General features: G+C 36.8%; 1 protein-coding gene and 1 long non-coding RNA gene across 4 annotated transcripts; one reads left to right on the forward strand and one right to left on the reverse strand.

Annotated features, from left to right (window-relative positions):
• Positions 1–7,388: 7,388 nt before the first annotated feature.
• LOC106057792 (corticotropin-releasing factor receptor 1-like) lies at positions 7,389–43,766 on the reverse strand. Of its 3 annotated transcripts, none has more exons than XM_056004514.1 (13): positions 43,637–43,754; positions 40,326–40,439; positions 31,410–31,523; positions 30,524–30,618; positions 28,265–28,362; positions 27,474–27,588; positions 23,142–23,298; positions 20,607–20,742; positions 18,217–18,298; positions 14,437–14,522; positions 11,896–12,031; positions 10,793–10,834; positions 7,389–8,316 (listed from the first exon to the last, which is right to left on the reverse strand). In XM_056004514.1, the coding sequence occupies exons 2-13, from the start codon at positions 40,393–40,395 to the stop codon at positions 8,074–8,076; spliced, it is 1,374 nt and encodes a 457-aa protein (XP_055860489.1). In that variant the 5' UTR covers positions 40,396–40,439; positions 43,637–43,754; the 3' UTR covers positions 7,389–8,073. The 3 variants fall into 3 exon arrangements, with proteins under 3 accessions (XP_055860489.1, XP_055860483.1, XP_055860492.1); XM_056004508.1 differs by having other exon boundaries at positions 7,391–8,316; positions 40,326–40,443; positions 43,637–43,766; XM_056004517.1 differs by having other exon boundaries at positions 7,391–8,316; positions 20,607–20,670; positions 40,326–40,443; positions 43,637–43,748.
• Positions 20,872–21,436, forward strand: LOC129921772 (uncharacterized). Its single transcript, XR_008773734.1, has 2 exons — positions 20,872–21,066; positions 21,181–21,436. It is a non-coding gene; the product is annotated as an uncharacterized LOC129921772 (long non-coding RNA).
• Positions 43,767–72,089: the final 28,323 nt, after the last annotated feature.

The following is a 72,089-nucleotide window of genomic DNA, read 5'->3' on the forward strand; positions in this document are numbered from 1 at the left end:
TAAGTACGTCAGTACTTCTAAATTCGCAGATATAAGGAACGAATTTATGTAAAAATGCTTTTAAAAGACAAATTTGAAGCTTAATTTTATTAAATAATGAAATCAATAGACTATATTTTGTAATTTTCATTTGTAAAAGTAAAAAACTATCAGTGCAAAGTGTAGTTTTAAAAATTAGATCTAGGTCTAGATCCTTTCGATCTTGTCTCATGTAAACATGGTAAACATGGCCTAGATCCATGAAATAATAATACTTTCATAGAGTTGGGCAACTTTTTTTTTTTAGGGTCTTAAGTTTGTTTTAGGACTACGTCACGGTTCCAGTTAGTTCCCAAGGAACATTTATGTCAAATTTTATCAAGATTGGTGAAACGGTTTTGATTTCTATGTGGAACATACATACATACATATATACATACATACGCCATACTTTCTGCTTAATATTATAGATTAATACATAACATTAAAAAATTAATTCTTATTCTTGTGTAATTTGACATTTACTTAGGGAGATAACGCTGGCACTCTTGTAAAGCTGTATTACTTAGGGAGATAACGCAGGCACGCTTGTAAAGCTGTATTACTTAGGGAGATAACGCAGGCACGCTTGTAAAGCTGTATTACTTAGGGAGATAACGCAGGCATGCTTGTAAAGCTATATTACTTAAGGAGATAACGTTGGCACGCTTGTAAAGCTGTATTACTTAGGAAGATAACGCTGGCACGCTTGTAAAGCTGCCATTGTTTTTGGAGTCTTCAATTTCTCATCTCCCCTGGCCTAGACCCTGATCCAAAACTTGAAAACAGGACACAACAAAAGTCCAATGTTTATATTGCACTGGGGATCACGGCTCTGGCATAGTTAATCTTTTTGTCAACACAGGATGGGGAAACATCTTTTGTGACAGACACCTTTCATGCAAGTCAGACTGTTGGTTATATAAAAAAAATGGTGTAGAAAGTTCCAGAGCTCAGAGTTGAAGATTATATTAAGACTCTGTGTCGCAGTTGTTTGGTCTCTAAGAACTTGTAAGAAGTTTACTATAAGAGTCGTTGGCGGACAGAAAATCGATGACTTAAGGTAGAGAGAGTCGATTATATTAACAAGACCATCTAGTCAGCATATCAAATGTATGAAATAATGATGAAGAACCCAAAAAGTGGTTTGGTCATCTTGTTTAAATGCCCAGTAATCAAATAGACATGATATCTGAGACCAACAGATACATAATAATGTTAATTGATATCAAGAGGTGGGGGGGGGAAAAATAATAAACAGTAACGTTAAGTGCCTACATCCATTTCCACTTCCGGCAATAACAACCTTACGGAACCTTAAGCGTTTTAGAAAGTTCAAATGTTAATTTATATCCTCTAACTGTTGGAACGGTATTTAATTAAAAGGGAATGAGTCGAGGCCTTGGTGGAAAAAGAACTTCATAAAATGAGCATGCCTATTTTGTTCTAACTTTGTCAATTTCTAGTTAAGGTTTCACTTTTCTTTCAACATGTCATGGTGCTACAGAGGAAGTTTCACCAAACCCGAGACTACAAACGTTTGCAATGTGAAGCCATTAACCAGAATAAGAAACTTTGACTACAACTACCAACTACTAAGCAAGAGCTGCATTTTTTGTATCCCACGGCTTCATACAAAAATACAAAGCTACCAGCTATATATATATAGTTCGTCCATCGTGGTTCGATGATGACCACTCTTGCCATCCAGGGGGCTGAGGGCTTTGCACTGGGGTTTTGTGCCTCATCATGTGAGCCCGGAATGTTCGGCTGCACACTGGGCAGGTTATTCCAGCTGTAGTTAGTTTCATTGGCCTTGCTTTTCTTTTCTAGCGCTTTTCTTCTGCCAGAGCTGTGCCAAGCGGCATATATACGATCAGAAACTCACATACATATTTAATGTTGCATTGACACGCTCAAGCATAAAAGAAACAGTTAAAAAAAAATAAACAATTAAAGGAATTCTTTGTAAAATAGGGACAATATGTGAAAATCTAAAGAGCAATAAATGAATTAAAGGTAAAGCAGTATGAAATGATCAATTGGTTGGCACAAAATATATACATATTTCTTTACATCTCTTTACATATAGCTAATATTATTTTTTTTTCTCTTTTTCTGTAGCAAATAACCAACAAAATGCTTCATTTATTTACCATGCACACAAAAAAAAAAGATATAAATATCCAGTGGACAAGTGTGAGTATTGGATAAAACACACGCAGACAAAGGAAATATAGATTTCTGGGAGGGCTTGAAGGCAGTCGTCTGAGAGAATTGAGACGCGCGAGAAGGCGATAATCTAAAGGGAGGATAATTTGTCAGAGTCCACTGTCGCTAGCTGTATCGTTGAAATGTTGTGTCTGAGAACAGCTCCCAGGGAAAAGAATTCCAACCACTTGTTAACCTGTAATTAAGTTAATCGAAAACTGAATCCAAGACGATGAGACTCTCAAAGCTAATCGCCGTGGATCCCTGTCTGTCTCTTTCAATGAATGTCCGATTAACACGTCTGGTATAAGTGTGAGTAGCCAACGGTCAAAATAACGTTTATAATAGTATATTTTGTCCCTGTTACGAAAAAAGAATAGTACTATAATTGTATATCAAAATCCATTGTATTTGAAAATTGAATTTATTTTTATTCTAGCTGCTACTTATATAAGGTCAGTGGGTTTACCCTTATAAGATCAGTTGGTATAGCTCTTGCCAATTCATTCTTTTTTATTTTAATTTTTTTAATGGAAAATGATGACAGTTACTATTGTAATAACTTAAGGGAGGCAACTCAACGATACAGCAACCTGGCACATAGAGAGATAGTGGCGATCTGTAGTTATCATCGGGGCAGTTGGCCCTCCACGCTGTAGACCCTCTCAGTAGACGTCCCGTGACATAGTTGTAAGCCAACAGGTAGCCATGGTTTCAAACACATTGTCATTCCCAGCCGTATCTATAAGGTCTGCTCATGAAGCACCCTTGTAATGTTCCATAAGCAAATGTTCATACACCACTGCGTCAAGTTCACAATCGTAGTGAATCACTCTCTCAGAGTTAGTCAGAAGTATAAATGTTCGTTGGGTTCAGATATTATTGCTGGTTTACTTGGAATGGTTACTATCCTTGCAGAGCGCCGCATATACAATTCTTGTTGATCTCCTGGATGCAGTTACCAGGCTTAGATTTCTCTATTTTTGTCGCAAGCAAACTCAAATTCGTTACCTCTGTCTTTGGCTTTGTTGGGGCCCGCATTCACAATTTCATCCAAGGCAACGAATCAGATACTGTCTTCAGGCAGTCATAGTTTGAGTTCTCGTCAAAGGTATTGATAGATAGAGAGTTCCACAGTAGGAAGCTTGGGCCCAGGCCCAACGTTGTCTTCCCCTGTCTGGTTGAATAAAAGTTGCTTCTAGAAGGTAAATTCAGGTAAAAAAATTTAGCTCTTTTACCAACGAGTCTACATGCATCTGCTCTTTTACCAACGCGTCTACAGGCAACTGCTGTTTTACCAACGAGACTACAGACAACTGCTCTTTTACCAACGAGACTACAGACAACTGCTTCTTTACCAACGCGTCTACGGCAACTGCTCTTTTACCAACGAGACTACAGGGAACTGCTTCTATTACCAACGAGACTACAGGCAACTGCTCTTTTACCAACGAGACTACAGGCAACTGCTTCTTTTACCAACGAGACTACAGGCAACTTCTCTTTTACCAACGAGACTACAGGCAACTGCTCTTTTACCAACGAGACTACAGGCAACTGCTTCTTTTACCAACGAGACTACAGACAACTTCTCTTTTACCAATGAGACTACAGACAACTGCTCTTTTACCAACGAGACAACAGACAACTGCTTCTTTACCAACGAGACTACAGGCAACTGCTCTTTTACCAACGAGACTACAGGCAACTGCTTCTTTTACCAACGAGACTACAGGCAGCTTCTCTTTTACCAACGAGACTACAGGCAACTGCATCTTTTACCAACGAGACTACAGGCAACTTCTCTTTTACCAACGAGACTACAGGCAACTGCTCTTTTACCAATGAGTCTACAGGCAACTGCTCTTTTACAAACGAGTCTACAGGCAATTGCTCTTTTACAAACGAGTCTACAGGCAACTGCTCTTTTACCAACGAATCTACAGGCAACTGCTTCTTTTACCAACGAGTCTACAGGCAACTGCTCTTTTACCAACGAGACTAAAGGCAACTGCTCTTTTACCAACGAGTCTATAGGCGATTGCTCTTTTACCAACGAGTCTACAGGCATCTGCTCTTTTACAAACGAGTCTACAGGCAACTGCTCTTTTACAAACGAGTCTACAGGCAACTGCTCTTTTACCGACGAGTCTACAGGCAAGTGCTTCTTTTACCAACGAGTCTACAGGCCACTGCTCTATTACCAACGAGACTAAAGGCAACTGCTCTTTTACCAACGAGTCTACAGGCAACTGCTCTTTTAACAACGAGTCTACAGGCAATTCTGCTCTTTTACCAACGAGTCTACAGGCGATTGCTTCTTTTACCAACGAGTCTACAGGCAATTGCTCTTTTACCAGCGAGTCTACAGGCAACTGCTCTTTTACCAACGAGACTACAGGCAACTGCTCTTTAACCAACGAGACTACAGGCAACTGCTTCTTTTACCAACGAGACTACAGGCAACTTCTCTTTTACCAATGAGACTACAGACAACTGCTGTTTTACCAACGAGACTACAGACAACTGCTTCTTTACCAACGAGACTACAGGCAACTGCTCTTTTACCAACGAGACTACAGGCAACTGCTTCTTTTACCAACGAGACTACAGGCAGCTTCTCTTTTACCAACGAGACTACAGGCAACTGCATCTTTTACCAACGAGACTACAGGCAACTTCTCTTTTACCAACGAGACTACAGGCAACTGCTCTTTTACCAATGAGTCTACAGGCAACTGCTCTTTTACAAACGAGTCTACAGGCAATTGCTCTTTTACAAACGAGTCTACAGGCAACTGCTCTTTTACCAACGAATCTACAGGCAACTGCTTCTTTTACCAACGAGTCTACAGGCAACTGCTCTTTTACCAACGAGACTAAAGGCAACTGCTCTTTTACCAACGAGTCTATAGGCGATTGCTCTTTTACCAACGAGTCTACAGGCAACTGCTCTTTTACAAACGAGTCTACAGGCAACTGCTCTTTTACAAACGAGTCTACAGGCAACTGCTCTTTTACCGACGAGTCTACAAGCAAGTGCTTCTTTTACCAACGAGTCTACAGGCCACTGCTCTATTACCAACGAGACTACAGGCAACTGCTCTTTTACCAACGGGTCTACAGGCATCTGCTTCTTTACAAAAAAGCACTGCCACAGTAAATTAGCCACGTTGATCAGTAAGTGAATCAATCGTGATCTTTGAAATCTATTATCAGTTACCCTAAACTGGAACGAAAGATTTAACCCTCTCCGAAACACAATCACTTCTAGCCTTTGAATTCTTGTATCATCCCCCCCCCCCACACTTTACACACACACACACACATCATCAAAATGGCCATAGCTAAAATCCTCGACACAAAATCGAAGACTCTTCAGAGGCACACCTTCTTCGCCGAAAGCATTTACGAGTAGTCTACTGCAAAATACACGGAAGCAATGTCTACTAAAATAAGTTAGATTCCAAATATTGCTGTTGAAAGTTACACACAAAACGAGTTTAAATACCGCTTTAAAAACGAATGTATAATATTGTATTATCGATAAAAAATTACGCATATTTGTGAATCATCCAGTACGGGTGGGAGTATTAATGCTGCGTTATTACTCTTTAAATATGTTCTTGCACATGATTAGTAATTTAAACGATTGAAATCTTAGATTCGCTTCTGAATTTTCTTTTTCTGTGTTCTTAATGGTTCGTCAAGGATGGTTGATTTCATCTGCTTCTGGGGGCATGGAAACAAACTGCCAAGTGGTTCGGATGAAATTTCTGTTTCAACTTTCCCTCTTGTTGTTTCCCCTTTCTTAGTCTACGTCACTGAGATTATGTGGTCAAAGGGAAGTAACCTTAAAATGTATATCTTTTTTCAAAGTAAATCTCGGTTGATACTGTTAGAAGTATATATCTAATGTAAAGGAACATCTTGTTTTGTATTTGATCTCTAGCACAATATATCCCCTCCCCCCCCCCCCAAAAAAAAATGCTCTCCACAATCAGATTCTCATATACAGGGTCGGACTGTGTGTCAAAATCGGCTGGCCATTTCTATATTATGCAGCCCACGAATTGCATGCCGTATGATGGGCATCCCATCACATCTGTCATCAAAAGCATTGTGTAAGACTTATTAACGTGTCCAGAGTATTTTGCTATATAAATAATAGGTTGGTGATTTTGAAACAACATAATAGGATCCATTACTAAATGAATTAAGTATAACACTTCCAATGGTGAATCTGTTATTATAAACAAATAAATTTCTGCTAACATATTGTAATAACTGAAAGGAGGCAACTCAACGAGGCAACGATATTTATTTACATGGCGACAACACACTACACATAACAACGTCTGCCTTGAGTACAGCATCTTCAACAGCTCTAGACTTGGGGGGAAATCGTTGTCTCTTCTCATGTCTACATCCTAGTGACCACTACAGCCACATAGGTTGCAGTAACCTAAGACCGGCGCTGGCTCCTCTAGATCCCCTTGCTGGCAATAGCGGGGAGTCTACAATTTGTCTACTAACTCCAGGAAGAACCTATTCTAGGGCACAATAAACGTCTTCCGAAAGAATGAAGGGTCAGAATGTAATAAAGATTATGTACACACACACATACATACACAATTTTTTTTCGCAAGGGGGGGGGGGGGAGGAAAAATTCCCCCGCCCCCACACTCACCCCAAGAAAAAAATCCTGGCTACGCCCATGATATTTACTACATGGAAATTAAAAAGGCAATTTGTACATTATTTTTTGAATTTCGGGATTTTCAGGTCGCCCCTGAGTCCAGCCAACTCTAACGGGTACCTGATTTGAGTTGGAAAGAAAAAGGCGTTGTTCTGCTCGTCACCAAAGAAACAGAATAACCTTAATAGCATCTGCCCTAGAGAAGGCAAGCTTTGAAAGGGGGAATTTTACTTTACTCACAAGGTCGGATACTGCTTTCTCAATAGCTTGGAAACCTAGCTTGACTGTCTTCAACATACAGCTGCCTACACACAACAGAAAGTAAAGTCATTTGTTTTTTTTTTGTTGTTGTTTTTTCACAAGGATAAGTCTGAGGAATTTCCTCGCACCAAAATGATTGCCTTTGGCGTACGATCGTTCCCATACGGGATACGGGTCTTGTCAAGCGTAGCTGTTTTGTTTTTTTTGTAAAAGAATTATTTATTGGCACATCTTGGACAAAACATTGGACCACGTTACGAGGGATGAAATAAAACACGAAAGTAATCAAGGACATCATCAATGTGTAATTTGTCTGAATGAAATGTCGGCGTCAAAATCTGCTACCAATATTCAAGTTTTATGAGAATAACATTACATTATCATTAAAGCAAAAAAAAAATAAAAAATAAAATAAAAATGTTTAAACATGAAAACATAGATGACATATCTAACCTTATTTCATTCTCATAGCTTATAACAAGTATTGAGAAATGACCTCTATAGTCTCAGCTAATACATGCTTAAGATACACAATTTGGAATATATATCTAGTTGTAGGCCTTTTTCAGACTACTAAATATTATAGGACTCACATATTTTAAATTCTATTCTAGAATCTCAATATCTGAAAAGTAATCAATTAAAATCTACTAGACCTTAAAATTGATATTAATAAAACAATTGATATCATTTTAAAAAATAAAATGTAATATTATCAGATATTAAACTAACTGTCCAGTACATCGGCTGCTTCGAACTGAAAATAAATTCAAAGCCCAAGTAACACTTAATTACAGCGTCAAGTAAAAATAAAATGCGTGATTAGACTTGCGAGACCTAGGTCAGTTCAGGTTTCTCCACGACATCAATAGCGTAGATTTCAATTAAACAGAAGTCTCGCTCCAAATGAAGGATGCCTTGCGACTGTCTGAGGACGTAGGTAAAGGCCGCGGAGATTCTGCGCCCTCGTTCTTGACAGGAAGGGTAGATTTCGCATTTTCATAGGAATTTCTCAAAGCAGAGGACGAGTGGTTACTCCTTCTGCTGCTTAATATGTTAGTCAATGATGCATAAAGAGACCTTTTCTCTTGATACACAAACACCCTGAGACGAATAGCTTCCTGCACCTAAAGCAATAATAGTTGTTATTTAGTGATTACGTTAATAATTATAATAATTAATAACAATGAATTTTGTTTCCCTTTAACGAAACTCGACCCTGGCAGCGCCAGAGAATGACTACTTCATCGTTTCTGATATAATAACAATAATAACAATCTGTATTATATCCATAAGGAAAGTTGTCTTACGAGGTGTGCATTACAGCAAACCAAACATGAGTAGTATAGACAACTAAACTATACATTCACATGTTGCAGCGTAAGAGTGTTGGATGTTCACGTACATCCTTATCTTGTACTTATCTTATAAAATACGGACGTTAAGATGATGAAGCCCTATGCGCGTCCCTAGGTCAATCTAGCCATGCAGGAAAAACACTCAGAAAAGATGATTTTGAAAAAAAAAATCAATTTTTAGTTTTTTACATGTTTCAAATAGTTCAACATGTTTTCAACGCATTTTACTCAATGAAGACATAGAAAAATATTATTTAATATGTAAAAAAAAAATGCATTTATTAATGGTCACCTTTTCATAATAAGAGCTGAAAATGACCAAAATACTCATTTTGTTTACTTAATTGACATAAACAATGATTAAAGGGAGCCCGCCATGTTTGGCTTCATTGGAAGGCGCGTCCTTTTTTCTATAAATAGAAATCCAATAAAAATTAATTATGTAAGTTTGAACTTTCCTAGGTGTTATAATAAATAAACAACTGTCATGGAATCTACACATTGATGAAACTATTAAAAAAAACAACAAAGTATTGGGTTTATTAAAAGAAATTTCTACAAATCAAATAAGAACATAAAACTAAATACATGAGTTTCTTAACTATAAAAAGAACTGCTTAGACCTATATGTATCTTCTGTTTACAGACAAGAATAATACGATCGGTTCAAGGGATTTTTTTTCTCTTATACGATTGGTTGTCGATGGACGCTTGACCACAGCTGAAGTGAAGACATCCTTCGTGTGTAGATTAGAATCTATACATTGGTTTAATTCTTTTTACATTTTTTGATCTAATTATTTGTTTAGATTAAATCATTTTATAACAAGGAATCATGTAGCACCAGGGACGAGGGAGCATTTGTGTCCTAGCACATGGAACTAAGAATGTGCCTTTGTGACACTATGTATCTTTCTGAGTAGTTGAATAGTTGTTTTGTTTTATTATTCTAAGATTATGGTTCAGTGTTTTATGTAGGCTATAATTCTGTGGTTGCTTTTGAGTCTTCAATCCTAAAAGCTTTCTAAATTTAGTGATTTTACTAGTCTATGGTTTTTTATTTAAGGTGTTACTCTAGTCAAATGTGAATATTCGTTTGTTATGAATATCACTGTTCTATTTTGTGTCTGTTCTAGTTTCTTAATGTTTTCTTGAGCTGAGGGGTCCCAAACGGAGGATGCATATTTATTATTGGCCTAACCAAGGTTAAATAACATTTTAGTTTTCTGTTCTTATTTGATTTGTAGAAATTTCTAAACCCAATACTTTGTTGTTCTTTTTTAATAGTTTCATCAATGTGTAGATTCCATGAAAAGTTGTTTATTTATTATAACACCTAGGAATTTAGCGTTTTTGGTCTGTGTTACTGGTTAACCATGAATAAGTAAAGTGGTATTTATTTGTTGTTTTTTTTTGTTACTCTTAACAACTGACATTTTTCTAGGTGGAAAGACATTCTCCAATTTGAGTACATCCTTTGTAATTCATCAAATTCTCTTTGTAAGATTTCTGTCTCTTGGGTTGTTTTTATTGTTCTATATATTATGCGATCGTCTGCAAATAATCTGACTTTTGTTCCTAAATTAGTGCAATTTGGTAAATCATGTAAATTAAAAATAGTAATGGACCTAAGACTGTTCATTATGGTACACAAGAGCTTATTGTTATCGGTGTTGATTTAGAGCCATTTATTATTACAGTTTGTTCTCTCCCTATCAGAAAATCTTTAATCCACTGATGCAATGGACCATCAATGCCAAAATATTTTTAAAGCAAGCTATTGTGGTGAACTTTGTCAAAGCCTTAGAAAAATGTAATAAGATAGCATTTATTTGCTCAATATTATCTAAACCTTTTGAATTAGTCCTATTAGTTGTGTTTTACATGATTTATATTTCCTAAAGCTTTGTCGGTATGGTAAAATACTTAATAGGTTTGCTATGTGTTATTTCATATTAAGAGTAGATACAAAAATATTTTAAATATGAATTATGAACAGAGTAAAAGATACAAATGTTACTTATGCAAAACAAAGATTCAACGGATAAGCAATGACTTGAATTTCTTAAAATGCTAAGACTACTATTTAGCTCGGATGGTACTCTGGGTACATTAATAAAGATAATCGATATAATCTTTGTGAAAAAAACATTTAAATTTCTTTTGAAAAAAAAAAAGCAAACCGTGCTTATATTACGTGTAATAGTCATCAATTTAGTGTTCTAGTGCTCTGTCTCCCACTCACCTCGTTGTTCAGAAAGCAATAGAATGTAGCCACCAAAATACCCTGAAAAAAAATAACGTAAATTGAATCAATTGTCACAAATATAGACGCCAGTTGATTCGATATATGACACTCGTTACATTGTTTCACAACCAATATAGACGTCAGTTGATTCGATATATGACACTCGTTACATTGTTTCACAACCAATATAGATGCAATAAAATTGATAACTTTTTGCTCATTATGTAAAATTTGATTTATATTATTCATTAAAAAATTGCAGTATTTTTGACAACTTCTAACAAAATAAAAGAAATATGACCAAAAAAAAAAAAAAACAAGTAAAAAAAAACTTTTAAAAAATCAAATGTTATCAAAGGGGATTTTTTTCCCTTATTCGATATCAAACAAAAGAGTTTATTCCTAATAATTAATAGACTAATTGGTTGTTTTAATTGAATCCTGTTTTGTTTGGTACAATATAAACTTTTGTAAAGTTTCAACTTGATTCCCGAGTGAGTGGAAGAAATAACGTGTTAAACTATCTAAGAGGACAAAACCCCATTTACTTTGTCATATCTCATAATACTGAAGTATTAATTTTCCAAATTAATTGACTAATTGGTTCATTCTTTTTATTGATTCATATTGTGCTAGGTGCAATATATTGTGTGATTGTGTAAAGTTTCATCTTAATCCGAGCACGAGTGTGGGAGAAATAACGTGTACACTAATTTAAAGGGACAAAACCCGATATATTTTACCATAACTGTAAATAACGAAGAATTATTTTTCTTTGTTCTTATTAAAAAAATAATTATTAACAATAGTTAATTGACTAATTGCTTAAATTGTTTATTGAATCATGTATTATCTTTGTCAGTGAATAACTGTGGAAACAAAATCAACTTGATCTGAAAATGGTAATTGGAGAAATAACGTGTTCGAATTTTTTACCATACAGAGTGAGTTTTTATTAGCTTTGTAAAAACAAGATTATCGAGAACAGCTGATATTTGTTTCATTTTAATACCCATGCACACAACTGATATTTTAATTCTAAAAAAAAAAAAAAAAACTAAACAGAAACATTTCATTTATTATTAAGTCGGCATACTGACCTGAATGCCCTGTAGAAAATTACGTGTGACGGACAAAAATACTTCTACCGTAGAACTAAGAAACTCTAAAGGGTAGGTCAAAATTAAGTGTAGACCAAGCAAGGGAAGTAATATCACGATAGCCCGTGTAGCTTTGCTGAAATAAGAACAGAAAAAGAAATTTCAAAATTAATTTTGTGTTATTATAGGGAAAAGTGGTCGAGAGGCTAAGTGCTCTTGAACTTTGAGGGGGATCGAGGTTCGACACTCGACTCGGGCAGAGTTTCTCGAGCGCATAAAGGCACTACGGAAATTCTTCTCCACTGGCCCAAAAATGAGACTGGACCATAGCTCTCTGAGCTTGCTATAAGCATGAAAGTAGCGCTATATAAAAGCTATAATTTATTTTTGTCTCCAGTAACTAATGACGTATATAGATAGAGTAGTCCCCCTTCAGACCTTACGATCTATACGGCAGATAATGTAATGGTCATCTGTTGCTACGGCCGACGGGTTACGAAGGCGCCATATGACCTTTGCAACGACCAAACTCTTTACTTTCCACAATAACTGTCAAGTAACTTTAGAGATGGTTGGACTCAAAAGCGCTGGTATAATCCCGAAATTAAAAAATCCCAATTTTTACCGAGATGGTAACCGTGAACACGTCTGTTTAGAAGCCAAGCTCTTGACCACTCTACGAATACAATCCCAATGAGGTATATATATTATCCTTATATTTGTTTATGTGTTACTGTGCTACCTATTTGTACCAAGCTTCTATAGCAACTCCCTCTATCTGTCTGGTCAAAAGTTGGAACATGTCTTCCGTTTGCCCCCCTACTCGGATCAAGTTCAAATTTTGCAAAATTTTTTATTCGACCTGACAGGACACGGAGCGATCAAAATAAAATATTTAAACAATTAGTTTGTTAATTGACGGTGATTAATTATTTTGTTTGATTTCGAAATAATGGGAATAAATGCATAATTATTCATAGTCGATAACAATACTTGAATTAATAAAAAAAAAATCAAACAGTTAATCATTTAGTACTAGTTAATTGATGTTGTTTATAGTGCAGAAAGGGGGCTAAACCCTGTACATTTTAGATAAATGTTAGTAATTAGCGGTTATCTTAAAAATGTATTTATTTCCATTGCTTGTTTGTAGCCTTTATTTAAAAAAAAAATTGTTATAAAGAAAAAAGGGATAATAGAGATTGTTTGATTTACACATTTGGGTGCCCAAGGCGGGTCACACATTGTGTTAGAAATGTGTAAAAGGGCTATGTGCTGATCAACTTGAATGGCCAAGTAAATATTGTTTTTAAAAACTGAGTACGTAATATATGTGCGTTCCAAATGCATTTGTTTCCCTTTTATACAAAGCTTATGAGATAGTTCAATAAATCATCACTTGATATCAACAACTTGATGTGGCAGATTAACGTGAACTGACTTCTTGCCAACTATGTAATATTCAGATTCAAATCAGTCTCGTCAGTTTTATAAACAAGCTAAACATTTTTAAAATTCTTAAAAAGAAACAGCTTATATTAAGTGTAATTGTATTGATTAGTTTGGATTAGTCATGCGATTACATTTTTATTAGATCTAGACTGACAACAATAAATCTGTGTGATTAGAAATATTTTTTATGAATTATATTTGTTTAACTCAATTTCACACTTTTAGCTTTCTCAATGCGCTATGATCGAATAAGTTGTCTGGACCAGTTGTGCAAGAGGGGGGGGGGAGTAGGGGGTTTCAGCGTGAATGTTACACCGAGATCATTTTTCAACTGCATAATAAAAGTTTTTTCACTCAGGGGTCAAGCCTCCCCAAGGGGAATAATTCAATTTATACCACCACATCTTTGAAGTACGATTTATTTCTCTTATTTGATGCCAATCAAAATAATTAATTACCAATAGTTAATTAACTAAATCGTACATTTTCTTTTATTGATTCTTGTTTTGTCAGGTACAAGAAATAATTGTGCAAAATTTCAACATGTTCCGAGATTGAGTGTGGGAGGAATAACATGCACAGATTTTGTTACCAGACAGACAGACAGACAGACGGAGTGTGTTAATACAAGCTTTTTAAAAACAAACATCGGCTAAGAGATTCAATACTGAATATCGCATGTTTCTAACAATAGCAACAAGTGTGGCTTCGAACAAGCGAAGTTTTCCCAAAATAAATTTGATCAAGAATCATTTAATATCAACGATGTGAGTGGCTCCATGTTTCATTCATTTTGTTCATTTGGCGGGGAAAAAAATAATCAGGATAGAGTAATTGATAGTTTTGCCAGCAAGAAAGTTCATTTTTAGTATCTTTTTGTCAAAATAGATTTTTATGTTTTACGAATGAGCAATATTTGAACAATGACTACACATTATTTAGGGAACACAAAAGATATGTTACTGTATTAGTTCGCTGATGCACAGATTATCCTATATCCTAGCTACACCACTGGCTCAGATCTATATAATCCGAATCTTGTATCATTAAACACATCAAGAGATTCTAGGGAAATGAAACCTGACTTACCGGAATTGTTGTGTTTCTATTGATGTAGATTCTCGCAGTTTATGACAGAGGATCCACACCACAATAGCTACAATTATTACATTGATCTAAATTGAAAAGATTTGATCAATTAATAATGGAAGAGACATAGAAGGTTTCCACTGTTTTTGTAATAGTGTAATTAAACAAAGAATGAAAGTGATTAAAATATATCAAGAAATTCAATCATGGTTTGTGTGTATTGATTACGTGATTAATCATTTAAATGATATTTTTTTATAAATTTGTGAACATTTATAGAATAAAACTGGAAGATAATAGAAGCGACAATGAAAAGTGAGTCTCGACCTGATTCAACAATCTCCTCAGCACAGATGAATTCATCTTTCTTCTCCCTATGAGACTCACATACAAATGTGAAGCTTTATGCTAGAATACAAAATTACGTACACATCTTACATATATAAAGGTAGCACTAGCTACCAAATTTTATTGACAGAGAATTGTGAATTAAATATAATGGACTGCACTGACCAGGGTACCAAAGATTGACTCTCCTATATGACAACTCTGCACCAACACAGTACCTAGCAAACAGGGTTCGATTTTAACTCTCAACAGAACAATTGGACAGTTTAAAAAAAGACATGGGCCTCAGTCAAAAGTCTCGCTCCTCTACCACCAAAATCAAGCCACCATAACAGGAAGACGGAAATGTCTCTCCAAAAAAGTTCTCCACAGTCATATGACAAAGTGTTCTATAACAGACATGTCAAACACGGCGTTCGGGGGCCGCATGCGGCCCGCGACCACTTTGCATGTGGCCCGCTTGGCCACCTCAAAAATTATCAAAATAATGTTTTAAACTGATACGCTGGAAAATAAGAGATGGCAAGCTACTTGAATGTCAGTATTTGTTACACCGAGATTGAGTCTGCAGTGAAAGCCAGCTACATTTTGTCAAACTTAATTGCAAGCCATAGCAAATCATTTAGTGAAGGGGATTTTATGAAGGAGTGTGCCGAATTAATTTTTCCAGAAAAGGTGAAAGTATTCAAAGCAATAGCGTTAACTAGGAACACTGTGACAGATTGAATAAATGACACGTCAGTCAGCTTGCGTGAACAATTAAAGAACAAAGTAGTTTATTTTGAATTCTTTTCGTTAGCCCTAGATGAGTCCACTGATGTAACGGGTGTACTTTAGCTCTGTTGTATGTTTAGCACCACAACAAGCGAGGATGTTTTTGAGAAATAACAGGTGGGGATATTCCAGTACAATTTACCTTTGGTAAATCTAGCTAGTCTAGCAACGGATGGCGCACCAATCATTATGAAATGGTTATGATGCAAAAATAAGAGAGACTAATGCTAATTTTAAATATGCTAATTTTCAGTGCATCATTCACCAAGAAACATTACGCACAAAGCAATTACAATTGTAACATGTCATAAGACCGGTTTCAGCCTCTATCAATTTTATTCGTGCCTGTGGCATAAATCATCGCCAATGTTCAATGACATTGGACACGAAGTGTGACGGCTCTCTTGTCATAAAGTATGAAAGAGATTTTGTGCATTGTATTGTTTCTGAACATGAAAGGTGAACCTGTTGAACATTTCCAAACTGACGAATGGGTTCAGAATTTGGCATTTGCAGTTGATCTCACTGGTCACCTGCGAGACTTTAACTTGAGACTTCAAAGAAAAGACAAAATTGTCACAACTGATGTGATCATGTGAAGTGCTTTCAAGCAAAGTTACGACTGTGGATAAATGAAATATGAAGAGAAAACCTTGTTCACTTATCAACGTGTCAGGAACTAAAAAGATTAAATACGGCTGCAACATTTGGTAAATATGTCCTACATCTGGAAATGTTAGTAGATGCTTTCAATGACCGTTTTCGTGACTTCGTTTCATTCGAGCAAGAATTTTCGTTGTTTTAATCTCCATCCATTTTCGTTTGCTCCTGAAAATGCTGCTGGTAATGTGCAACTAGAGCGGATAGAATAGCAGTCTGATTCTTTGTGGAAAGCGAAGTCTATAGAAGTGGCTGTACCAAAGTTTTACAGTTACTTACCTGAACGTTACGGTGAATTGCGGAAATTCGCAGCCAGAATTCTAGCAATGTTTGCAAGCACTTATCTCTGTGACTGTGAGCAGTTCTTTTCTATAATGAAAGCTACAAATCACCTCACCGTTTGAGATTATCTGATCAAAATTAGTCATCAGTGATGCTAGTGTCAGTGGCAAACAAACTTCAACATGACATTAATAAACTTGTATCCCAGAATAGATGTCAAGCATCAGGACAAAGACAAAATGGCGTAATTATAGTAACTTTTAATGACGAATTTTTACTACAAATTTAGCTAACTAAGGGACAGGTATGCCATTAATTATTGTATTCTATTGTATTGTTTCTAATTTACATAAAACTAGTGGAATGTTTTACAACTGATTTTTGGCTGCTGCCCCTCAGGTCATTGTTAGCATTTACACCTTAACTAGTTTGACATGCTTGTTCTACAAGATGAACCATAGTCGGAAGAAGGCCAACATTGGTTCTAGGTATCGAATCTGACAAATCTCTTCAATCTTTCAAAGTATTTTATAAATTTATCCTCGGAAAAGTAAGTTCAAGATCACATTTGACTTTCTACTGAATTGGATACACAATGATCTTACTGATTGCGCTTCAAAATCTTTTGAAAGGAAAATGGCGGGGACCCACCTGTCAGACAGAACAGTGTACACCATTGATGCTCAACCCAATTCGACTTGCGGGCCATTTTAGGTCTCGACACTCTTGTCGGGCCATATGACCGAACATGTTCAAAAACGAAATGAAATTGAGCTGAAACAATTGTATGAGAAACTTGTGGACCTAGTACTTACATTAAATAAAGGAATAGTGGAAGTTTATCTTTTTTTTTTTAACTCGTCGGAAAGCAGCTTCACTTCTCTAATTCAAATGTAGCAACATTTTAGCTAGCTTTACCAACGACTCATTTTTATGTTATTGTTGTTTTTTAAACAGCCAAATTTTCTTTATAAAACAAATACTTTGTCTTAATATGTTCCACCAACAAGTCAAGATCCGTGTCACTTGTCCGGGTAGATGAAGCATTCAGAGTCCACTTGTAGTTTCTTCGACTCTCCCTTTGCCCGTTTCGTAAACGTACAAATGTTAAATGTCATGGTACCAAGCCATCAGAGGAAATGTCAGGGCCCTAAGTTAGGTAAGAATACATTTTTCAACCTTTAAAAAAAATGGGGTGGGGATGTATTTTCTACACTTTGTGCTGACGTTTTGGCGGGCCGGATGAAACCACTTCGCGGGCCGGATCTGGCCCGCGGGCCGTATCTTGGGCATCACTGGTGTACACTGTTCTCATTCAGACTCAATCAGGTCTAGAGTTCCGAAGGCTCAACTCTACCATTACAGTTTAAGAAGAAGAAGCCTCCTATGAAGTAGATGTCATTTTATCAAACATTTAGTCAGGGCAATGCTGCTGTAGGAAGTGTTCCTGAACCCGTTAGGACACTTTCTACAGGTTCTATTAGTTTGTGAAAGCAAAGAAAGTTGATCGTTTTACTGACCACATGACACCCTCGTTATACTGACCACATGACACCTTCGTTATACTGACCACATGACACCTTCGTTATACTGACCACATGCCACCCTCGTTAACAGTCGGTCTTTGGGAAATATCATTATCTGTCTTTCTAAATTGTTAAGTCAGACAGAGCTATTTGACTATACTCACAGAAATACAGTACTAGGTTCACGTACCACTAACAGTGTTAAACATGTAAATGCAACAATTGTATAGATTGTGATCGTATTCTTGGACTTCGGTGAAGGTAGCCAACAGCTGGAGGTGGGGAAAGAACAATCAACAATTTTTTTTTCAATATTAAAAAAAAAACTTATCTAGGGGAAACAATCTCAAAAAATCACTGATATTTATATAGAATAAGGCTTGTCCGAAGATTAGTGGGGAATGCAGTATTTCCCGTGGCTGCTGCGAAGCCCCAGCTGAGACCTACATATTTTGACACATCCAGGGCAAGCATATTTATATATATATAATTAGCACTAATTAATTTTAAGAAATTTAGCAAATTTTAGATTGATTTATGTATTGTGGTCAACTATAAATAATTATGCAAATTTCAATTTCATCAGAGAAAAGAAAATGAGAGAATACCAGTGTACACTAAGCCCACACTCAAAGCCACATCTTTCAAGAAGCAGTATTGAGTTCCCTATTTCAATATCAAACAAAATAATTAATTACCAATTATTAATTAACTAATTAGCTAATTTTTTTAATGATTCATGTATTGTTAGGTAGGACAAATAATTGTGGAACGTTCCAACTTGATGCGAGAATGGGTGTTGGAGAAATAACATGTACAAAAATTGTACTAGACATACAGAGTTGATAAACGCTTTGTATAAAATGAAAAAAACCTTGGGCGATATTGACCAAACGTGTTTCTTAAAGGCTAGTTGTTTGCCGTGCAGAAAAAGGTGTTCCACCGGTAAGCCAACACTTTTATAAAATCCAAAATAAATGAAGAAAAGTAAAATTGATTTTATTAGCTTTCCTCGGTAACGGCCAAAAAACATGTATATAACAAGAGCACTGCTTAGCTAAATTATCTTTGCTCTTCCATTTTTATCTTTTGATTTTATTACCAAGCTACTCACTCTGTCTGTCTGTCTGGTAAAAATCTTGTACACGCTATTACTCCTATTTCCCATTCACAAATCACCTTGAAACTTTAGGTGATTAAACATTGTCGATGACAACACACAAATCAATCCGAAAATTAACCAATTATTCCATCCGTTATTCTTAATAAGTTAATTATGTTTTATATGAAAAATGTACTTAATCGGTGGCGTGCGACCATTTGACAATAAACACGAACAGTCACACCCCGACAAACAAGCTAAAAAAAATAACTAACAATAGACTAATATAACAATAACTAACAATAGACTAATATGATAAGATCTTCTATTTTTATACGTACTTGGATAGCTTAGTGGCGAAACAGGCCGGCCTCACATCATGGAGGCTCGGGTTTAAATTTAAAACAAAAAATTGCTTTTGAAAAGTCAGCACTGAAACGTTGTCCCTGGTAACCTCTCCCCCACCCTCCTTACTGGTCCACAAAAGTCATAGTACACTGAACATGCTGAAAGATGCGATAAACGAGTTCCATCCAAAAAGGGGCGCAGTTAGAAATTTTCCATCATTTGGGGGCCTGAGGGCCTGCGATTCGCGTAATATTTAATATTTAATGTAAAAAAAACCACTCATTTGGGGTCACACTTCAAGTGGGGTCCCGGAGGAATTTTCGAATTCTCTCCCCTCCTCCCCCCTTTCCACCCTAGCTACGCCACTGCATCCAAACTATAAAGGTCAACCAAATACCAATAAGATGGTAGAATAAATACACTGACATGACACATTCTAATAGTGCTCTCAGATCACACTCATAAAGGTTAAGTCCACTTATGGGCTGTTATTCTTTCCAGACAACGAATCTTTAACGTATTGTACAGATTTGGTTTAATTTTTGAGTAATTAAAAATTAAATACTTGATTGTTTCAAAATTTGGATGCAATATCACTCGATATAAAAGAGGTAATATGAACAAGAAATTTAAAAAAAACAAAGCTTATATTAAGCATAGTTGTATCAAGTAGTTTGGATCATAATGTCATTAAATGTATAATAGATCTAGACGAACAACAAAAAGCATTTATAAAAATTTTAAAAAGGGGGACGACCCGAAATCGAACTTACGGCTGAAGCCTTTTCAGGCTTCTCATGCCAACATGGTAACCACTCTGCTAGTTGAGAGCTTATAAACATGGAAGATTGTTTCATCTTTTGATTTTATAGTCTCGTCCTATTTTTCATGTTGTGTTGCATATACCACTACTTCAGTCAAGTACAATTTCATTCCCTTGTTCGAGATACCAATACTTAATTAACTTATTGTTATTTTTTTATTGATTCTTGTGATGTTAGGCACATGGGATAACAGTGCCAAATTTCAGCTTGATTCGAGATATAGTGTGGGAGGAATTACGTTTTCAAACTTTTGACCAGACAGACAGACAGACAGAGTGAGTTGATAAAAGCTTTGTAAAAACGTACATATTGTCTGTATCATGATGAGCCTTCAAGACTGCATAAATGGAAGTCACTAAAAACGGACTGCCTACAAAACAGAAAGAAATTGTTGTTTTTACGTATGTTTTCCTCATCAAAGATTTCTGCTCATTATATTGTCCTATGAGTACAAAAACAATTAAAATTAATACACAAAAATATCGAATAATACCTAATTAAATGTTACTTATATTAAAAGAATGGTAGCGGTGGCTGACTGTTTAAGCGCTTGTATATGTATATATGTAAGTGTCGTGCGCGCGTGAAGTTTTCTTTGCATTTAATATTGGTGTTTTAGCGTATAGGAAGTAGTTTCTTTTAGTGCGTTTGTTGTCTAGAATATTGTGTGTGTGTGTGTGTTTACGTCATCCTTAGTTCCCGCAAGAGAGAGAGCTTCTTTTGTGAGCTAGGTAGCTGTCTGGTTGTTTGTTTCCCCCTTGTAAGGGTACGTAAGTACATAGTTGTATTAAGTAGGCTGATCTTTCGGTACGGGTGTCGCTATTGAAAAAGTTCTTTCTTGTAGCGGCATCGCTAGATCTAGGTTTTCTTTTCGTTTCAGGGTGTTAGGCTTTGGGCTATGGGAAAGTGTGTCGCCATTCCGCCCTTGGAGTTTTGCAGTAACTCTTGTTGTTGAGGTGTAGGGAGTTGAGGTTACGTTGGGCGCCGAGATGGAGTGTGAGCGTGAAGGTGTGTTATGGAAACTTATTGGCGTGATATTAGACTAATTATTAATTTAATGATGATTTCAATGATAGTGATGTATATGTAAATATGTTGATAACTTCTAATTAATTATTATTAAATATTGTTCATATTGATAACTGTTGTTATTCACTAACTGTGCAGTTGAATAACTGTTATTCGATGTTCGTATTTTACATGCCATTACCTTTATGTTCTTGGGTTACTCTGTTCAGGCTGGGGATACGGGACCATCATCCCCAACTTAAGCGACTAAAACCCACCTGACAGTAAGTATATATATATATATAAATTCTAAATAACACTAATAAATATTAAATAGTCCAGAAGTGACAGAAGTATTCCAAGAAAATGTGTTCTTCAGTTAGAACTTTTCGACCGTCAAAGAAACGTAACAATTACCGATTCGAAGGTGGTTGTATTTTAACACCAAAGAAACACAATGTGAAAAACAATATCTCTTGAGCTTAGTATCTTAGTCAAATATTACTCTATCCACAAACAAAAATATCCCAAACAAGGTTACAAAGACAGTTTGTGTAGAAACACAAACTCAAAATCGGCCCCCGAAGTGGTCCACCCAGGCAGGCTTCAATATTTTCAGAAAGAACATCCGAATGAAATTATATCAAAGACAAATGAGACATAAGAATGGAGAAAGAAGGTTGACAGATGTTGTGTAGTGCCCCAACGGTCCCGCAGATCAAAGGATAGGTGCAAGTGAATGCAAAGTTAGATGTGAACCTGGCCTAACTAGTTCCCTTTTCAGACCTTGTGGTCTATAGGGCATGTCACAGCTTTCCTTTTTATAACTCTATCAACTTATAACTCGATAGAATCTACCTTAGGTCTCGATACGTCTAGGTGTCCCTGGGTCAGTTCTAGTTAACGAATGGCTAATGTCAGGTACCCATTAGAGCTGGGTGGATTCAGAGGAGCCCAGATTCCACTGTTGAAAATCCCAGTCTTCACCAGGATTCGAACCCGGGACCCCCGGTTTGGAAGCCAAGCGCTTTATCGCTCAACTACCGCGCCTCCCCTGGCCTAACTGAAGCCTTATAATTGATGTGATTGTTTTGAAACGGCTCAATCTCTTATTCGAATTCTGGTACTAAAGGTATATCCCCTTAAAAATATTAAAGAAAATGCAGTTTACTATTCGTTTTAAATTAGGTCTAACTTATAATGCATACTAAATAGAGTATTCTCTTTAAAAAAACTGCTTGCGTGAGGGATTTAAAAATTAGATTTTTTGATTTCAGAAAAAAAAAAAGTAGCCGTTGCATCAGAACTTTGAATGGTCTTAAATATTGTGATGTCGAATTCTTTTCTAGTTTACGAGATCTAAGCGGACGGACAGACGGACAGACATTTCACACTAATAAAAACATCGTCTGAGTAATTGAACAAAACACACAAATGGCTAACGTTACAGGCGATGGCACCTAATGCCCCCCATCCCCCTGGATCCGCCAGTACTATCAGTCTAGGACCGAGTCTAAAAAGTAAAAGTTCCCCTTTCAGACCTTGTGGTCTATAGTGTCAGTGATGTGTGATGTGAAGGTCATCTGTTTCTGTGGGAGAGAGTGTGTCATGAGGCGATCACAACGGCCAACCGCCTTTACTCATAGGCGCCCAAAGATCCCGAAATTTAAAATCCCAGTCTTCACCGGAGTTTTACCGCTTTACCGCTCAGCCATCGCGCCTCCAGGACCAAATGGTCCGATTGAAATGCCTAACCCATTGCGTATTGGTTCCTACTCTCTATACTATTTCTAGCTCTACTCAGATGTATAGAATACATAGTCCTCAACTTACCCCAGCCAAATATAACAAAGTGCCATAACCGCATCATGTATGACTGTAACGCCCAAACCACGCTACAAAACAGGTAAACGCCTTCGACGAACATCCAAAAGTACACGGCCGTGTTGAAAAAGATCATGAAAAAGACAAAGGCTCTACAACCATAATACTGGAAATAGAAAACCAATGGAGCTCTGTAATTGTACGATTATCTATTGCTTAATAAAAATCAAGGTATATAATTAGTGACTTGTGTTAGTTACATCTTGGTTTTATAAAGTCTACATCACTTTATTTATAGTCTACAACCTACATCTCCACTTGTTAAAGTCAGCATACGACTTGTTATGAATGTAGTAACAGTAAAAGTAAATAGTTTCCCTTTCAGAAGTTGTCGTTTATAGGGCAGATGATATAAAGGTCATCTGTTTATGTGGCATACGAGGGTGCCATGTGGCCAGCACAACGACCGACTGCCTTTATTTTTCCCTGGCTAACCTCAGGTGGACGCAGAGGCGCCCAAAGATCCCGACATTAAAAATCGCGGATTTGAACCCGGGACCCTGGTTCGGGAGGCAAGCGCTTTACCGCTCAGCCACCGCTCCTCCTTATGAATGTATGAGAGTAAAAATCATAGTTCAATCTAGAATTGTCCTTGGTCAGAATCAAGGGACTAGTTACACCACTTTCTGCATTATATATTTCTCATTTCTAATAAAACAGTAACACGTGACTCCTCCAAACAGAAAATAAAATCTTTCTCTTTCTCTACACTTATGGTCTAGTTCGACTTAATTCACCCTCGATGCTCGGGTCTCGAACAAGAAAATCCTTTGCCAAACTGGGAGTCGACCACTTAGTGAGGTTGTGAGAGAAAGTCGCCTGAGGTTTGCGGGACATGTTCTCCGACAAAATGAACTCCGTATATTAAGAGTTGCAATAGCTTGGTGGCCAATACGAGGAAAGCGCAAACAGGGGCGTCCTCGTAAAACATGGCGTCACACCTTCATGGAGAACCTCAGAACAGTGAACACCAGGTGGGAGGAGGCTTAAGACATTGCCAATGACAGATCTCTATGGAGACAGCTTGCCACCCATTGTGCCGAACGGCGCGGGAGGACCTAAGTCTAAGTAAGATGCTTTGCCATTGCTTAGTACACTATATTGTTATAAACTATCACTGCTTAATTTAAAAAAATGTTGTCAGTAAAAACTTCAATTCACATGAAAAAGTAAGGGGCCGCAATGGCTTTTAAAGGCGTTTATTTTAAAAACAAAAAAAGCGTGGGGGGAACTTGTGTTCGAATTCATGACTGTAGCCAGTTTGATCCTCCTCAAGCCGACCTACCAACCGCTCTGCTTATGGAAAAGAAAATTATATAGTTGTTCTAACTAGTCGTTGACTTGTAGCACCAAACTGCTGGTAGACAACTCAACCGCTGTAGGCGGAGTAAATTCTAATTTTAATTTTGTGAACAATACTAACTATAACTTTTATTAAAATACAAACAAAATTTTAAACATACAATGTACATAAATAAATGCTTGATTATTTATAGTCAACATTTAATTCTTTGTGTATGAATTTTTGGCAAGCGTTACTAATTTTGCTTAAACATATTGATATAAACATATTTGGTATGTCTCATTTAAAAAAAGAAACGCATTTGTTTCATTTTTTTTAAAAGGAAAGAGAGGGGTGTTTTTGGAATTTGTGTGTGTGTGTCTTTCCTAGGTGACGATGCTGAATGGTTAGACCGTTAGACGATTGGTTGGTGGATGTGTGGTGTATAATGATCAAATAGGAGCTGATAAGTCGTCCTACTGATGCTAAGAACGACAGACGATTTAGAGACATAAAAGAAGAAAGACGTGTCTGTGTTGTGGGTTATATTTTGTGTAAAATACCATTTGATATTTATAGTACTAGATTCTCATTTCATCTCAAGTTGATAGGATAATAAAAGTTATATTTAATTTTATTTAAAAAAAAAAGAAGTTTGATCAAGCTATTTTAAGATCTACAATTAAAAATATGATAAACCATTATCGATATAGCTCAACCGCAGCTGTTAATAAATCACCACCCGCGGGCCACATGCGGCCCGCCGACACCTACAGAAGTCAGGTGTGCCCACAGTATATACTTATAAAAATTCAAATATATTAAAAATAATATAAATTATTGAAACTGTCATTATAAAAAGTTTCAAGCAAACGAAGACTATGCTTATTGGCTATACATCAATACACTTAACTAATGACACAATCTCTGATCAGTTTTATTCAACGCTATGAAGAACTGTGTTGAATGTTGGATATGCCTGTAACAAGATAGCAAGGGTGACAACTGGTGGAGCTCGATCTAGGACTGAGTAAAATTGTGGGGTTTTTTTTTAATACGCCAACCATAAACTTTAAACAGGAAAGTTTGCACAAAGCTGCATTAAATTTCAATTTTAGATGTGCATTAAACACGGAAACATAACTTATTAGAGCAAGGTGGCAATAACCACAGGCAACCTCGATTATGAATAAATTAATCCAATATATCCGCCATCCTAGCATGGGCAAGGCAGACGAGAACATCTTAAAATCTCAAGAATGAAATAGTTCTGTTACTTGAAGGACATTGACTGTGACCTTGTTACCAATATTTCTAAAGAAGAGTGGAAGACAGATTTCATGTTTCATAATTGCTATTGCAATGAGTCCCTTGCATATGTTTTGTAAATGGATGTTAAATCTTTTCAAACAAGGCCTTCCCATTACTACAAGCAAGCAAAAGAAAACAGGTTTTGCAATTTTCCTTTGCTGAAATGATTAAAAGTACAACACTTATTTAGATTCCTTAATTTTGCAATTTATAAAAGCAAATTTTAAGACGTCAAGAACCGGTTTTCAATACCACCAGCTCACCATTTAGCGCAGAAGCTGATTCAGTACCAGAGGATATAGCTCCGAGCAAAGAAAAGCTCCAGTCAGTACCCCCACAGGAGTCCCATGAGTGCCAGAATCTGTGTGTCAACACTTTATAAAATATGCTGCTGTTCACACTATTTGTGTACACATACATCTGTTCTTCTTCTTCTTTGTTCTCATTTTACACGTTGGAGGGTTCAGATCAGTAATCTAAGATGAACCGCGCAATGTTCTATAGGAGGGACCTGGGGCCAGAGTCCTGTTCGGGTCTCTGATTTAGTATGCACCATTGAAGGACATGGTCAGCATTTCTCTGGTGATGCTCCAAAAGGGCATGCTTCGGTCGTCCCGACATTTAACTTCCGGAACATATATTGTCTCATCCAGTAAACAAGCATTATATTTTGGGTGGGGGGAAACTAAACAAGTATAATTACTGGTCGATTTTGACTGACTGTAATTTGACAGCAGTCATAAGGGTAACAACTAGTAAGCTAGTTTCACAGTTCCGGAACATTATGCACGAGTGTAAAAAGTAAAATACTGCTCATTAAGTACAACTGTATATTAGTGGGTTTATTGTAATATAAAAAGACAACAGTAATTTAAAAAAAATATTAATTGATTTAAAAAATTGCTAACTCTTCTAGTAATTCCTTAACGTAGAGTGTGGAAAAAAAAAGAAACGTGAATATAATACAGTGTAACTATGAATTAAAAATTAGCTAGAGCATCTTTCTAAGTTGTATATACATATGCGGCCCGCCATTCCCAAATTTTTAGAAATGCGGCCCTCGATCCAAAAAGGTTGCCCACCCCTGCTCTACCGGTACATACCTGACCAGCATAACCACCGAAGAATAAGACAAATACTCAGTGCGCTTTGATTCTATCCAGTGTTGTTTTTTTGTGTGTGTTTTTTTTTTTTTGTAAAAATAAAAGTAGGTACCGGGACTCAGTAGTTGATTGCTTAACTTTTAACTACTAAAAATTAATAATTTACGTTAAAATACAAGAAAAGTAATAATTTTTTTCAAAAAGTTTCCGCTACGCCATATCGTTGCGTACTGTCAAAAAAAAAGGCCTGGTTCTGTCACATCTGAGGACATAGGGGGGGGGGGGGCTATATGAGAAAAGATTTCCTTGCTGCATTTAGACACTCAGCGATCGGGATTCGAACTTGTGACCTCTGGACAGGCATTAAAGCTGTTTAGGCCAATTAATCCTTCAGCCACATTCCACAAGTTTGAAATGCCTTTGATTGTTCCTAAAAAAACACTGTCACTTTATACTGCAAAGGATACAACCATGGTGAATGTTCAAATATATTTTTCAATCGTTCTTTTACAGCCCAATGGATAACTGCACACTGTAGTGTCTAATATTTGTAAATACTGTCAAATAAATCATTGTTGCCCTTACTGACACAGAATCCAGTTTCATCCTAGTGAACGAAGAGATTAGATATAGAATACTTGAGACCAACATTGCAATCATCAGATTACAGTGAATTAAATTCCGCAAACATCTCAAGGTCCTGGGGAGAAAGAAAATGCAGATAGTTTTAGCATAATAAAGGAAAGGCAAATTTTAGATGGTAATTTTTTATGTATAGTTTTAGCATAATAAAGTAAAGGCAAATTTTAGTTGGTAATTTTTTATGTATAAGAGCTATTTAAATTGGATTTCCTTAAAAAATAAACATTTAGGAATGTTTCAGTAAGATAACCAATTACACAAAAAAAATAGAGAAATATCTTGAAGCCTTGACAGTATTCAAAGCACAAAGATAATCTTAAATATATCTCGTAAGAATAGGATTATCAACAGAAAGAGAACTAACTAAACCAGTGTTCTCATCTAAGTTAGCTGACATTGAAGAGGCGTCTCTCACCTACGCGGGCTTGGAAACAAGGTAGAAAATCAAGATAAGGAAGTGGGAATTCTGCCTGTTAACGATAAAGATTTGCTGACCAAAGCTAATTTTAAACATTTTGCAAATTATAACGCTCAAACCAGAGCTTAGCTTTCCCTATGTGGCCAATGAGTTTTTTTTCCCCCAAATATATACATAAACTGTCAAATTTCTCTGGAAATCGTTAGAGCCGTTTTCGATAAGCGTGCATGAACAGTGTCCAATTTTCAGTTTCCAGGTTAAACCCATGAAGAGTTGGCTAGCTGACATTAGGAACTGTAAAAAGCCAATAACTCACTTGAAATAGAAGAATAAGCTAATTGCAATTATCAATGTGACGCATGTTAAGGAATATCCAATGTCGAATACTAGAACTGAAATTGATCTACTTTCTGCCTGGAAAAAAGAAGAAAGAAAAACATCTATTACCGTATACGTGGAGAGGGTATACGTAGAGAGGGTATACGTGAAGAGGGTATACGTGGAGAGGGTATACGTGGAGAGGGTATATGTGGAGAGGGTATACGTGGAGAGGGTATACGTGGAGAGGGTATACGTGGTATACGTGGAGAGGGTATACGTGGAGAGGGTATACCTGGAGAAGGTATACGTGGAGAGGGTATACGTGGAGAGGGTATATGTGGAGAGGGTATACGTGGAGAGGGTATACGTGGTATACGTGGAGAGGGTATACGTGGTATACGTGGAGAGGGTATACGTGGAGAGGGTATATGTGGAGAGGGTATACGTGGAGAGGGTATACATGGAGAGGGTATACGTGGAGAGGGTATACGTGGAGAAGGTATATGTGGAGAGGGTATACGTGGAGAGGGTATATGTGGAGAGGGTATACGTGGTATACGTGGAGAGGGTATACGTAGAGAGGGTATACGTGAAGAGGGTATACGTGGAGAGGGTATACGTGGAGAGGGTATATGTGGAGAGGGTATACGTGGAGAGGGTATACGTGGAGAGGGTATACGTGGTATACGTGGAGAGGGTATACGTGGAGAGGGTATACCTGGAGAAGGTATACCTGGAGAGGGTATACGTGGAGAGGGTATATGTGGAGAGGGAATACGTGGAGAGGGTATACGTGGAGAGGGTATACGTGGTATACGTGGAGAGGGTATACGTGGAGAGGGTATACGTGGAGAGGGTATACGTGGAGAGGGTATACATGGAGAGGGTATACGTGGAGAGGGTATACGGGGAGAAGGTATATGTGGAGAGGGTATACATGGAGAGGGTATACGTGGAGAGGGTATACGTGGAGAGGGTATACGTGGAGAGGGTATACATGTATAAGTGGAGAGGGTATGCGTAGAGAGGGTTTACATGGAGAAATATACGTGTATATGTGAAGAGGGTATACATGGAAAGGGTATACGTGGAGAGGGTATATGTGGAGAGGGAATACATGGAGAGGGTATACGTGGAGAGGGTATACGTGGAGAGGGTATAAATGTATATGTGGAGAGGGTATATGTGGAGAGGGTATACGTGGAGAAATTATACGTGTATACGTGGAGGGTATACATGGAGAGGGTATACGTGGAGAAAATATTCGTATATACGTAAAGAGCGTATACGTGGAGAGGGTATACATGGAGAAGGTATTCGTGGAGAGGGTATACATGGAGAGGGTATATGTGGAGAGGGTATACGTGGAGAGGGTATATGTGGAGAAGGTATATGTGGAGAGGGTATATGTGGAGAGTGTACACGTGGAGAGGGTATATGTGGAGAAGGTATACGTGTAGAGGGTATACCTGAAGAAGGTATACGTGGAGAGGGTATACGTGGAGAGGGTATACGTGGAGAAGGTTTACGTGGAGAAGATATACGTGGAGAATTTATACATGGAGAGGGTATACGTGGAGAGGGTATACATGGAGAGGGTATACGTGGAGAGGGTATACGTGAAGAGGGTATATGTGGAGAAGGTATACGTGTAGAGGGTATACCTGGAGAAGGTATACGTGGAGAGGGTATACGTGGAGAGGGTATACGTGGAGAGGGTATATGTGGAGAGGGTATACGTGGAGAGGGTATACGTGGAGAGGGTATACGTGGAGAGGGTATATGTGGAGAGGGTATACGTTGAGAGGGTATACGTGGAGAGGGTATGCATGCTGGCTTTTCAAAAGCAAGTTATAAAGAAAAAAATCTTCTCAAGTCTAACATTAAACTCGATGGCTTTAGCCACCATGTGGGTAGGTCGACGCGCTAGCTAGCCACTGAAGTAGCCAAGTTGATCAGAAAATATACGGCTTTATGGTTATCTATTGTTAGTTTCCAATGTTTAGCCGACTATCGAATTCTCTACATTGTATCACACATCTTCCCTTAGTGTGGTACTGACTCTATAATTATTTTTTTTTGGGGTTATGAAGTAATTGGTTAATGTATTGATTGATTCAGGTGTTGTCATTAACAATGAATAATTGTGAGAAGCTTTAACTTGATTCGAGAATGGAATGTGGGAGAAATAACCTGAACATTTAAAAAAAGTTTTCCTTAACCCCACAGGAATATTGTGAGTTCGTGAACATACCAAAACATCTGCCTTGCTCAGATCTTGTTTAAAACAGTCTAAGTAATATGCCTTTGACCAAGTTCCGTTTTGAAAGCAAAATCTGCGAGCTTTGTCTGAAAAAGAAACAACGTAATAATATAAATTCCGCTAAGTTGTTTATTTTCTGGCTGATTCATTCAACCCGTTCCATGCTTGTATTGCACTAGGGAAGAAGGAGCACTTACGAATTTGCATATCATTTGAAATAGAAATGTGCTTTTCTCATTTATATCAAATTCATTAATAGACATGATAAAGCCCGATTGAATAGCCATGACAGCAGATGGAGTAATCAGATGACTACACAAAGTCTAACACTAAAAGCATAAAAGTCTAACTTAATACTGACTAGAAATCTGTCTTTATATCAAAATGTTCCTCCCTACTGATGTCAATATCAAAACGTTCCTCCCTACTTATGTCAATATCAAAATGTTCCTCCCAACTTATGTTAATATCAAAATGTTCCTCCCTACTGATGTCAGTATCAAAATGTTCCTCCCTACTTATGTCAATATCAAAATGTTCCTCCCTACTTATGTCAATATCAAAATGTTCCTCCCTACTTATGTCAATATCAAAATGTTCCTCCCTACTGATGTCAGTATCAAAATATTCCTCCCTACTTATGTCAATATCAAAATGTTCCTCCCTACTTATGTCAATATCAAAATGTTCCTCCCTACTGATGTCAGTATTAAAATATTCCTCCCTACTTATGTCAAGATCAAAATGTTTCTCCCTACTTATGTCAATATCAAAATGTTCCTCCCTACTTATGTCAATATCAAAATGTTCCTCCCTACTTATGTCAATATCAAAATGTTCCTCCCTACTTATGTCAATATCTTGAAACTATACGTACTTTTAGTGTTGGTAAACTGATGCTCAAAGCACTGGGCTTCGGCAGTGCTGCCTCCCTTGGTTGGCGGCCAGCAAACGATGTCTGTTTTAATATCGCAGTACGTTGTATAAGGTTCTGGAAGTGAAAGACAAACATGACAGTTCTTAGAAATGAACTTCTTTAGAGACTCTAGAATTCGACTCTTTTCATAAGTACTGACAAGACTCAAAGACGTTTTTTAAACAAATATTATCAAATCCTAAAGTCTACGGACGTTTATTACATAAGAAAGTTTTACCACGTCATTCGAAATAATAGTGTTATATGTTTTATGGTAAAGAGATATAACTTTATAAAACGTCTCTTGAAACTCAAAAGAAGCGGGCCTCCACAGGCCTCTCCGAACTTTTGTCTGGGAAAGATCCAATCAGATATACATTATATTTAATGCCCTATTACCGATGGCTCGTATCCCGTGACGCTCGGGTTACATGTAATCACCTGGGAAACTCCCCCATATGCCTTCTCGGTGCCATGGAGGTCGTGTAGGTGACTGACAAAAAAATGTGGGATCTGTTTTACTTTCATAGCGGCCTGTCACGTATCAATTTAAATAAACCTAACCTAGGGTAATAAACTTAGTATAATTGATCCTAACTGAAGGAAAAACCCACGCGCAGGAGTATGGTAAACCCCACTAGCTGGAATAAAGAAAAATCCATGACGTCATCTAACACGTATTAGCTTGGCGGTCTCTGGGAATAATTGGATTGGTTAGAGGAAGCGTCTGGGGGAGGAGCTAAGGAAGCGATTCAGTACAGCGGGATTTGCATACTTAGTTTTGGAGATGTTACTTGAAGGGATAAGTCCTAGAGTTTAGTCGTGAGAGATTGAAACTTGTGACATTAGATCTAGTAACTCTCATAATTGACGATACCATCGTTGATCTGACACCATTAAATTCATTTTTTATTTTTAATTAGTGTTATATAAAAAGAGCTTGCATTTCCCTTTACTTGTGTGGTGGGTTCGACACAGAATTATAACAACCAAAATGACGAAGCAAGTCAGGAGGCTTATTTCAAGTTTAATGTACACAAAAAAACTGCCAAAGGCAAACATACAACATGATTACTAATGAGCATAAAATAAACATAATTATATGGTCTAAATGAACAGACCAATTTGTAAAAAAAATGTAAACACAACATCAGGTATAAATACTAGATCAAGCAAAAACAAAAAAGAAAATCTTATAGTGTGAACCAATCATCTCTTTTATGAACATAAGAGAGATATGGAACACCACCAAACATTAATAAAATAAATGACAAAGTAATTAATAAAAAATAAATCAAATAGTTCTATAGAAAACTAACATACATTGAAGAGCTTCGCTCTTACCTTTTCTTACAAAAACTATGACAATTAAATAGAACAAAGGTAGTCCGACAATGAGGACAAAACCTGGGTAGCAATATGATATATATAAAAAATAAACAAGAATATGTGATGTACAAGAAACAGTAAAAATGTGTTTACCTGCAGCCTTGGTCAAAACAATGAACTTAGGACAAACACAGCAGGATCAGACAAGGTGGTATTGGAGTAGGTGCGTAGCAGCAAGTTTCAATGGAGGATGCCAGCAGGAAAAGGAATTCAAATCTCAGCTACCGGGGCAGAGGTCAACTTGACCCTTTGCTGACCGGTGCTTAGTCAAGTTGAGCCGACCCGTATATTATGTCCTCCCCACTACAGAGCCCCTAGCTTGAAACGACCCGTCTCGGGGCGTTCTGCCTAGTACGTTTCTGGAAACAGAAACAACTGTTTCTTCTCCGAACAGCCATTTTCTTGGACACCATATATGTTTCCGGACTGTAGTGTACTTGAACCTTGGATTCTACAGGGTGGCCTATCAGGTTTCTCTTTGTATGAAGAATGTAGCTGGTGCTGTGGGCTTTCCATCTGGTAATCAAGGACACTAAAATCTGTCATAGATGTTTGGGAACCTGATGGTAGTGCGGAAGTGAGGGGTGAACCAAAAAGTCTCTGTTGCTGGTGGCACTGTTTGTTTCTCCTGAATGAATATGGTCTGCGGAACTTATCAATCCGGGACTTGCATGACTGACAAGCCTCAAACTTTCCGTCTCTGGATGTAGAGCCTGGTTGGGAAAGGAGACTTGCATTACAGGTGTGAATGCGCCTAGCCTGTTTATTGGCCCGTTGTCCTACTTGGTTGACTTGAGGTGAAATGGCAAGTTTGCTCCTGCTAACTAATTCGGAGGGGTGAGACTTGACTGTTTCTCTCGCAACCTGCAGGGCCTCTCTACATTGAGAGCTAACATTAATAGGCAGGTGTGATGGCGTCATATCTCTTATAGTGTGCTTGGATTTAAAAACGTCTTGGGTGTCTCTTACTCCTTGTCGAGAGGATGCGGTTAGATGCACTGAAGACAACTTAATAGTGGAGTTTTGGGGAATTTCCAGCTTTATAAATCTTGATCCAAGTACAATGTCATACAATGAGGATTCTAAAACAGCAGCTGTAATAGTACTATGGACAAACCGGGACTTGACATGCACTTTAGCAAGAGGTACTGTTTTGGGTGGGATGTCTAAGTCAAGAGATTGAAGGGTCACTGATACATCCATAATGTCTTCAGGTCTTACAAAAGATCTACTGACAATAGCATCAAAAGAGCAGCCAGAGTCTAATAGACATTTAGCCCTACGTCCATTGATTAGCACTTCCTCTTCAACTTGCGGATTACGTCCAGATGAAGATGGGTTGTTTGTGTATCCAGGAAAAAGGGCAGCAATTGTGTGGATTGGCTGTGATTTGCATTCATACAAATTGTGTGAGCGGCTGTTGTGAAAATTACACCATTTTCCTAACTTCTGCCTTTTAGGTATTGTGGGTGGATTTTCTGAAACAGGGGGCAATAGACCATTGACAGAACAACCAATAGCACTTGAGTGAATCAGAGTTTCAGGTTGTGACAATTCCAGACATTGATTCGCCACATGTCCAGACTTCCAGCAGTTGATGCAGACTGGTGCTCCATCCTCAGCATATGGGAAGAACCCCCTACTTGTTTGCGCCCAAATCAGTCCTGCAGGTGCTGTGGGGCGGTTAACTGCCCACTGAACTTGGTGACTTGTCTGTGTTTGGGGGAGAGGCTGGTCGGGGTATGGGCTGCTCTGCCCATTTGCTTGTGGAGTGTGCTGTAAAGCCTCCAATAACTCCCCAAACCTGTTCAATTGGGAACTTACCAGTTCGCACCACTGGTTTTGTAGTTGGGAGTTTCCTCGGTCCTGGCTTTCCCATTTGAGGGCCTGGTTTCTAACTGCAATGAATGTTATTGCTGGTTCCTCCTCCACCAGTCTCAGCAGTTCCCTACGTAGTGCAGAGTCGTTCAGCCCGTGGACGAATTGATCCCTCAGCCTTGCCTCGCTGAAGCACTCAACTCTCTCCCGCCTTTGTTGGCTTACCGCCACCGAGTGTTCGCAGAAGAGCCGGTGCGAGAAGTCTCAAAGGGACTCTGCTATCTGTTGACGTGATCTCAGGAAGACCACCTCAGCTTCTCGCACCGGCATAGTCTGGGCAAACGCCTCAAGGAGGGTTTCCAACAAGGCTTCCGGGTCACTCTTTGTCTTTGAGGTCTGCAAATCGAGCTCCTTCCTGGCGGGGCCGCTGACATTGCTCATAATGACTGCCACCTTTTCCTGTGCAGAATAAGGCCTGAGCTCCCATGCCTCTCTTATTTCCCTTGCAAAGTCCTCAGCCGTTGGCTCATCGGCAGTGCCCCTACCACTGAACTGGCGTACCCGCTTTGTCTGTTCCGAGATTATGAGAGGCCGTTGGCAGGCCAGTTTCAGGGCCTCTAACTGAGCCCGGAGGGCAGCGACTTCGGTTTGGTCCACTCCTGCTCCTCCTTCTGGCTCTCCTTCGCTGCCCAAAGGACCGACCTCACCCCAATCCACTGCATTGTGTTTTGTCCTGTTCTCCATTGGCTGCAGGTTTTTTGTTTAATACAATTATACTCTAACTTAATGCAATTATATACTTTAAATAATAACTACCTAAACTACCCTGAAAGAGAAAAAAAAACAACAACCGGAATATCTCAAATGGTACAATATAATAAAAAAAAGTACTTGTTCAGCTTCTGACGATTGCAAGGTTCCGAAGGCTCCACTTATCATCTGAAAGGGAGGTCTGGTAGACTCTTTCTTCGGATCCCACTTCTGACACCAAAAGATTCTGTGGTGGGTTCGACACAGAATTATAACAACCAAAATGACGAAGCAAGTCAGGAGGCTTATTTCAAGTTTAATGTACACAAAAAACCTGCCAAAGGCAAACATACAACATGATTACTAATGAGCATAAAATAAACATAATTATATGGTCTAAATGAACAGACAATTTTGTAAAAAAAATGTAAACAAAACATCCGGTATAAATACTAGATCAAGCAAAAACAAAAAAGAAAATCTTATAGTGTGAACCAATCATCTCTTTTATGAACATAAGAGAGATATGGAACACCACCAAACATTAATAAAATAAATGACAAAGTAATTAATAAAAAATAAATCAAATAGTTCTATAGAAAACTAACATACATTGAAGAGCTTCGCTCTTACCTTTTCTTACAAAAACTATGACAATTAAATAGAACAAAGGTAGTCCGACAATGAGGACAAAACCTGGGTAGCAATATGATATATATAAAAAATAAACAAGAATATGTGATGTACAAGAAACAGTAAAAATGTGTTTACCTGCAGCCTTGGTCAAAACAATGAACTTAGGACAAACACAGCAGGATCAGACAAGGTGGTATTGGAGTAGGTGCGTAGCAGCAAGTTTCAATGGAGGATGCCAGCAGGAAAAGGAATTCAAATCTCAGCTACCGGGGCAGAGGTCAACTTGACCCTTTGCTGACCGGTGCTTAGTCAAGTTGAGCCGACCCGTATATTATGTCCTCCCCACTACACTTGTATACCAAAAATAAAACAGTATGTGATAACAAACAACAACTTTATTGAGGTTCAGTTATAAAAGGCCTGTAAACAAGTACAGGACAAAATGAATAATTCCGTCGGAACGTGAAAATAATTACCAAGAGAATGAGTTAATCTATTATTTATTGAGCTTTGAAAGAAGATATTCATTTGATACAGTTTTATTTTGTATATTCTGTACGTTACAGTGATTCCCATTTATTGAATTTAAGTTCTGTATTTGAATTGAAAGGATCTTCGTTGTTTGAGTCTCTAAGACATATTTAGATCTAGAAAAATATCTACAGAATCCCCGGCACGTCACGGGAACATCTTGTAACATCTAAACATCTCAAGAAGAGACTTGTAACATCTAAACATCTCAAGAAGAGACTTGTAACATCTAAACATCTCAAGAAGAGACTTGTAACATCTAAACATCTCAAGAAGAGACTTGTAACATCTAAGCATCTCAAGAAGAGACTTGTAACATCTAAACATCTCAAGAAGAGACTTGTAACATCTAAACATCTCAAGAAGAGACTTGTAACATGGCCAAATCGTCTCTTCTAATGAAATAATGATTCGATTCATTGGTTAGATATTGTAAGGGGCTATTGAAGAAAACATTCTTATCATATCGAAACTAACATATGTTCTTAATTTCGGATATTCTAGCTTCTAACTAAAGGAGGCGCAGTGGCTGAGCGGTAACGCGCTTGGCTTTCGAACAGGAAAAGCGATTGTCTGGCATGCGGACTACATGTCGCATTGATAATTGTAACAAAAAAACTAAAACAAATTAATTCCACTTATCTTATTCATCGCAAACCAGTAACACAGTCTAAAAACGCAAAATACCTAGGTGTTATTATAAAATGAAAAACTGTCATGGAATCCACATATTGATGAAACTATAAAAAAATTAAACAAAGCATTAGGATTTATTAAAAGAAATTTCTATAATCAAATAAGGACATAAAATTAAAATGTTATTTAACCTTGGTTAGGCCAATAATAGAATATGCATCCTCCGTTTGGGACCCCTCAACTCAAAAAAACATTAAGAAACTGGAACAGACACAAAATAGAGCAGTGAGATTCATAACAAATGAATATTCCCATTTGACTAGAGTAACACCTTTAGAAAAATCACTAAATTTAGAAAGCCTTCAGGACAGAAGACTCAAAAGTAAAGTAGCAATCATACATAAAACACTGAACCATAATCTTCAAATACAAAAACCAAATTTAATAAAATACTCTGAAAGACACAAAGATAAAGGCACATTCCTCGTCCCATATGCTAGGACAAATTTGTACAAATACTCCTTCTTCCCTAGTGCTATTAGAGCATGGAATAAGTTGCCTGAGCTAGCCAGGAAAACCAGTGACTTGGCAGAATTTAAGTCATCGGTTTATATGCATGACTAAATGCATGACGCGTAGGACGTAATCATCTTCTTTTTTGAAGTAACATCTGTATTATATAAGATAAGATATGTGGCTTGCGCGATGAAAATTTATTAAAGTGAGGGAGATTTGCGCTGCATCAGCCTCACTCTCTCGCCCCTTGTCAGCTGAATCCAGTGTCGAGTCCAGACAACTGGAGCCGGTTTTGGGGTGCAGTGGATGACCAGTGTGCTCTACTTGTCCCACATTGCTCCAATGGCTCCAATTGAACTGCAACGCTTCAGATTCCAACTATTAACTAACAGCTACTATCGGTATTAAGTCCTTGGTGCCAGAACCAGAAGCGTCCTTGACCTTTAAATTACAAGCCTGATGACCAGTTGTTGATCTAAAATTCATGAGCACATACATCTACACACTATACAAGCAAGATTGCACTTTGCTTTTGAGAGATTTACATTAATAAATAGTTATATATTTACATATTTTACATAAACCATCCCACACACCCCCTTTACAGTTGGTGGCCTCATACATAAGCCCACAAGATTTCACATATCACACAAATTAGTTTGTGATAGAACAATCTGCTTATAAAAGTTGTTAAGCATTAATTCATCAATCAGTAACATAGTTTAAAACAATAAGGTAAATAAAAGGAAAAAAATATTTTGAATATGGGTATGTTATTAAATGTTATTAACAGTTTTGCTAAATGTTCAGCAACACAAATTATTTACAAGACATCTAGGTATCCGGCCCAGTCTCCGGCCCCGGCCGAATATGATATTTTACAATCTGGCCATATCCGGAATATCAAAAAGTGCTAATAAGTGCACTCCTAATATAAACAGACTTTATTCTTTGAACTTCCGTGGGAGCTTAAGGCCGCAACCACACCTTTCTGCCTAACTCGGTTCTGAGCAGCTTTCTTCATTTGCTCCCATGTCATTCCAGTATTCTTAGTTTCACTGATGACTGACTTCTTCCAGGTTTGCATGGGCCTGCACAGTGTCCTCTTTCCTTGGGGATTCCAATCAAGTGCCTGCCATGAAACAATGGTAGATGGTTTTCACTGGGTTGGTCCTATCCAGCTCCACCTTCGCTTTTTGATAACATGGGCTATGGGTTTTCGCCCAGTTCTATTCCACAAATTGACAGTGTAGTGGTATCAATGAGTTTAGATCAGTCATTTATAATATATCTAGAGTAACAATAATAACTCTTTGCGATTACAAATATTTTTACCAATAATTTTTGTTTAGCGCAATTTCATGCTTTTAGCTTTCTCGATACGCTATGATCCTATCTCTTGTCTGGCCTCCTAAAGCCAACATACTAACCACTGCGCCAGGAAAGGGCTTATGTGGATCTTTTATGAAAAAAAAGGTTTTGTAATTATCTGTTGTACGTTTTGAAAATTTTTTCTCTTCAAAGTTTACAGAGGACTAACTCAACATATACTACCATATTATTTAAGTACAATATCTTTCCCTTTTTCGAGATACCAAACAAAAAAAATCATCCCTAGATAATTAGCTAATTTGTTAATTTTTTTGAAATTGATTCTTGTTTTGTCGGGTAAAAGAAATAATTGTGCAAAATTTCAGGTTAATCGGTCATTAGGTGTGTGAGAGATTGTGTGTGTGTGACTATTTACCAGACAGACAGACAGAGTGACTTGATATAAGCTTTGTAACAAAGTTAAGCTTCGAACAGAAGACCCTTAGTAACAAAATCTAACGAAAACATGTATAGAGAATTGGCCTAGTAATAAAACAGCCAAATTATTTTTTTAAATCCTATATTAAAAACAAACTATATATAGTATAGTCACAGTATAGTGCAACACTCATCAGCCAAACTTTGCGATTGTCAAAATGTATAAGTTGGTCCAGCTTATATGCATATAAATCTATGGGTAAATCTTTTAAAATACATAGCAACACTTCCTATTTTCTGTTTAGCAAATACACCAAAAAGCTTGTTATTTACAGTTGTCTGCCAAATGTGGAAATATATATTTCTTAAGACGTCCATAAAAATCATTTCAAAGTAAAAACTTTGCTTATATTAATTACGAGCCAACCCGCGGCGTAGCATATGCCGCTTGTTGGTGATGGGTGAACACTTTCTGAAAGACACAGTTGTCCAAATTGGGTAAGTGGTTGGGCGACGTAGAGAAATAAATATACAGCAAAGATTACTTGTTCTCCCCCTCCCGTCTCTTTTTTCTGAGCCGCGTTCTTTGTCACCGCGAAAGTTACGTGGGGTAACTCTAGTTCGACTTGCAGAAATAAAAGAGTTATCTTTCCATGACTTTTTCATCGAGGGTTAGAGAGTCGGCGTGCGTGCGTCTTGTCCCGCATGGTTGGGCGAGGTAGAGAATTATATGTATTGATTTCAAGAGTGTGTAGCAAGGAAACAATTGTGTTAAGATTAATTACTAAAATCATATTTAAATACCCAAATTATATATATATAAAGGAGACAACTCTTTTTAAAATTAATTACCAAACTCGTATGTAGTGTTGGTGCACGCGATAATTGTCCGTCGCCATGATTCCCTCTGTTCTTCTGTCATTGTAAGCAGGATTTTTCCAACGAAGCTCAAGGGGGTTGCACTAGCTGTCTGAAAACAAACAGAGCGTGACCTCTACAATACACAAACTAAACAAAGTTTTAGAAATCATTTTTAGAAGAGGAAGTACCGCTATTTATTGTGTCCGTCAGTCCATCTGTCCGTCATGTCTTCGAAAACCAAAACACAAGAGTTTTAGTAACCATTATTACAGGCAGGTGAAGAGAGGTTATTAATTGAGTCCGTCAGTCCATCAACTTTATATTTCAATAACCAAAAACAAAGTTTTAGAAATCATTCTTAGAGGCAGTCGCAAGGGAGAAATCCGCTATTAATCACGTCCGTCTGTCCGTCACGTTTAAGTGTAAAAAAAACAACTAGAATAACTATGGAAAATCCAATAACCTAGTAGTTTGCAGCTTACATAGTTTAGGTTCGATCCCTCCTACGGATTCTTTATGTCTTATGCAATCAAAACATTTTGTTTTTAAAATAAAAAATGTTAGCATTTTTTTCTTCTAAAAATACATCGATTTTAAAATAGCCTGAGCCTCCTGTGATAGTGTTGTAATATCAGAAAGATTAATATTTAATTTATAGTAAGCAATTATACACGAAAAACAGTAATGAAATTCTGCATATTTTTATAGCATATATTCATACAGTTTATGTATATTTATATATATAATAGCCATGTTTTCGATTACGAAGATTGAGGATAAGTGCACTGTTTTGCGTGACTACGCAAGCTCATTTGCGACCTACATACTTTTCCGCAACTCATGCAGACAAAGCCGTTGTAAGCCGGCGGTCTATTTTGTTTCCATCTTCTGCGCCTGTCTTCAATAAAGACTTTCACGTGAGTCTCAAATGTTTGTCCCGCAACCTTTGTGAGAGCTCAACAACTGTCTGTTTCAGTGGCTATGTACTCGAGCTACTTTCCTATATGGCCTTATTTCCATTGCCATTATTTTCCATCATCATCGTAAGAAAACTTTTGATTAGGTTATGGATCAAGATCTAGTCACGTGGTTCCTTCTTTCCTTCACCTTCTATATAGCATAATATGAAACAGCTTATATACCAACTGTTACCTAGCACAATAAGGATATACATAGCATACTTACTTAGACAGTAGTAATGAAACTCCGTACTTAGTTACTACTTAGAATAGCAAGACTAGATCCTGTACTCTTCAGCGAGCTATTCTTGTATGTATATTGGCGTATACGGCTAGTAGATCTATATATTTAGTTCCGGATGACTGAGCCTCGCTCGATTGAATAATTAGTTAAGGAAGGATATTCAATCCAATCTCATTTTGGATATATTTTTGTAATGACGGAAACGTACGATCGGGTAAAGACTACCTTGGAAGGCTACCTGGTCGTGGGGTTTGAGATCTGGACTGTCGTTCAGGTTTATCAATGGTCCCCGGGTTCAAACCTTGCCCGCTCCCATCCCCAGTCTTCCTGCGGGAGATTGGGATTAGGAAGTAACATCCGAAACATGTAAAACAAACATTTACCAATAACAAGAGTTGCTTTGTGTTCTCTTAGTTCTAAATGACATTGTAAATTGTCAGTCGAGACCAATCGTCCTAGTGGGCCTGGACACTGATCCGTGACGGTCAGGGGAGACCAATAACTTTTTGCCACGTTAAACGTGACTACCCTGCTGGCTGCTGGAGTTGTGAACAATTTTGTTCATAGGGGGTTGAGGAAAGGTGTCGTCACTTGTACAAGTTTAAGAATCGCTGGTGTATTTGGAAGTTGGGAAAGAAATCTTGCAGTTTGAATTAATTTGACTCTATTACATTTTCAATAATTAAATATCTTATGCTTAGACAATGTGAATGTGTCAAATGTTTGAGTCTTCGTCTTTTACTGAGCGCCTTTTTTATATTATGAAACCGTTCATTGTAATAGTAGAACTTGAGTTCAATGTTCAGGATAACTCCTTCCCAATGTAACCCTAATTATGACAAACTATTATCGAAACATTAGCAGCTTCTTACATCGCAAAAGTTTTGTTCTGATATGAAATATTTATTTTTTTTTGGGGGGGGGGGGGGGTATATTAATCAAAAATTATATATTTCCCGCTTTATTTTTTATATTAAAAGTTATTGGCCAGCTCCTGAAAACTTTGCCCCTTGCTGCTTTCAGCAATATCTTACAGTTTGCCTAAAGTATTTCTTCTCATTCTATATAGGCCTAATGCCTAGGCAAAATAAGAAATGGAGAAATAATTTCCTACTTCGCCTGAAATCCGAAGACATTCTATAGAATGCCGGAGTTCTCACTTTGGCTTTAACCAAAACATTACAACACACATTATACAGCCCACACCATTTTCAACACATCACTGCACATGCTATCCCGCCCGCTCTAACTCCGGTATGTAAATCTCCTATTCAGAGTCTGGAATAATTCTATCCTATGATGTCATCCCTAAATTTTCTGATATATCCATGTCTAGCAGAAGCGCCCTCCAAAACAAAGTTTGAACTTTCAGTCAATATCAATGTGTCGAATTTAATCGTAAAGATAACAGAGAGGGAGAGAAAAGAGTGGAAGAGATTGAAAGATTGAGAGAGGGACAGAGAGAGGGGGGAGAGGGAGGGAAAGGGGGACGGGGTGGAGTAGGCACATCGGCACAGTTTAGGCCATGTCGTACCCATAATTCCTTAAATTAAGGTTACTTCCCCTTTATAGCTCAAGTACTAAACATTAAACTAAATTATTAAAAATAAGATCCATTCACAAATCAATAGTAAAATTTATATATAATTTGATAAAAATCTGTTGTAAATATATATATTTATGTAATTCCTAAGCTTCTTAATTAGCTTGTCATCAATGAGACTTATAACTCGTTTAATAATTTTTTTTCCTGGCTTTTTCAGGAAACCCATTCCATGCACTGATATAAAAATATCTGGGGTTTTGTATCCACGAAATTTTTTTACACTAATCCATAATCGTCGGACTAAAAAAAGGGATATTTTATTTTAAATATAATACTTGATAAGGATTATATGATTATACCATGTCCACTATGGTAGCGTAATAGTTATAATGTTTTTTGTTTGGTGTAATGCACAAATTGTAAGACAAATTTCCTTACGGATAATTAAGATTATTAATATTATTAATTAAGACATAGATCAAATCTGCATCTTTAAGATCTTTCTATTGCAAATACTAGAACGATGATTATATGTATGTTTGATCATACTTACCGTCTGATTCATATTGTTGTGTCTAGACAAAGTCTAACCAACCATTTCTTCAATTAAAAACACAATCTTTTATAAATAAGATTATAGCTTTTTTTTCATGTTATTACTTGAAGTAAATGATGAACACATTATAATGGTACCACAGTGCTATATGGTGCAACTTCAGGTTATTTATAGCACAGAAACATCTCACATGATCAGGCAATAATAATAATAAAAATTCGAGCCCGAGGATTAATGACGAATGCAATATTTCTCGTGGCTACGCAGCCCCAGCTGTGACCTACATTTTTTGAAACAACTAGTGCAGGCATAACCATTGTCCGCCGGTGGTCGATTTAGATTTTCTTTTCACCATCTGTATATATCCTACAACTCCTCCCCCTTCGTGATCGAGTAGGAGCACATTTTAAATTTCGCCGTCTACGTCTGTCCAAGACAGCAGAGATTCTTTTGGTCTCAAAAGTGTATCCTTCGGCTTTTGTATGTGATCTCCAGCTGTCTCGTTCTGAGGCCGCATGCAACCAGGTATTCTCTTCTATGTCAGTTAAAGCTAGTTGTCGCTGGTCTTTAAAGCGTTTCCTTGAGGCACCTCAGTTACGTCGATCACCTTTCAGCTCACCAAAAAAACCTGCGCTAAGTATTTTTATAGTGGAATGTGGATTGCGCAGACCAAGACCACGCTTTAGGCCAAATGCAACCACAGTGGATCAGTAGTCTAAGATGGATGTAAACAATACATTGCTGAAGGTTTTATTTGGGGAGTTTTCATCTCCTAGACCGAATCCAAAACTCAAAACAAACAAAACAAAACAAGCATAAAAATAAGCAAAAAGCAAAGCTTATATTAACAGTGTGTCAATTCGATTGGATCAGTCATGTAATTAAATTTGTAATAGATCTAGACTAACAATAATAAGTTAGAATTATAAATATTTTATTACCAATTATTTTTTTAACGCAGTTTCATGATTTAATACGCTATGATCCTTTCACTTGTATGGGTAGGGGAGAAAAGGGGTATCTGGATTATGGCTTTTTAAATGTATGTATAAAAAACGGGCCAACGATCTGAATTCAAACTCGTGGGCTAAAGCCTTCTCAGGCTTCTCAAGCCAACATGGTAACCACTCTGCTAGCGAAGAGCTTATGAAAATGGAAGATTGTATTGTTATCTTTTGTTTCTACTTCATGTTTTTGTTCACTTAACCTCTACGACGACCTATAAAGGGGACTAATACCATTTCTTTCCCTTTTTTGAGATACCAAACAAAATGATTGATTACCAATAGTTAATTAACTTATTGGTGAAACATTTTTTTTTAGTGATTCGTGTGTTCTTAAGTAAAAAAAATAATTGAGCGAAATTTCAGCATGATCCAAGATTGGGTGTGAAAGAAATAACATGTACACATTGTTGAACAGACGACAGAATGAGTTTGATATGAGCTATGTAATAAAATACTTGTAAAAACAAGGTTACAAAAGACTGTTTGTGAGGAAAAACAAACTCAAAATTGGCCCCCGTAGTGGTCCACCCAGGCAGGCTTCAATATTTTCAGTAAGAACATCCAAATGAAATTATTTCAAAGACAAATGAGAGATAAGAATGGAGAAAGAAGGTAAACAGATCTTGTGTAGTGCCCCAACGGTCCCGCGGATCAAAGAATAGGTGAAAGTGAATGTAAATATAGATGTGAACCTGGCCTAACTAGTTCCCCTTTTAGACCTTGTAACAGATGATGTAACGAGGGTGTCATGTAGCCAGCACAACGACCAACCGCCTTTACTTTTCCCCAGGTACCCATTAGAGCTGAGTGGACTCAGAGGCTCCCAAAGATTCCAAAGTTGAAAATCCCAGTCTTCACAAGGATTCGAACCCAGGACCCCCGGTTCGGATGACAAGCGCTTTACTGCTCAGCCACCGCGACTTCCCTGGCCTAACTGATCTTATAATTGATCTAATTGTTTTGAAAAGGCTAAATCTCTTATTCGAATTCTTAAAAAAAAAAAAAAAAAAAAAAAAAAAAAAAAAAAAAAATTCTCAGTACATGAAAATGTTTAAGAACATGATGTTTACAAGAAAGATTACTATTCTTTTTAAATTAGGTCTAACTTATCATGCATACTAATTGGCTTTTTCTCTTTTAAAAAAACTGCTTGCATAACTGATTTTAAAAATGAGATTTTTCGCTTTCAGAAAAAAAAAAGTAGCCGTTGCATCAGAACTTTGAATGGTCTAAAATATTGTGATGTCGGATTTTCAATATCTTTTCTAGTTTACGAGATCTAAACGGGACGGACGGACAGACGGACAGACGGTCAGACGGACAGACATTTCGCACAAAACTAATAGCGTCTTTTCCTCTTTCGGGGGCCGCTAAAAATCAAAGCTTATCTAAGGGAAAGAAATACTAATTACTTCCATTTATCTGAAAATGGCAGGCTTTCCCTTCCTTTCTGTCTAATAATTCAAAATTACAAACGGATGAAATAATTGGTGAATTGTTTGTATTGATTCTTTATTGTCATCGACTAGGAATAATTGTGCAAAATTTCAACTTGATCCGAGAATGGTAAGGGGGAGAAAAAGCGTGTCAAAAAGTAATAAGGGAATTAAATACATATATATATATATATATATATATATATATATATATATATATATATATATATATATATATATATATATATATATATACATCCACATCTCTCATAAAGTAGTAGTTATTTCCCCTTTTATATCAAACAAAATAATTAATCACCAATAATTTTTAATAGGGTTTGTTGGACTAGTCCGTTTCGTTTCTTTGATTAAAAAGTATTGGGCCGGAAGTGGCTTTTTTCCTTATATATCTTTGCATTTTTCAGTTCTCTCTTTAAATTAAACTGACATTATTATGCTATAATTTTAAGTGTGCCTGATAGAGAAAAAAATTCTGCACAAAAATACGGGTAGTTGTGATCAAACCCGATAGAGACTATAAAAAGAAAAGACCTGAAACTAGCGCTTAAAACTACACATTTACAGTACTTTATTTGATGAGTATTTTACCCAAGATCTGTGTCTTTTTTTTAGGACTAGCTTATTTCAAGTACCCGGCATTTTCCGATACACAATTTCATACACAAAATAATTGTTGAAAAAATTGTAGTGATTTTAAACTTTAAATGATTACTTAAAAAGGTGTTACTCTAATCAATTTTGAATATTATTTTGTTATGAATGTCACTGTCTATTTTGTGTCTGTTCTAGTATCTTAAATTTTTCTTGTGTAAAGGAGTCGTTTTTCTCCTAATGGGTATACCTGATTTCTCCAAGCAGCCTTTGTAAAATATTGGTCCTAAATAATGCTATGTTCATAAGCGAAAAATCGTATGGCTGCATTATGATGAATGTACGTGTTAGTTCAATATATTTTATATTACTAGGTAACTAAAAATAACTATAAATAGACGTAAGTTTCATTATTTGTTTCTGTTAGACAAAGTCATATGGAAAATTTTTGTTTATATCCTAATTCTATAAAGGAATAATAATAGAATTATACAGTAAAAATAATCACTAAGTTTTTTTAAATAGTTTTAAAAGTCTAACTGATAAGATTACAAAGAGAGTTTGTGTTTTTGCAGATGTAGACAAGCTACACTATGAGTCAGTCCATCTCTTCTAATTATATTCTCTTCTATCCAATGCTCGAAATCCTGCTTGTATACTTAGGCCCTATTTAAATCGATCCGGTATCAATGTATTAAGTAGCAATAACCCCGCAAAAAAAAAAAAATTAAATGAAAGAAGATTGAGATATACATATATTTTTTCAATGTCGGGAAAATGATTACTTTTCTTGTCATTCAACGTTAATTGTTAATTTATTATTAGTTGAAAGTTAGGCAATCTATCACTGAGTACCGGAGCCTCTTTTTTATTTTTACAAAAAAAAAGCACTTTATATACTTTCAGCATACATGCCGTATTATTAAAAACACCTATATGTGAACTTCTTAATCATCTAGAGTCTTAGACAGTCATTATTTTAGACTAGATTTAATTTGAGTCTAGACCTAGATCTAGTAGGCCTATTACTTTAAAAACAAAATTAAAATAATCAGTCATTAAAGACATCATTCGCAATTTTATTATTAGGTCTAGGCATTGAAAAGTAAATCTATTAATAAACTATAATAGATCTAAGTCTAAGTACTAATTTATTAAATAAGTCATTATAAGTAGAAGTATTATAATGAATATTGTATAGATCTAGATTGACTAGATTGTAGATAGATCTATAGATAGATCTCTAGTTTAGTAGATCTATAAGTATAGAGTATAGTAAACGTATAACAGTATTATTAGAGCTATGTCTTATGGCTATATCTAATAATTAAACAACTTTAGTCTTTATTAATATCTAGACTTTTTTCTAATAAAAACTGACTATAGGCATAGCATAGGCTAGACTGGGCAATCTAGCCTCAAGACAGAATCTATACTATTACTAGATATATTCAATTTTTATAGACCTAGACTAGAATTAGATTATAGATCTAAATCATAGACTATATATTACATGGACTGCCAACACTAAGGAAACTAAGCATAAGTTCCATTCACCGAGGCGTCCTTGGTTGCAAGGTAAATTAACTTCCGGTAGAATTTGTTACTATATAAAGAAACCATTCCCGAAGATTTTTACCACCACTTTTACAGCAAATCATAAATGGAAACTTAATTGTCATATACGATGTTACAGAGGTAAGTGTGCACAAATCAATTTGTGACTTAGATCTATGAATATAAAGCTTTATAACTGATTTTCTTAGCCAATATAGACTAATTAGCCAAGCCTGTATTTCGTGTATTCTTGTTTACGACATTAATTGTCTGCTAATTGGTGCTGCCAGTTTGGATTATTTGTTTTTCTTTTTTTTTTTCATCACATTTGATTATTATTATTATTATTTTTAATATGTATATTTTAAATGTGATAAGCGATTTACTGAAAGAGTCAATACATTTTTGAGAGTGTCATTTATTAACTTTGTATATAATGGGTGATATAGGCCTAAGTTAAGTCTGTGAATGAGTCAGTCTAAATAAAAAAAACAATATAGTGAGTCAATAAGCCTACAATCTTACGTCTTTACCAACTTTTGTTCAGATCTACAAATATTTTTTATTCCAATTTATTTTAATTTCAAGATAATGTGTATTTTTATCTATAGAAAGTGATTGTACACATTAACATGTAGACTTTCACCCAGATGTATTTACCTATGGCTATAAACTTTATCTACAAATACGACCTTACACACAACACACTACTATATATATATATATATATATATATATATATATATATATATATATATATATATATAATAGAACACTAAACACTATTTATGTATATGTCCATTTTTAAGTTTGTAAAATAATTATTTGTTTTTATAAAAATCTGGCTATGTCTATAGTACTCTTAACAAAATTATGACTAAAAATATTATTAACGTCGAGTTGCTAGATTCATCATCTTTGTGTGTCTGATAAACCCAGAGAATCAAGATATATAATCTATATAGGCCCCCTATTATATAGAATCTAGATCTAGTCGACTCTAGACTAGATCTAGGATAAATCTCAAGTCTAGATGATCAGCTTCATTTTACCTTGATCATGGCATGATCAACATCAGTCTTGAACATGATGATTAATCTGACTTCCTGACTTGTTAACTGAAACTTCGTCTTGTCTTAGCTAGCTTAGCTTCTTGAATTCTTCATATCGACATATGATATGTGAATCATGAATGGAAGTGCTTGGCTCACAGTGTAACATATAGTTCTTTATCTTTACTAACGACTCTAATCTATATCTAGTTTATATCTAGATCTATATTTTATATGGTAATAATAGACCTAGATTCTTATACTTATAAGATGATCTAGAATCTGTATCTAGATCTATTCCTAGATCTATACACTGATTATACACTACAGATTTAATGTTTCTGATGAGCAACTACTACTGTCTACAGCGATTGCCCATTAACATAGGCCCTACTCATGTACTAGATCTAGCTCTTTTGATCACAACTCATCTTGCCTAGATATAAACAACTGTACTAGATTGGACTAGACATTCTAATCGGTTCTATTTTCTTTTTTTATTATTCTCACACATTCCAGTAGGCAGTAGGTACAAAATTGTACTATTTATTCACTGTAGATCTAGATCTTAACTTTTCTCTTAACTACCAAAGAAGTACACAAAGGATGTTGAAAGGTACCCAAAGGGCTTTATTTGCTACCATTCAATGTGTGGATTCAAGTATTTACCCAGATACTGCCACAATATGTTCTTATTGTTTTCAAAGGAATTTGCACATAGTTCCAGAAGCTGTATAAATATTGTTACGTATTTCTGATTCTTCTGGCTAAATGTACTAGGCACACAAATAAAAGAAACACTGCAAAGAACTTGACGACTCAACTTTCAGCTTTAAATAACTTTATTGAATTATAACTATAACAATTCGTCACTGTAACATGTAGCGTATACGTCTTACATCGACTGTATCGACTGTAACGGCTCAAGTCCACTCTCTTCTACTGTCTCGCACAGTAGAGAACAGTATCGACGACTGTACTGCCCTTTTCACATGAACATCTCTGGTTTATAAAGAGTCCCTAATCGCTTGTCTATTGTTGCAAAAACACTGCTAGTACCCTCTGGAACAACATGGGAGGAAACATCACATCCTGTTGTTGTTTATACATGTCGATTCCAGAGGATGCCTGCTGCAGTGTCATCTCGCCGAGGTCACACGTAGTGACCTCTAACTGTCACTGTTCATTTGTCACAATGCCCCCCCTTCGTAAATCTGTTCGTCCTCTGGAACAACACGTGAGGCACGTCCCATCCTGTCTTTGTTTACATGCATAGATTCCAGATAACACTCGGTGCTGTGTCATCTCGCCGGGGTCACACATAGTGACCTCTACCTGTCACTGTTCATTCGTAACAATATATTTAACAGTAAGTTTTTAAGTAATTAATAATTTATTTTTAAACGTTATGTAAGTCTATTTTAATGGACCTTATTCACCAATCGTAAACAAACAACATTTAGCCACGTGGTGCTTTATCCCTTCACGAGGAGGTGCAACCAAGGACTCCAGGTATCTAAGTACAGAACCCATGGAGTCGGAATTTAGTGACTGATTTTTTGCTTTTATTTTGTTTATTTTAGTTGAGATTTTAATACTAAACCATCACTTGCCCCAGCACAACCAAAGGAGTTTTGAGTTTAAAACCCCCTACCAGGGGGGTTCAAGTTTAAAAACCCCTACCAGGGGGTTTGAGTTTAAAACCCCTACTAGAGGGATTCGAGTTTTAAACCCTCTACCTGGGGTTTTTGCAGTTATCTCCCCCTCTACTATAAAACAAAACAAAAAAAAAATGCAAACGAAAATCCCCTAATTCCAAGAGCACTGTTAAGGAAGATTTTGATTTTAAAACCCCCTCTAAAATTTACGATAAACCCCTCTTCAATATAAAAAAAAAAGCTAAATGGGTTTTGACTCAGTTTTGAGTTTAAATCCCACTTCAGCGGGGTTTTAAGGTAAAAAATACATCTTTAATAATAAAAACAAAGCAAATTATACACTCAAAATGTTATGAGTGTAGTCAAAGGGGTTTTGAGTTTAAACTCCCCTCCAGTGGAGTTTGAAGCTAAAAAGTACCTCTTCAATATAAATAAAAGCAAATTACTCATTCTAAAATCTATGAGCGTAGCCAAAGGGGTTTTGAGTTTAAACCCTAGCGGGGGGTTTGAAGATAAAAAAAATACATCTTCAGTGTAAGAAAAAAAGCAAATTATGCACTGAAAATGCTATGAGCGTTGCCAAAAGGGGTTTTGAGGTAAGCCCCCGTTCAGAGGGGTTAGATGCTAAAAATACCTCTTCAATATAAAAAAAAAGCAAATTACACACTAAAATTATTTGAGCGTAGCCAATCCAATCGGGAATTTTGAGTTTAAACCCCTCTTCTACAGATGGCCTTTTTTTAAAGTTTAAAACCCCTCCAGATGGTTTCGAGTTTAAGATTCCCCTACAGAGCATTTTGAGGTGGAAAACCCCCAACAGATGATTTTGACGATAAAACTTCTCTTTTCGATATAAAATCTAAAGCAAACTACAGTCACTTAATTCCAAGAGCGTATTTAAGAGAGGTTACACATTTTGACCAGTGGCAGGGCTCTATTAATAAACTGCAGTGAATAGTCATCTGCCGAAATTGAAAAACACTAAATATGGCTCAACAAAGATGGCTAAGACAGATTTTAGAAGTCAGTTATAGAGATCGAGTCTAAATCAAGGAAATCCTATGCCGAACTGGGAGTCGACCCCTTAGTAAGATTGTGAGAGAGCGACGCATGAGGTTTGCGGGACATGTTCTCCGACAAAATGAATTACGCATGATATCCTAGTACAACTTGACGCCACTCATTCATGGAGGTCCTCATGGCAGGTGGGAAGAGGCTTCAGACATTACCAGTGACAGATTTTTATGGAAACAGATTGACGTCAAATGCTCCGAACGGCGCGGGAGGATCTAAGTCAGTAAGAATAGCACATTAGGTTTTTGAAATAAAACTTTTTGATAGCAGGAAAATGCAGTGTAGATAACTCAGAATATGCATTTTGTTGGCTTTCAATACCAGAAATAGCGCTTGGCGGCGGGGCTTAGCCCCGCACTGGGGAAGCTCCTAGCGCTCCCCCAGACCCCCTTGCTAGTAATGGCGGGGAATTTTTCCACTAACTCAGGGAAGAACCTATTCTAGGGCACAATAAACGTCTTTCGCAAGAATGAAGGGTCAGAATGTAATAAAGATTATGTACACACACATAAATACATATAATTTTTTTTTTCGCCGTGGGAGGGGGGGGGGGGGTCGGGGGGGGGAGAGAAAACAATACCCCCCAAAACCCCCCCCCCCCGAAAAAATCCTGGCTACGCCCATGACAGAACCTATTCGCTTTCTCCTCAACAGTCACCACGAGGAGGTGCAACCAAAGACTCCAGGTATCTAAGGACAGAACCTATTCGCTTTCTCCTCAACAGTCACCACTGTCCGTTTTATATCAATCGGTATACATTGAACAAAAGAATGAAAGAATGTATTATTAATGTCAACTTTCTTTAGCCGATACATGATGTACAAGAGACATTTGACCAACGCAACAAATGATTAAGTAAACACATTAATCAATGACGTCATCAACGTGTAATTTACCTCAATGAAATGTCTGCCTAAAATTTGCAGCAAATATTCATATTTTAATATACGAATACAATGACATTATGATTGAAGGCGTAAAAGAAAAACAAAGGAGAATGTTCAACTCTAAACGTATTGGCTATAGCTATAGACATTTTTGAAAATGAAAGCCAAAAGCTTATGTTGCAAAATGAATTCTTTATTTTCGGCATTCAAAAACATTTAATGACTCAGCGCTATAAATTGACAAGATACAACGAATAATTTCAGGAAGTATATTCAGCTGTAGTTCAACTCATTTAACTGTCTTATCAATTCCTAATGCCTTGCAATTGGTCAGTAAACGTCTACTAAAGCTCGAAAATTTAAATTTAATAAAAGAATAATAAAACTGAAGTGACTAACTGTCCATTACAAGAGAGGCTGATCAAAAGATTAAAGCTCTGTGTAATAGCAATACATTCGTATGTCGATAAAAATATAATTCATATGTGGAAATGTGCTATATAGGTCTAAACATCATGTTCCTCTAAGCCCTCTCCTCCATTTGAATCAAACAGAACTCTCTATCTTAGCGAGAGGTGTCTGGCGCATGCCCGTGGGCGTCATTGAAAGCTGCGGAATTTCTGTCTTGTCGTAGAGAGTAGGGGAAATGTCCTTATTGTCGAAAGAACTTCTGATACCAGAATGACCACTCTTTTTCCAGCTTAAGTTTTGAGACAAAGATGCTTTAATAGATCTATGCTCTAGAAATACAGCCAACTTTTGACGAAAAGCTGTGTGAACCTGCGGAAATAAAATTGTTTATAAAATGATTACATTAAAACATTTTACAGTATCAAGACAAGCTGGGGTTTTTTTTTTTTACTTTTAACGATCGGCTTGTGGGAGACATTCAGCTTTGAGTACTTTAATAAAAGGATTTTGATGCTTAAGTAGATTCGTTTCTTCTTCAGAAGGTTTTTTTTTATACTGACGTTGATTTATTTCTTTAGAAGGTTTTGTTTGATACTGACGTAGATTTATTTCTTCAGAAGGTTTTATTTGATATTCACGTAGATTCATCTCTTCTACTTCAGAAGGTTTTGTTTGATACGCAGATTCATCATTTCTTCAGAAGGTTTTGTTTGATCCTCAGGTAAATTCATCTCTTCTACTTCACAACGTTTGATATGCTTTGTTATTTGTACTATCAAAGAAAGTGTAACCTAAAAAAAATACTATAAAAAAAAACTTATCGATAAAGTAGAGGATACAAATTTGACTATCCATCCATCCCAGTGGCGCTACAGCCCCTGGTCTGCTTCAACACATCCCTTCATTCTAATCTCTTCTGAGCCTTTCGTCTCCACGCCCGAACCCCAAGCTGTTGTAGATTTGCCTCTACATCGTCAATCCATCGCATTCGGGGTCTGCCTTTCCGTGGTCTGCTTTTTAGTTTTAGACGGTATACAGTGTTCGCTCCTCTGCTCTCTGACCTTCTTTCAAGGTGACCTGCTCAACGTAGTCTGATCTTTTTTATTTCTGTCACTATCGGTGGGTCTTCATACTGTCGCGTAGTATAGACAAGTGTCTTATTCTTTCTCCTAACTCTGTTTTTTTATTTCCTCTACTCGTAGTACGTGTACGGGGCGAGAGTTTCTTGTATTTTTTTTGTTTTGAATTGTTTTGCTACGTCACAAAGTCCGGTGACATCTATTGGTCATTCTTTGTCATGAGGTAGTTCACCCTCTGAATTTGGTTGTAACGGACGGTGTGTTGGCCCGTAAAACGTTATTTGTTTGTACCAGTTTCTCAGACTTATTATTCAGTCGAATTTTTGGGACCCCTGTTTAGGGTGAGTTATTCGTTTGTGATATCTATTATTGTATGTTGTGTGAGGTTGTCACTATTTCTATTTTTAGTGTAGAAGTTGAGAGTATTGAGTTTATTTCGTTTATAGGGTGCCAGTGTTGGAGTTGTGGGCGTCGCTTGCCGTCTCAGAAATATATATTACAGTTTTTCAGTGTCATTGTCAAATTGGCGATTATCTGAGGTCTAACTTTACTATTACCGAGGTTGGCAGTTGTGTGACGCCAGTCGGTCAGAGTCTGGTGGACCATAAAACCAGAGTGACAAGTTGATAACAGTAGCAAAGGTGCTTAAATTAATTATTGAATAATATCTTTCTATATACCTATTACATGGGCGTAGCCAGGATTTTTTTTCGGGGAGCCCCCCCCCCCCCCCCAACGGAAAAAAAATATATATGTGTGTGTGTGTACATAATTAATCTTTATTATATTCTGACCCTTTCGGAAGACGTTTATTGTTTATTGTAGACTCCCCGCCCGTGCCAGCAAGGGGGTCTGGGGGAGCTCGCAGCGCTCCCCCAGCGCGGGGCGAAGCCCCGCCGCCGAGCACTATTTCTGGTATTGAAAGCCAACAAAATGCATATTCTGAGGTATCTTCTGTGCATTATCTTGCTATTAAAAAGTTTTATTTCAAAAACATAATGTGCTATTCTTACTGACTTAGACCCTCTCGCGACGTTCGGCGCATTTTCCGGCAAGCTGTTTCCGCGTAATTCATTTGGTCGGAGAACATGTCCCGCAAAACCTCATGCGACGCTCTGTAACAACCTTACTAAGGATTCGACTCACAGTTCGACATATGATTTCTTTGATTAAGACTCGATCTCTATAACTGAATCCTAAAATCTGTCTTTGTTGAGCCACATTTAATGTTTTTCAATTTCGGCAGAAGACTATTCACACTTTAGGCCTATTAATGGAGCCCAAGCCACTGGTAGAAATTTGTAACCTTTCTTGACTACGCTCTTGGAGTTACATGCCTGTATTTCGCTTTAGATTTTATATCGAAAAGGAAAGTTTTTTCGTGAAATCGTCTGTTGAGGGGTTTTAAACTAAAAAATCTATGGAGTTTTTTTTGTTTTTGTTTTTTTTTTAATTCAAAACCCCATTTAGCTACGATCATAGAATTTGGTGACTGTAGTTTGCTTTAAAATAATATTGAAGAGAGAGGTTTTCAACTCTAAACGCTCTGTAGGAGAATTTTAAACTCAAAACAATCTGGAGGGGTTTTAAACTTTAAAGAAAAAGCTATCAACTCAAAACCCCTTTGGCTACGCTCATAGATTTTACAGTTTGTAATTTGCTTTTTTTTATATTGAAGAGGTACTTTTTAGCTTCAAACCTCAACTGGAAAAGGGGGGGGGGGATTAAACTCAAAACCCCTTTGGCTACGCTCATAGAATTTTGAATGTGAAGAGAGGATTTATCGTAAATTTTGGAGGGGGTTTTAAAATCAAAATCTTCCTTAACTGTGCTGTTGGAATTTGGGTATTATTGTTTGCATTTTTTTTTTGTTTTGTTTTATAGAAGAGGGGGATTTAACTGCAAAAACCTCTGGTAGGGGGTTTGAAACTCAAAACCCCCTGGTAGAGGGATTTGTATCTCAAAACCCCCTGATAGGATTTTTTTAAATTTCAAAACCCCCTGGTAGGGGGTTTTAAACTCAAAACCCCCTGGTAGAGGGTTTTAACTCAAAACCCCCTCGGCTGTGATGAGGTAAGTGATGATTTAGTATTAAAATCTCACCTAAAATAAACAAAATGAAAGCAAAAATCAGTCATATAATTCCGTCCCCGTCCCCCTGCGGGGGGGGGGGGGCATTTCATTTCGGGGGGGGGGGGTTTGAACCCCAAGAACCCCCCCTGGCTACGCCCATGACCTATTATATATATATATCGATTTTCCTAAGAATTGTTCGTTCCCAAGCATCTAGTACATTTTCGATTATCTTTGTCAGTACTTAGGTCTTCCATACGTGGCGACTGGTCTTATTATGCTTTTGTAGATCGTTTTTCCATGATATTGTTTTATTTTTAAGTAAATGGTCGGTGCCTTAAAATGCTCTGTTGTCTCTGCTATTCTTTCCTTTATTTCTGTTAGAGATTTTTTTTTAAATTAATTGTACTTCCTAGGTATTTGAAAGTTTGGACGTTTTCGAATTTGTGGTCTTTGATTTTAATATATTGTCACTCTGTTTGTCTCTTGTCATAGTGATGTACTTGGTTTTACTGTCATTGACCTCAAGCCCTGCTGGTCGAGATGCTTCTTGTAGTTGTGTGAAAGCTCTAGCGATGTCAGAGATTTCTTTACCCAAAAAGGCAATGTCATCGGCATAAACAAGGTATTGTTGAGGTTGGTTGTATGTTGTCTCAGTTGATTGTGGACCTATTTTTTCTCTCCTGAAGTAGTTAGCAATTGTTCCCCTCGTGTTTATGTGTATATTTCTCTCCAGTGTCGAATTGAAGAGCATGCATGATAGTGATTCACCTTCTTAATCCAAGTTTAATCCTGAATTCCATGAGTATTCTCGCTATTTTGTTTGCTAGAATACAATCTCGCTATGCTGTAGAGAACTTATATTTTTATACGGTATTCATGAGTGTTTACGGGTGGAAAATGTAATTGTTTAGATTTTAATAATCATATATATACATATACGTCTGTGAGACTGTGTGATTGCTTGAATTTACACAGACTTAAAAGCTTTTGTGTATGTATTTAAATTGGTAAATAAGACTTTGTATTTGTTGTTCGCAGCACTATCATTATAGTCATACTGTTTAATCTTTTTGAAATGAAGACCTTCCTCTTTTTTTCAAAGACGTATGCAGCAAGAATACTTCGGTCGTTGCGCTGGCTGCCTGGCATTCTCTTTAACTTCTTGACACAACAGAAACGTTTCTTTTTGCTCATAGAAGAGCTAAAATCTTGAAACATAAACAGTCATTGTTTATTTCTTGACAACATATTCACCAGAATTGATACAGATAAAACTTCAACATGATATTGCTGCAGGAATAGAGATACGATATGATCAAAGACATGAAATGTATTATGGTATTATGTCCCTGCAGTTCGTTGTAGATACCAACTCGTGAGAGCTTGAACTATAAGTCAATAAATCTATACATCAATAAGTCAGTCGTTCAGACGGTAGGGCAGGACTTCTTGTAGCAAAGTCTCCTGAGCACGTTGAAGAATATGCGATCTTTACCCGGTCCTCGGGCCTAAGTTCTAACCGCTTTGCTAGTGAGGTACTTATGACTAGAGACGATTGTATAGTTAAATATTGTTTCTAATTATTATTATTATTGTTTTTTTTTACAATTTATAGATATTTATACATATAAAGGGGACTTACTCAGCTTATTCGAGATTGGGTGTTAGAGAAATAACGTGTGCAAACTTTTTACCACAAAGACAGTACCAATGAGTTGATACAATGATAAAAAAAAAATGAGACTAAGTTCTCACTACCAAAGTGACCCGGAAACTTTTGTCATGTTCATTTCACTTTTACTTTATCTCTACCCCGTCTCTATTTCTTGTTCATTTTGTTTGTATTTTCCCCCTAGCTTCTTGACTTCATTATGCAACAGTTTATAATAAGTAGCTGAGAGGTTGTTGTTGTTTTATTTGTCAATGTTTGCTTCTGATAGCTCGATTTATATAAGATAAGATAATTTTATTGGTCTAATCAAAATGGAAATGCAGTTTGACTTCAAGTAACCACACTCAGCGTAATAAGTAATACTTTAAGTTCTTCACTTGACTTCAAAGTCAAGTCTGTTTGAGATTATTTTCTGTCATGAAGGATGCCTTTCACTTACCTCACCGTTTAAAAAACAGTAGAACAAAGCTACCAAAATACCCTGAAAGGAAAAAAAACAACAGTTTATCTAATGATCTTCCAAATTGCACAGACGCCAATACTCACAATTTAGGATTTTATTTGAACTACAACTATAGAAACAATACGACATTATTATGTACTGTAGAATATGGCGAATATTAGTGATATAATACAAACAAGAAAAATATTTTATTATATTTTATTTTTTACAGAAAATAATTTCTGTTTATATACAGCTTATAAAGCTATTATGAAAATAGCTCTATTCAGATAGCAACTCGCGGATTGGTGTGCAAAATGTGGTCGGGCGAAACATGGATATGCAAAGCCTATATGTACAAGTTTGATTTTACATTGCAGCTTTCACGTGAAATATAAGCTCCAATATGGGTTTGGACGTTTTGTACTAAATTTTTCTGTTCAATTTGTTTTTTTTTTCTTTCAATTTTGTTTCACTTGATGAAATTTTTATTTTTTTATTTTGTTGAAAAGCTTTTGTCTTTCGACTCAAAACTCTCGGGTGCTCGAGTCACAGGGAAAACTGGGATTTGAACTACGGGGATTTTTAGGATTCCCCTGAGTATATCCAGACCTAATAGGGACCTGACAGTGGTTGGGGAAAGCAAAGACGATTGGTCTTGTTGCTGGCCACAAGACTTTCTCGTTCACCTTCGGCCATAGAAACATATTCTCTGCCTCAAAGACCGCAAGTTCTGAAAGTTCTATTGGTAAACGAGTCTTACATTGTCGTACTATTCACTTTACATATTTGAATTTCAGAATGAGTTGATTATTTGCTGTATATTGTTTGTTTGTATCACTGTGGACAGACGAGAGGGGCATGGGTCAATGTCTGGATGAGAGAAAGATGTTCGTTGACACGTTACGGTCAATGTCTGGAGGAGAGAAAGATTTTTGTTGACACGTTACGGTCAATGTCTGGGGGAGAGAAAGATTTTTGTTGACACGTTACGGTCAATGTCTGGAGGAGAGAAAGATTTTTGTTGACACGTTACGGTCAATGTCTGGAGGAGAGAAAGATGTTTGTTGACACGTTACGGTCAATGTCTGGAGGAGAGAAAGATGTTTGTTGACACGTTACGGTACGGGTCGGTGGCTGTGACACGCGAGGCAAGTATCTACGTGCTGTGTTTGTACAGGTACATGTGAAAAACTACGGGTGAAGAAAAAGGTCTTAAGGCCTGATTTTTGTACAGTTAGTTACTTGGAATTTGGAGAGGGAAGTTGCAATTTAAAAGCTTGAAAGAAGAGAGAGAGAGAGAGTTAGAGTTGCATTTGCAAGTGTTTGTATACTAAATATAGGTTGAAACTGCTACAACGTACACTTGTCCTTGCATAGAAACAATCCACAGTTTAAAAAACCCACTCATAACACTCATCTAACGATGTAGATACTTTATAAACATCCCTAATGGAATAGTGTTATTTTGTATACGTCTCTCCCACTTAATATGTAACCCTTTTAAAGTTTCTTGCTGTAGTAGCTTCAAATCTCCAATATTTTTTCTTTTCTTTTTTTTTTTTTTCTCTTTTAAGGACCAAGAAATGAAGAATGCACATTAAAAAAACATTAATTGCCCTAGGACCGGGGTCGGCAACCTGCGGATCGCGAGCCACATGCGGCTCTTAGGATGTGAAGCTGCGGCTCTTTAAATCCACATGCAAATATTATTTATTTTATCGAATTTTGGTATTCAAGATTATTAACAGCATCTTGTCAAAAGCACTCTACCATCGTCAGTTTAAAGAATTCTTAAACGAAATGGGGACTATTGCAATGACTTTCCAAATTTAAGTTAATGAAACGTTTTGCTTTGTGCTTTAATGAAATAAATACATCCCTAAATGAAAAAGCCATTTATCACATCGAATTAGAGAACGACAGTTGCAAAATTTTTACTTTATGGTTGATATAAGAGAAATGAAATGAGCTGAATCTAAAACTGCAAAGAAAGGGAAACACAGTCTATGTTTTGGTAGAAGAATTGATTTGTTTTGTAGCAAAATGAATTCTTTTTGCAAAAGAAATTCAGAGTGGTCAATTACTTCATTTTGAATGTCTAAAGCAGAATCGTTATAAAACCAATGCAACTTTTGACACGAATTACTTCAGCACAGTTATAAAAAATTCAAATATGAATTTATTGACAGATGTGAGCAGTTTAAAACCAACAAAACTATTCTAGCATTTCCAGTACACCATCTCAACACAAAAAGTAACGAAATCCACATTGATTCATTGGGAATGATACTGAATCTTTAGAAATGCAATTAATTGATCTAAAAAAGTAAAGCTTTGTGGGGTGAAAAATTTACAGAGTTGAAAAGCAAGTTTGAAGTCCAGAAATGTATGTACGTAACGCAACAAAATTGGACAGATTTAAAAGGAATGCCGCGAGTTGATTCGGAGCATGAAATAATATTCCAGATTGCTACAGTGAGGTGAACATGTTGGCATTTGGAGTGCTGACTATCTTTGGATCGACATCTATATGCAAGCAATCCTTCTCTTGTATGATAACAATAAACAGTCAAGTCAGAAGCCAAATTACAAATGAAAATTTAGAGTCGTGTTTGAAGCTAAAAACAAGAGTTATGAGTCAAATGTATTCAAACTTTCTAAAACCATGCAAGGCAAACGCTCCCATTGCATTGGTTTGCTCAATCGTTTGTTATTGAAATACTATTTAATGTTATAAGTAAATGTTTACTTCTTTAGTTGTTACCGACAAAAACGTATTACCTAATAATGCCATCTATATATTATCTGATTTGTCCAAACGTTGGTCTATCTGGAAAGCACTTTATCAGCAAAAGTCAACCTAGATGATGAGGTTGACTTCCGTATTGCTCGTGCCAGTGCTGCTTTTGGCAACGGAGAGGACTCAGCTTATCCACAAAACTGAAAGTCTAAAGTGCTGTGGTTCTCACGTCACTCTTATATGCATCAGAGTCCTGGACCCTATATTCCGCCACACCAAAAAATTAAACTCCTTCAACTTACGCTGTCTAAGGAGTACCAATAATGTGCGTTGGTCCGACCATATACCAGACACAGAAATCTGAAAGCTGTCCAACATAAACATTATCAAGGCGACAGTAAAAACGTCCCAACTTCGATGGGCAGGACATGTGGTCAGCATGCCAGACAATCGCCTTCCCAAACGACTTCTGTACAGGGAGTTGTGTGCAGGAAAGTGCTCCCAGGGAGGTCAATATATAAAGCCATTCTCAAGAGCTCATTCAAGGAGTGCGACATCGACAATCACGGCTGGGAAGCACTAGCTCTTGATCACTCCTCATGGCATAAAGCTGCGAGTCTCGGAGCAAGAAGAGGGGCCAGGGCGAAAGAGCGATAAGCCAACAAAAAGCTGAGAGAAGAAACAGGCCTATCTGCAACTGACCAAACCCACACATGCCACGTAACGGCCGGCTTTTTAAAGCGAGGATTGGACTTTACAGTCATCTTCTAGTCCATAGGAAATGAGAAATTTGCTTATCTTCGATTACGAAGAAGGAGCTGTAGGCTATATATTATTTGTATATATACATACATACATACATACATACATAGATAATACATACATACATACATACATATATATATATATATATATATATGATTTGTTGTGAAAAACACTACTTATACACTTTTTTTTTTTTTGGTGTTTTTTTTTTTATAAAAAAAAGTTTGTGTGCGTACTATTTATAGTTGGCTAGAAAAAACGGTGTGGCTCTTTAAAAACTTTGAAGTTTTGTAAATTGTAATTTTTGGCTCTTCCGACTCAAAAGGTTGCCGACCCCTGCCCTAGGACAGGGATCTAAAAATATTTTAAAGTACTGTGTTTCCTTTCTACATTTAGAATAAGTTTCTACATTTAATATAAATATTTAATGAATTAATTATTATGATTCACTTCAGCTCTAGATTGTAAAACTGCCAATGGCGTTGTACAAAAATAGAGATAATACACATCGGCTAATATTCGTCTGTTTCAAATAAATGTATTGCATATTTTGTAAAGACGTAGAGGCCTTTCTTCAGGAGACAAGACCAGGAAAAAAGAAGAAGAGGTAGACAGAGAAAGTGATGGGAAGGCAACATCAAAGAATGGACGGGCCTGCCATTAAAAGAGGTTCTAGCTAAGTCAAAGACGGAGAGGAATGGAGAAAGGCGTTCGACAAATCTTGTATGGTGCCCCAAAGGTCAAACAGACAAAGGGGTATGTATAATGTAAAAAAAAACAAAAAAAAAAACATTTGATTTGTCCAGTTGACTTACCTGTACGGACTGTATACCAGTTCGAATGTAAGCAAAGTATACTTCTATAGCAGGTATAAACTCAAAAACGTAGGTCACCAAAACGTGTAGGCCCAGTATTGGAAGCAATACTATAATAGCCCAAGTGGCTTTGCTGAAAAAAGAACAGAAAGAGAGACCTAGTGTCATGCAGTATAATGCAGCTGTTGCATTAAGTTTATTTTTTAGTTTACTGCAACTTCCAGCAGAGCAAGGTCAAGGCTGATTGTCGACGGGTTCTTGGAACTAGCACGCTTTATTGAAACAGAAGTGGGCAAGTTAATTCCATAAAAGAACAATCAATGGGGTGAAAGGAGTTCGTCTTGAAAAGACAGAGAGAGGATGGAGAAAGTCAGATGTAGTTGTGAGCAGGAATGAAAATTGTTTAATTGTATTTTACAGTGTGTATATTTATTATTTATTATTTATTATTATTTATTTATTACTATCCGGTTTACTATCCGGTAGTGATATCCGACCGGAGCCGAATAGCACCGGATAGTAAAAAATGCCGGATATTCGGCAGAAGCCGGAGCCGGAGCGACTATCCGGTGCACCCCTAATATATATATATCATGGGCGTAGCCAGGGGAGGGGTTTGAGGTTCAACCCCCCCCCCCCGAAATGAAATCTCACCCCGGGGGGAGGGGGGGGTCGGAATTTAGTGAATGATTTTTTGCTTCGATTTTGTTTATTTTAGGTGAGATTTTAATACTAAACCATCACTTGCCCCAGCACAACCAATGGGGTTTTGAGTTTAAAACCCCCTACCAGGGGTTCGAGTTTAAAAAACTCCCACCAGGGGTTTTGAGTTTAAAACCCCCTACCAGGGGTTTTGAGATTTAAACCCCCTACTTGGGGTTTTTGCAGTTAACTCCCCCTCTTCTATAAACAAAACAAAAAAAATGCAAACGAAAATCCCCTAATTCCAGTTAAGGGAGATTTTGATTTTAAACCCACCTCCAAAATTTACGATAAACCCCCTTTTCAATATAAAAAAAAGCTCAAAATGTTATGAGCGTAGCTAAATGGGTTTTGACTTAGTTTTGAGTTTAAACCCCACTTCAGCGGGGTTTGAAGGTAAAAAAAATACCTCTTTAATAATAAAAACAAAGCAAATTATACACTCAAAATGTTATGAGTGTAGTCAAAGGGGTTTTGAGTTTAAACTCACCTCCAGTGGAGTTTGAAGCTAAAAAGTACTTCTTCAATATAAATAAAAGCAAATTACTCATACTAAAATCTATAAGCGTAACCAAAGGGGTTTTGAGTTTAAACCCCCATCTAGGGGGGTTTGAGGCTAAATAATACATCTTCAGTTGAAGAAAAAAAGCAAATTACGCACTGAAAATGCTATGAGCGTTGCCAAAAGGGGTTTTGAGTTTAAACCCCCATTCAGATGGATTTGATGCTAAAAAATACCTCTTCAATATAAAAAAAAGCAAATTACACACTAAAATTATTTGAGCGTAGCCAATCCAATCGGGGGTTTTGAGTTTAAACCCCTCTTCTACAGATGGCCTTTTTTTAAAGTTTAAAACCCCTCCAGATGGTTTTGAGTTTAAGATCCCCCTTACAGAGCATTTTGAGTTGAAAAACCTCCAACAATGATTTTGGCGATAAAACTTCTCTTTTCGATATAAAATCTAAAAAAAACTACAGTCACTTAATTCCAAGAGCGTATTCAAGAGAGGTTACACATTTTTACCAGTGGCAGGACTCCCTTAATAAACTGCAGTGAATAGTCATCTGCCAAAATTGAAAAACACTAAATGTGGCTCAACAAAGATGGCTAAGACAGATTTTAGGAGTCAGTTATAGAGATCGAGTTTAAATCAAGGAAATCCTATGCCGAACTTGGAGTCGACCCTTTAGTAAGATTGTGAGAGAGCGACGCATGAGGTTTGCGGGATATGTTCTCAGACAAAATGAATTTCGAATAAGAAGAGTTGCAATGATATCTTAGTACAACTCAACTTTACGCCACTTATTCATTGAGGTCATCATGGCAGGTGGGAAGAGGCTTTAGACAAAAAAAATCCACCGCCCCAACGCCCATGATATATATATATATATATATATATATATATATATATATATATATATATATATATATATATATATATATATATATATATATATATATCTTCATTTTAGTAGTTGTCATTTTTTGTAGACAGCTCATCATTCAAGAAATGTAGGACAGTTCGGTGGCGTAGGTAGGGATTTGGTGGCCCGGGGGGCTTGACCTCTTTAGGGTTCCTGCATTTTGACATCCGACATCATTACATGAGCTAATGGCTTAATATTTAAATATTTAATGTAAAAACAAAATTCGAACACTCATTAGGCGGCCACCACTCAAGTTGGGGCCCGAGGGATTTTCACATTTGGACCCCCTCCACACCCCCACCTTAGATATGCCACTGGGACACTCAAAGTACGTTTCACGTTCTGGCACTAGGAAAAAGAACCGCTGACAGAAAGGTAGTTTAATTTTACACCAGGGAAATATAATCGAACATATGTTAAGTTTACAGAATAGACACACACAAAAATGAAAGAAGGATTAAGTTTATTGAGGTGTCATGCTGTGACGTAATGGTTCTAGATAATTCTAAACAGGGATATAAAAGAGGAGTAGGAGCTGGGGTTAAAGAGTTAGATCCGACAGCCGCTAGTTTGAAAGAAAATAATTGCTTAAATTAAATGATTTTATTATTGTATCATTTATTGTTCGTACAGTCATTGTTTCAAGTGCTAGTTGAGAAGGATTAAACACTGTGTCCCTTCATTGTTTCTTAAACTAGAATTACGGCACCTCCACATATGGCACATATATATTTCATTAATATAAAAAAAACGTGACAGTAGGTAATGAAACATATGTACGGCTCCTTCTGTCTAGGAAGACAATGGATGCACCCAGATGAGTCACTGGCTTTGGTTTCGTCTTGAGACTGGGCAGAATCTGAAGTGACTGATCAAGCGGCAGAGTTAGCCACAGCTCGTGCATGTATATGCATCTGTCCTAGGACAATAGCTTGTTGTCGTGCGCCAATGGAGCAATTCAATTAAAATATAGTAAATTAGTTTTGGTGTTGTTAGGTCTGAAGGGGTTCTAACACCATAGACTAGCGTGCTTTACAGGTTGGGAAACAGAACCTACAGGTAGCGTACAACTAGATTACACTAGTTTAAAAGATTTTTTTTAAAGAGGTTAATGCAGCAAAGGGGATGGGATAACAACGGTGAGGCGAGACTAATGATAAATTATAAAGTAATTATAAAGTACTTTGTCTACGAATAAAATACGTGAAATAATAAAATCTTCCTAATGACAGCTGATGGTACGAATATGAGGCTATGTTATAGCTCTAGTTCTTAGCCTTCCCGTTCCCCCGGGCGGTCGTTTCCACGAGGCGCCACGCTGAGGCGACGAGAGTTTTCCTCCACTCAAAGAACTTAACTAATTTAACTTTCTCAATAACATCTTATTCTAATCATACTCCGTTTCTTTCCAGAATCATCGCGTAATACAAGAATCTTCTAAAATTCTAAAGTTCAATTTAAATATTTCAATTTAATTCCCTTATATTCTGTAATGCTTTTCACCAGCCTGGCCTTATTTATTAGACTTTCTTGATGTGACATCAACATCTCTAATTAGCTACACTTTCTTGATTTGACTTTATCATCTCTGGTTAGCTAGACTTTCTTCATTTGACGTCAATGTCACAAGTCAAAAGCTTGCTGACAGAGTCCCTAAATTTTATCCCAGCATTAATTATTATTTATTTTTTATTTATTTATTTTATTTTAATTATTTCTTACTTTTAACCCCAATTTCAGCACAAACCCCACCTTTTCCTCTTCTCGCTAGACTGAGTCCACCACCATGGCGACAACTAGGCCAAGACTTTCACGTCGACACCACCTTGGCTGCTACATACTTCATTCTTTCTTCCACTCATCCCGCGTCTCTATTTGTTCAAGGAGATTATTCATGTCACCACGCCTCGTAACACTCCAAGGTGTGACCCTTGTCAGACTTTACCCACGTGAGAGATAATCCTTAGTCTATCGCCTTTCCTGTTTCCACCCATCTCTTCCGAAATTAATAAGGCAGAATAAGGCGGGGCAGATACACTCTATCATTCCTCATTCTCGCTGACAGTCGAGTCTGGACTAATAATTATTCCTACTCCTAAAGAGATACCTGGGGGTAAGCCGAAATTAATCACAGTTCCATCTTAATTACTTTGTGTATATTTCTCACTGGATATTGTCATGTGTATTTTTTTTATTTCATTTATGTTTAATTAGGGAACTGTGTATTTCATACTGTCATAAGTAGGAAAAAACCATTGCATGTCTGTATATTTATATATTGCATTAATCTATGCCACGTTGCTCAATTAATCATTGACACAAACCTGTATATATTTGTACATCATATTTTATTTCCTTTATCTCGGCTGACCGCCTTGATAATTTTAGTAGCGCACTAATACTGCGCTTAGAAAGAAAAGATATATGAATAATATCCCCTTTACTCATTTTACTCTGACGAGAGTTGCCCCCCTTGAACGGAAACTCTCTCCATTGAAGCGCACTCCATTTTTCGTGGCCGACTGCCGCATGTAAACAATAGCGGCATGGTCGCTGACCATGGTCCATTCCCCTCCCCTTTTCTCTTTCCACTTATGTTGTTTAATTATGTACATTTTAAATTGCTATTATCAGCCAACAATTTTCCCAATCCCATTTGTCATCATCTCCCCATTATACTCAAAAGCAAATTCACCAATGTGACGAATGCACCTCAGTCGAGGGCATCGATAAGATGTATGAGAGACATGTCCAAACTTGTCTTTGTTTATCCACAGCCTCCCTCAGGTGTCTGCCTATTTATTTGGATCTACCATTTTAGGATTCCTTACCCAATAAGTGCTATTCAGCATTACAGGTCACCACTTGTCAACCTACTTGGCGCTATCGGCTCTACTTGTCTGCCTATTTGACAGACCACTTGTCAACTTATTAGGCACGACGTCCCTATAGACCACGTGTCTGTGCAAGACGTCATAGCTTCGCCAAATCTCCGCAACTCACCGGACATATCCTGCTAATGACGCTGCCCACGGCAGATCAGCTTTGCCTGAAGTATATTTGTGCCCACGGTAGCCGGCCACCCGCCCTACTGTGCCCACTACAGATATCAGAACTTTGGATTGTGACTGTATCACCGGCGACCCTCTACCCGCTAGAGCGCCACCTCCAGCCAGGAACACAGCCAGTTGCGACATCAGTAGGACAACCAGCTAAGTTCAGAGGACAAAAGTGACATACTCTCTAATAAAGTGCTTAGTATGATGATATAATATTGCTAACGAGATAGATGTAATCCCCCCCCATTTATTCTACCTTGTACATTTATGTAAATAAATATTCTTTAAATTTTCAACATATGTATCTTTCTACATTGTTTGTCTTGTTGCGTGCCTGCTCCCGATTTATCTCTGATGGACCAATGTGTGGCAACTCAAAAATAATCATTACCTAGACATTAAACGAGCCATTCACACACGTCATACACGAGGTCCATCACAGTCAACATCAAAGAATAGCTAGACTTCCTTACTTTGACCTCAACATCTCTAATTAGCTAGACTTTCTTGATTTGACCTCAACATCTCTGATCAGCTAGACTTCCTTGATTTGACCTTAACATCTCTGATTAGCTAGACTTCCTTGATTTGACCTTAACATCTCAGATTAGCTAGACTTTCTTGATTTGACCTCAACATCTCTGATTAGCTAAATTTTCTTGATTTGACCTCAACATATCTAATTAGCTAGACTTTCTTGATTTGACCTCAACATCTCTGATAAGCTAGACTTCCTTGATTTGACCTTAACATCTCTGATAAGCTAGACTTCCTTGATTTGACCTTAACATAACAATTGGATTACTATAAATAATCACGTGACAAATCAAGACCAATCTTTCTGTGGTAGGCCACTGAAGTACGGTAGCTAGACTATGTCCTCAGTGAGCTATTCAAAGTATTTTTTTTACTAAATTTGTAATTTCATTTTAATCATATAACTCGAAAATGTTTTTAATGGTAACTCGATGAGAATTAAATCAAATAACAGGAATGGATGGCATTCATTGTCACAGGTAGCGAATGCTCTGAGAAAAAGAGATTAGAATACTTTTAGGTGAACAACAATTAACTTCCAAACAAACTAGCAATTAATACATTTACGTGTTGTTGCAATGTGATACTATTTTATAGATTGGGCGTGGTGGCTGAGAAATAATGCGCTTATCTTCGAAACAGATGGTTCTGGAAAACTGGGATTGTGAATTTCTGGATTTAAAAAAGACTCTTTAGCTAACTGCATCGTTATCATCATCGCCAAATCTGACAGGAGTGCTTTAGTTTACTTTCTAATACATTGATATTCAAAAGACACTTCGTCCAAGAGTTTTTAATGACACTAAACCCAGTTTAGAAATTGCAATTTTCTCATATATTTTTATTTTATTTTAGTTCAGGTTGATATAATCCGTATTGGTTCTTATCACTAGATACACCAGATTCTACAGAAACAAAACCTAACTTACCGGACTTGTTTTATTTCAATTGATGTATTTCCTCGAAGTTTATGACAGAGGGTCCACACCACAAAGACCACAATGAGCAAATTAATCTAAAGTAAATAGATTTGTATCAATAAGTCATTGTCTGTGCGTCTTTTGAAAAAAAGGAAACAAAAAACAAGATTACAGGTGCCCCCACCAGATCCGCCTAAACACAAAGAATAGTCAAGATTCTAGATGTTGTTTTTTTTTACGATCTAATTGTGACAGACAGACAGACAACCGACACAAAACAAATAGCGACTTTTCCTCACTTTTAAGAAACCAACAAGGCCAGCCCTTTATGTACATGAAATGAACCCCTTTGCACGAAGCACTGTGTAATAAATGTTGGACCTTAAAAAATGAACATCTCCGTTTCTACTAGATCTAGTCTTATCGTATGATGCGGTCGAAAATAATATTACCTTGTTTTGTTTTTACAAAGCTTATATCATAGACTTAGGCTATACATATTATATCTAGACTGGACATGGAGGTATTTTAAAACTACTAAAAAAATGTGAAATTTAAAAAAAAATGAAACAAGGTGTTGTTTTGTAAAGTAGTTATAAGAAGTAAAAACAATTTTAAACCCTAACCAATGTAGCATATAATTTAATTTTTAGATCTAGTAATTAAACATCAAAAATAAGAGTAGGCCTACTATCGTTTCATAATTATTTTGCAATTTTTAGATACATTATCTAGAAAGATCTAGGTGATAAATCTATTTAAATGTTCGTTAGATGATTAAAATTGACAGACATGAATTATTTCAATCTAGGATTTTTGAAACATTATCTCAATGGAAACTAACAGGAAATGACTTTGTTTCATATATGAGCGTGAATATATAGCTCTGTGATTATTATCCCATTCTAAAGAAAATACGAGAAATGATTTTGCATTATTTCTAAACTTTGAAAACTAAAGATCATTACTTTTCTAAGACAGAAAAGATTGATTAGGCCGACTTCCCTTAGAGCTTAAAAAAAGAACTACGTACATAAAAATCTATCTGTATATGTATAGGTCTGTGAATCGATCAATCGCGGACAAGAATTAGTTTCCGTTTCCAGTCTAGATATAATATATAAGTCCATGGCTTATATCAATTCACTTTGCAAGCCTGAGTGGAATCTTGTACACGTTATCTCTCTCACTTCCTACTCTCGGGTCAAGTTAAACTTTGCACGATTATTCATATAGATGAAAATTAACCATTTAGATAATAAATAAGTCGTAATTAATTAATTATATTTTATACAGAAAAATGTACTGAGCAAAGTGGAGTAAGAATTGTGTAGAGAATTAGGTCGTTCAGTAATTTTTTTTTTACTAACAATAAAACCTTCTATTTTTTAAAGTACTTGAATATTTCTGTGGCTAGTAAGTCGGTTTTCCATCATGGATGCTGACACAAGTCCTCGATTTCAATTTCGGACTTAAGCTACTTTTTTGCCTCATTGATCCAATAAAAGTGATTGGAGTAACAGCGCACTGAGCAAGCTATACGCTTAAAAGTTGCTCTAAATAAAAACAATTAATAACAAGGTTACAAAGACAGTTTGTGTGGAAACACAAACTCAAAATCGGCCCACGAAGTGGCTCGCCTAGAATCTTCACCAGGATTCGAACACGATACGTCAGGTTCCATGTGCTTTTGTCCAGGGGCGGACTGGGTATAAAAATCGGGGTTCTTGGGGTTCAAACCCCTCCCCACCACACCGAAATGAAATCCCCGCAGGGGGCAACGGAATTAAGTGACTGATTTTTGCTTTCATTTTGTTTATTTTAGGTGAGATTTTAATACTAAATCATCACTTACCACAGCACAACCGAGGGGGTTTTGAGTTAAAAACCCTCTACCAGGGGGTTTTGAGTTTAAAACCCTCTACCAGGGGGGTTTTGAGTTTAAAACCCCCTACCAGGGGGGTTTTGAAATTAAAAAAAAAAACCTATCAGGGGGTTTTGAGATACAAATCCCTCTACCAGGGCGTTTTGAGTTTAAAACCCCCTACCAGAGGCTTTGAGTTTAAAACCCCTACAGGGGGTTTTGAGTTTTAAACCCCCTACCGGAGTTTTTTTGCAGTTAAATCCCCCTCCTCTATAAATCAAAACAAAAAAAAATGCAAACAACAATCCCCAAATTCCAACAGCACAGTTAAGGAAGATTTTGATTTTAAACCCCACTCCAAAATTTACGATAAACCCCCTCTTCAATATAAAAAAAGCAAATTACACATTCAAATTCTATGAGCGTAGCCAAAGGGGTTTTGAGTTTAACCCCCCCCCCCTTTCAGTTGGGGTTTGAAGCTAAAAAGTACCTCTTCAATATAAAAAAAAGCAAATTACACACTTTAAAATCTATGAGAGTAGCCAAAGGGGTTTTGAGTTGATGGCTATTTCTTTAAAGTTTAAAACCCCTCCAGATGGTTTTGAGTTTAAAATTCCCCTACAGAGCGTTTAGAGTTGAAAACCTCTCTCTTC

Source organism: Biomphalaria glabrata, chromosome 1 (assembly GCF_947242115.1).
Source record: "Biomphalaria glabrata chromosome 1, xgBioGlab47.1, whole genome shotgun sequence".
Classification (NCBI taxonomy): domain Eukaryota; kingdom Metazoa; phylum Mollusca; class Gastropoda; family Planorbidae; genus Biomphalaria; species Biomphalaria glabrata.

Coding starts and splice junctions, on each gene's coding strand:
- LOC106057792 (XM_056004508.1), bottom strand. Junction 31,524..40,325: donor CAACACTACATACGAGTTTG/GTAATTAATTTT, acceptor TTTCACTTCCAG/AACCTTATACAACGTACTGC. Junction 23,299..27,473: donor TGAAACTGGATTCTGTGTCA/GTAAGGGCAACA, acceptor TTCTATTTCCAG/TATTATGGTTGTAGAGCCTT.